Genomic DNA, 72,089 nt, shown 5'->3' with positions numbered 1-72,089 from the left:
TTTTCCAGTCGCCTAAGCTTCAACCGATATGGCCACGAGCCCAGGAGAGGCACTACACGTGATATCTTGTTAACAAAGGACTCACGTCGGTCGTCTGCTACCATAGCACATTAACTCCAATCTCGTCGCACTGTCCTAACGGATACGTTCGTCATATGTACCCCATTGACTTCTGCGTTCATTCCACGCAGTGTTGCTTCTCTGTTATCACTGGCAACATTGCGCAAACGCCGCTGCTCTTAGTCATTGAGGGAAGGCTGTCGGCCACTGCGTTGAACGTGGTGAGAGATAATGCCTGAAATATGTTATTCTCGGCACACTTCTGACACTGAGGATCTCTCGGAATACTGAATTAAAATGGTTCAAATGGCTCTGAGTATTATGGGACTTAACTACTCTGGTCATCAGTCCCCTAGAACTTAGAACTACTTAAACCTAACTAAACTAAGGACATCACACACATCCATGCCCGAGGCAGGATTCGAACCTGCGACCGTAGCAGTCGCGCGGTTGCGGACTGCGCGCCTAGAACCGCTAGACCACCGCGACCGGCTATTGAATTCCCTAACTATTTCTGAAATGGAATGTCCCGTACCTCTAGCTCCAATTTGCATTCTTCGTTCAAAGTCTGTCAGTTCCCGTCATGAGGCCATAATCACGGTGGAAACCTTTTCACGTGAATCACCTGAGCAGAAGTGACAGCTCCACCAATGAACTGCTGTTTTATAGTTTGTGTACGCGATCCTACCGCCTTCTGCATATACAGGGTGTTACAAAAAGGTACGGCCAAACTTTCAGGAAACATTCCTCACACACAAAGAAAGAAAATATGTTATGTGGACATGTGTCCGGAAATGCTTACTTTCCATGTTAGAGCTCATTTTATTACTTCTCTTCAAACCACATTAATCATGGAATGGAAACACAGCAACAGAAGGTACCAGCGTGACTTCAGACACTTTGTTACAGGAAATGTTCAAAATGTCCTCCGTTAGCGAGGATACATGCATCCACCCTCCGTCGCATGGAATTCCTGATGCGCTGATGCAGCCCTGGAAAATGGCGTATTGTATCACTGCCGTCCACAATACGAGCACAAAGAGTCTCTACATTTGGTACCGGGGTTACGTAGACAAGAGCTTTCAAATGCCCCCATAAATGAAAGTCAAGAGGGTTGAGGTCAGGAGAGGGTGGAGTCAATGGAATTGATCCGCCTCTACCAATCTATCGGTCACCGAATCTGTTGTTGAGAAGCGTACGAACACTTTGACTGAAATGTGCAGGAGCTCCATCGTGCATGAACCACATGTTGTGTCGTACTTGTAAAGGCACATGTTCTAGCAGCACAGGTAGAGTCTCCCGTAAGAAATCATGATAACGTGCTCCATTGAGCGTAGGTGGAAGAACATGGGGCCCAATCAAGACATCACCAACAATGCCAGTCCAAACGTTGATGACGTGATTGCACAATTGCGTGCGGATTCTCGTCATCCCACAAATTTTGATTGTGAAATTCTACAATTTGATCACGTTGGAATGCATCCATGAAGAGAACATTTGCACTGAAATGAGGATTGACACATTGTTGGATGAACCATTCGCAGAAGTGTACCCGTGGAGGCCAATCAGCTGCTGATAGTGCCTGCACACGCTGTACATGGAACGGAAACAACTGGTTCTCCCGTAGCACTCTCCATACAGTGACGTGGTCAACGTTACCTTGTACAGCAGCAACTTCTCTGACGCTGACATTAGGGTTATCGTCAACTGCACGAAGAATTGCCTCGTCCATTGCAGGTGTCCTCGTCGTTCTAGGTCTTCCCCAGTCGCGAGTCATAGGCTGGAATGTTCCGTGCTCCCTAAGACGCCGATCAATTGCTTCGAACGTATTCCTGTCGGGACACCTTCGTTCTGGAAATCTGTCTCGATACAAACGTACCGCGCCACGGCTACTGCCCCGTGCTAATCCATACAACAAATGGGCATCTCCCAACTCCGCATTTGTAAACATTGCACTGACTGCAAAACCACGTTCGTGATGAACACTAACCTGCTGATGTGGTTGATGCTAGTACTGTAGAGCAATGAGTCGCATGTCAACACAAGTATCGAAGTCAACATTACCTTCCTTCAATTGGGCCAACTGGCGGTGAAACGAGGAAGTACAGTACATACTGACGAAACTAAAATGAGCTCTAACATGGAAATTAAGTGTTTCCGGACACGTGTCCACATAACTTCTTTTCTTTATTTGTGTGTGAGGAATTGTAAGTAGGCTGTTTAGGTTTTCTTATTGGTAAGCCACATAGCACTATGTATGAAAATCACTGGCTGTGCCGTGTGCAGTCTGTGGCTGGTTTGCATTGTTGTCTGCCATTGTATTGTTGGGCAGCGGCAGCTGGATGCTAACAGCGCGTAGCGTTGCGCAGTTGGAGGTGAGCCGCGAGCAGTGGTAGACGTGGGGAGAGAGATGGCGGAGTTTTAAAATTTGTAAGAATTGGTGTCATGAACTGATATATATATATTATGACTATTAAGGTAAATACATTGTTTGTTCTCTATTAAAATCTTTCATTTGCTAACTATGCCAATCAGTAGGTAGTGCCTTCCGTAGTTTGAATCTTTTATTTAGCTGGCAGTAGTGGCGCTCGCTGTATTGCAGTAGTTCGAGTAACCAAGATTTTTGTGAGGTAAGTGATTTGTGAAAGGTATAGGTTAATGTTAGTCAGGGCCATTCTCTTGTAGGGATTATTGAAAGTCAGATTGCGTTGCGCTAAAAACTATTGTGTGTCAGTTTAAGCACAGTCATGTATAATTTTACTAATGGGACGTTTCAGAATGTTTCCTGAAAGTTTCGCCGTACTTTTTTGTAATATGCTCTATATACATATGGATGTCTCATGACTTTTGCCTCCTCAGTTTAAAACTTTACATTTCACTGCATTATGAGCTTGGTACCTGTCTTTACAGTGCGTTGATATCGGGCCCTTATGTGTCGGTTTATGTGCTGCTGATTCGAACACTTCCCTTTTTACGTCAGGGGCCTCGACTATGATGGATCATTCTCCCAGAGGTCTTCAACGGCATCTCCGCACGCCTTACATAAGTTCTCGCATCAACAAATGTCAGTGAACGTCGTCAAATGCGGCCGCTAGCAGATTCGGCAGATACCGAGCTATCTACCTGCTGCACAGACAGCTCCACGTGCGCAGCTTCTGGCACAGACATATTTTTTTCCCATAAAGGAGCGGATATTCCTTCGGCAAAAATCCGTCGCCCCGGTGCTAACGTCGGACTCATCCGATTTGCAGAGAGTGGTGTGTGTGTGTGTGTGTGTGTGTGTGTGTGTGTGTGTGTGTGTGTGTGTGTGTGTGTGTGGGGTGCCTGCTATCCTGAAAGGCGCCCTCCTGCATTGTGCTGGCGATGGCAGAGCCCTACCTCCCGGTAAACTCTTGCGTCCCTTGTGACGGCTGCCAGTGACGACGAAATGCTCGAGTACTCCGCCTTCGCTCTTTCATTCACTGTGCACTGGTTCTCGAGACCTATCACAACAGTTTCTAACACTAAATTGTGATTATTAATACACAAGCACTGTTGTGCTGAACACTAGTAGAAAGTATCAAAATATCAGATTCTACCCCCTTTCCTTGACTTAATATTTACGCACACTCACAGCGTAAGTCACGTCGCGGTATGTGCCGTAAGGTACTTCGGGTTCCGCTGCACTCCCCCTTTGTACTTTTCTGTTCTGAATGGTGCGCGTGAGAAATCATTTTCGAGAAACCACCGATTTTCCCGCCGTGGCCATTTCGCGAAATTCATGTGCGAGAGCATCACAGCAATGAGTGTAAATCAAAGAAAGATGAGAGTATATAGCAGTAGCAGAAATGAAATTAGTAACAAACTGAACATCAAAGCTGGGAAGGATTTAGTAGACGAAATTAAGGAAATCTGCCAGAATACGCACAAAAGAACTTGGCGCCTATACGGAAAGAAGGCGACGTACGGGAGGGAACAATGGCAGTGATGGGGGCTCCACTGTAAACGGGCGCCATGTTGTAGAGGTGGTGCAGTTCGACAGCCACACCCTGTGTACAAACGCAGATCTCGCGTAACTCGTAAGCTACAGTGAATCTGCAAATGATCATAATTACAGTTTATGACAGCACAACCAACAATTTGACAACTACAGTTTGAAGTTTCTCACTAGAGCACCGGATAGTCTTATTAGTGGCTCTTTCCAATGGCAGAGAAACTACTACAGTTCAGTTTAAAAAAAGTCTGTGTCAAAATTCGACAGTTATACTCGTTAAGAATTACTTGAATTCGTCAGAAAATTTGAAACCTTCTCTGTTAAAAAATGGTTCAAATGGCTCTGAGCACTATGAGACTTACCTTGTAAGGTCATCCCCTAGAACTTAGAACTACTTAAACCTAACTAACCTAAAGACATCACACACACCCAAGCCCGAGGCAGGATTCGAACCTGACTGTAGCGCCTAGAACCGCTCGGCCACCCCGGCCGGCCCTTGTCTGTCACAACGTAGCCACAACCACATCTCTATATATTTACATATTCACTCGTTTTGTATGTATTTTGCCACACGTTGTATAGTAAGTGAGGAGCGGGTAGCATCAAAATAGTCAGAAGACTGATTATCCCAAAAATGTGGGAGCAAGCAGTACATTGCTTTTTATAGACCCATTACATAATCATAACCCTAGAACTGCTTCTTCACTTAATTGTTATTATTCATCATGCACTATACAGGGTGAATCAGCTGGCTCTACCTGCAGGTTTTATGTGCCCCACAACGTCTTTAATTGCAATGAGGAAGATTTTCATATTCTCTTCCTCACTAGATGCAAACTATTAGTCCTACAGGAGAAATTAACAGGATCTTTTTGTAGGAAAATTAAAGTAGTTAAATTTTGTATTGAGATACATTTTCGATACAGGCCATACTTTCTGTTTTTCTTGAACAAGCCTCTAGCGGAAACGGACCCCAGTACAAAATTTCAATACGTTAAATTTCTTACAAAAAAGGTCGCATTCATTTCTTTTGTAGGACTACAATGTGTGCGTGATGAAAAAAAGAATATGAAAACCTCGTGCCTCGGTTTTGAAGGTGTTGCAGGTTGCATAAAGCCCATAGGTAGGGGCAGCTGAGTCACCTTATACATTTCCTGCAGTTCCATCTTCAAAATGAGGTTTTCTTCCTGTTTTCTTCATAGTATAGGCTTCAGAAAGTAAGTACACACTCCCAGTTTCCTGCAGATATAGTTCTCCTCTGGGCCGGTACATCACAGTGAATAAGTGAATTGATGTAGCAGCTGGAAACTTCTAAATTACACACTGATTCACTGTGGCGAAATCCTGATATAAGGCGGCAGAGGCATGGGCGATACTGATAGGGGAGCCTGTATCTTGCACCACGCGATTTCCATCTTTTCGATAAACTCGAAGAATATATTGGGAGAAATTTTTCAAATGGTTCAAATGGCTCTGAGCGCTATGGGACTTAACATCTATGGTCATCAGTCCCCTAGAACTTAGAACTACTTAAACCTAACTAACCAAAGGACATCACACAACACCCAGCCACCACGAGGCAGAGAAAATCCCTGACCCCGCCGGGGAATCGAACCCGGGAACCAGGGCGTGGGAAGCGAGAACGTTACCGCACGACCACGAGATGCGGGCGAAAATTTTTCCAACGATGAGAAGGATCACACACCGCTTCTCGGATGACGCCATAACGAAGGACTGGATTTCCATAGTAGAGGCATTGAACGAGTGGTAGGACGTCATGACCGTTGTTAACAGCGAATGGGTGACTACGTTTTAAAACAATGTGTTGTACCTGTGTCAATTTGAAGTGTACTGCAGCGTTCAATAAAAGTTTCTTGAGCAGTTATATAGATGTGTAACTTGCTTATTGAAGCGCCCTGGTGCGCGCCCAGCCTCGAAATTGTGACTTTTATCACTATTTTCGTGAGTGCCTAACTGATTCCCGTACACGGTTTCCTTCCACCCCCAGTAGCCGCAAAAGCCTTCGACACACGGACCGTGCACCCAAACGTTGAGCGTGCCGAGTTTCTAGCGTCACAGCGTGGAATAGCGCGTTCGGGAGCACCAGCAAATTGAGAATTACTGGAAAACCCATTGTTAACTGTGTGATTCATTCCAATAAAATAATGAGAAGCATCATATTCGTGGCACAAGAATCAACGATCAACTTGAACTGATCCCTTGTGACGTCCGCCCAGGCCAAACGCAACGAACTATATCGAACAAAATGAGAAAAAAAAGAAAGAAAATAAAAAAGCGCGTTCGGTCAGAGGGCTACGTGCTCTCTGTAATAAAAAAAAAAAAAAAAAAAAAAAAAAAACACCTAGTCAAGTAATCAACGATCAACTTGAACGGATGTATTGTGACGTCCGCTCAGACCAAACGCAACGAACTACATCGAACAAAATGAAAAATAAAATAAAGAAAAGCGTAACGAGTAGCGTTATTAACCCCTATCGTGTTGCTACTTAGAGCGGTGGTTCACGTCTCGACACTTCTAACTTTTTTTCATAACATTCGCTTTTTTATTAGGTTCTGATTCTTTATTATTAATTTAATGTAAGTATATAATATAATATTTGATGTTATGTAAATATAAGTTCACCTTTTTTAGAGGGGTGGCTTTGTTCGATTGGCTTAAAATGGTTCAAATGACTCTGAGCACTATGGGACTTAATTGCTGTGGTCATCAGTCACTTAGAACTACTTAAACCTAACTAACCTAAGGACATCACACACATCCATTCCCGAGGCAGGATTCGAACCGGCGACCGTAGCGGTCACGCGGTTCCAGACTGTAGCGCCTAGAACCGCTCGGCCACTCCGGCCGGCTCGATTGGCTTAATCTACAAGACACCTCGGGCTACTTGCATAAAGCTGCTTTTTCTTTTACGCTTCGTAATTCACATGTTGCAACGATTCTGCTACTGGGTAGGAACAGTGATCAAGTAAGACTGACCTTGGAGTTTTACTAAAATGTCGGAATGATGAAGTAGTGTTTATCTTATGTGGAGAATTATTCCAAATTTGTACCGCTCTGTTTGTCATGAAACTTTTGTCAGCCTGTGTCCTTACTGATTGGACATGGTACTTTCCTTTTCATGGACGGTAGGGAAAATGCGCTTTTTAGTAGAGCTACAGTGCGAATTTTACGCGCCCCCGTTTATTAAACATTTACTAGCTAGAAACATCCCGTAACTGCCGCTGGACTGCGTTGTGATCGCATATACCGCATGGGGTCCCCCGTACCGTATGGACAAGTCGCATCATTTCTGAGCGTTCGTCAGCACGTTGAACTTACCACGCTCAACGTTGACGTTCCACAGTACGGTCCGTGTGCCGACGGCTTAAAGGAACTGCGTGTAAGAATTCTCTCCGCGTGGATTTCAATTTACGATGCAGACGGAGCAGCTTCTACGTGTAGACAACCAGCCCTCACGGCGTAAGCTGAACGCCCTACTGTTTAGCGGTCCCAGTTGCTCTGCGCTGGAAAGTTTGCGCCGTGGACGGAATAGGAGTAAAGCGAAACCGAGCAGCACGATTCAGAAGGCAGCAGCGTGTGGTGGTGGGGAGTGGATTGGAGGGCGGGGTGGTGAAAGAGGGGGAGGGGGGGGGGGGGAGCGAGCAGTTGCGTATGTGTGTGTGTGTGTGTGTGTGTGTGTGTGTGTGTGTGTGAGCGCAGAGCCGGCCAAGAGTTGGTATTCCCCCACAGTTGCCTGCGAGGACAACAGCGTCGGCTTTAGTCCGCTACAGCAGAGATAGAGCCACGAGAGCGTAACTGTATCTGCGTGCATCTGTTCACATCCCGGAGCCGCAGACAAGCGCTACGAAGCTATGCATATCGGAATAAAAGATGTTTACAGCGCTGGAGCGTGCTTTTCACACGATGCGCTTAAACGTGACAATGACAAAAACTTGTGTTCCCGCCATGTCGCACCCACAAGCCCATGTTACTTCCTCTCGGCTGATTTGGCAATAGTAGCACCCACCGTCTCTGTATGCGATTAATTTATAGCTCACGGCTCACTGATTACTTCGACCGACTGTGGCTGTATGGCTAGCTGAAACAATTGGGAGCTGCCACATCAATATCGACGATTCCTCCGAAAGAATAATCGAACTGTATTCGCAATAATGCTATTATTGGCTACAGAAAGACTTCAACGGCGGAAGTCTGTAACGTAATGTAGGATAAATATGAAGATAGTAACTCTTCTCGAAAGAACAGATACCATTGATGACGGTGCAGCTTCTCTAGAATAAATGATAATTAATTGAAACCCTCAGCTGCCGACAGATGGTGTTTATATACCTCAATGGGGACAGCTGAAAATGTGTGCCCCGACCGGGACTCGAACCCGGGATCTCCTGCTTACATAGCAGATCTAAACAGGATTCCAAAGCTGTGCAAAGACAGGCTACTCACTTTAAATAAGTGTTCTGAAATGTGAAGGTTAATTCTTCAGAAGACTCCGAAAAGTGGACAGCACAGTATCAATGAGTCACAGTTGAAAACGGTCAGGCCATAGAAATACCTGCGCGTGACGCACTGTAAGGATATAAAATGGAATGATATATAGGATCGGTCGTAGGTGACTTCTACTCATTGTTGTTACTGGAGAAATGGAATTAAGCTACAAAGGCGACTGCTTCAAAAACGCTCGTGCGACAGGTCCTAGAATACTGCACAGATGTGTGGAACCCGTACTAGACATGACTAACAGTGACGTTGAACTTTTATAGAAAAGGGTAGCACGAATCGGTACAGGTTTGTTTGACCCATGAGAAATTGTCACAGAGATGCTGAATGGGAAGAACTGGTAAACTTTTGACGATAGACGCCAAACATCATGTGAAGGCGTACTTTTAAAGTTTCAAGAACCACTGTTAAACGATGAACATTAGAATATTCTACAACATCTTACATATCGCTCCCATAGGGATCGCAACGACAAGTTTAGATTAATCACAGTGAACACATAGACATTTAGCAGTCATTGTTTCCGCACCCCATTCGTGAATGGAACAGGGAAAGGCCCGAATAATCGGTAAAATGAAAGCACTCTCTGCCATGCACTTCATAGCCATGGCTCCCGTTTACAGATGTATATGCAGAACATCGGTGCATCAGGCAGTGGTCTGTGATCTGCTTATGTTTATAACGCTTACGTTACTCACAAGCGTTGTTCATTTTGAGCACCGTACCGCCTGGGATTTTCTGAAAATGCTCAGCTTAAGAACCTTTTCTATCTGTGCAATTTTGAAGTTGACGTGTACTCGAAGACTGATAGCAGCTCGCGTCTCGTGGCAGTGCGGTAGCGTTCTCGCTTCCCGCGCCCGGGTTCCCGGGTTCGATTCCCGGCGGGGTTAAGGATTTTCTCTGCCTCGTGATTGCTGGGTGTTGTGTATTGTCCTTAGGTTAGTTAGGTTTAAGTAGTTCTAAGTTCTAGGGGACTGATGACCATGGATGTTAAGTCCCATAGTGCTCAGAGCCATTTTGAACTGATAGCAAATGGTTGAAATGGCTCTGAACACTATGGGACTTGACATCTGAGGTCATCAGTCCCTCTAGAACTTAGAACTACTTAAATATAACTATCCTAAGGACATCACACACATCCATGCCCTAGGCAGGATTCAAACCTGCGACCGTAGCGGTCACGCGGCACCAGACTGCAGCGCCTAGAACCGCTCGGCCACTCCGGCCGGCAACTGATAACAGGCAGATGATAAATGATCTACTGCTTCAAACTTCAAGCACTATGATTTTGTAACCTAAATTTCAGACAAAAAATGAAGTAATAGCAACCGGCTATTTTTACAGAAAATAACATTAAAAATATAAACCTTGTGGCACGTAAGAGACTAATGAAAAGCTGCTTCTATAGTTAACAGCGTGTGACACCAAACCTCAAGCCCGCCTCGTCACCTGCTGAAACGCTAGCATGACCACCGTTGCGAGGTCAAGTAACAAAGAGAGGCTCAGATTAATTTAACAGATTTATAATTTGCGGATATTTTCCCCTTGATGTAACTAACGCTCTGGTGTGTTTCATTTTCTGAAATTAATTTTATTTTGATGCCTGAGTAAGACTACATGCAGATTTTCCTCACAGAGAGAAAAATTGGAGTAATGAGACAACCATAATCAGTTCTGTACATACTGTATCTGATCTATGATACAGTCTTCATGAGAGAAGTTAGCAACTTCTCTGTAATGGTAATAACATTGGAGACCTGAGATATTACTTGAGATATTAATTAATTTTCACATAATTTAATTTCGTTCATCATTGGCGGTGCTTTAGGAAAGCCTCCAACTATGTAATTCATGTTTTAAGTAATGAAAAACTGCACCAATTACTGATTTTTTTTCACGCTTAGCACAACGTGTTTCGAGAACCTATTCTCGTATCCAAATGCATTTATCTACATGAACATTTTTGGTGATGTTTGAAGTGTGATTTTCTTCCTCGCTTCTACTGTGGATATGTTTTTGATATTATAGTGCAATCGGAAATTCCGACAAAATTAATCTTGAAGTATTTTTAGATGGTAATGTTAGAAATGGTGTTTTTGTTTGTCTATTTACAGGTATTGTACCCTCTCCATTACACAAAATGACACACACACGCAAATCATCAATTACACAATTTGTTTTGCAATCAATCATGCTACAAAGATATTACACCATCTCACTATGGCTCTACAAAGAATGTACACAGTCAGAGGTGTTACATTGTTTTTCAATTACTTTTCATATATATGAATATACTGTGGACAGGATAGTTCCAGAGTTGGAGACATGCACAGTAAAAAAAGTCACAATTTTTCGTTGTGCCTGTCTGCGACTCAGCATCTGAGCTATATGGTGAGTGCTTAGTACCCTTTTCACAGTATTGTTTCATTCCGTCCTGTATTTTCCATATTTGTAATAAAAAGTATTTTACCACTACTGAAAACTGATTTATCGATTACATTTTATTTTTTTTATTTCCTCGCATTAAAAAGTGTGATTGATAATTTAGAAGTGAATAGTGGTCAAATATATTTTATAATTGACAAATTTGTATGTATAATATAATACAAAAACACTGAAATATCTCTGACTGCGTACAAAGTCTTTGCAAAACCATAGTGTTGTAATATTGTCGTAGTATGTTTTGGATGTTTGATTAATGAAACAAGCTATGTTGAGCTATGTTGAGTGAAGACATGTGTATGAGCGCGTGCGCGCGCGTTTTTTTTTTTTTTTTTTTTTTTTTTTTTTTTTTTTTTTTGTGTGTGTGTGTGTGTGTGTGTGTGTGTGTGTGTGTGTGTGTGTGTGTGTGTGTGTGTGTGTGTGTGTGTGATTCTGTGCATTGAAGGGAACACAATACCTGTAAGTAAACAAACAAAAACACCATTTCTAACGTTAGTGTCTGGAAACATTCCAAGATTAATTTAACCCCTTGTCTGATTGCAATATAACCTCAATAAAAATGTGGTGTCACCGCCAGACACCACACTTGCTAGGTGGTAGCCTTTAAATCGGCCGCGGTCCGGTAGTATACGTCGGACCCGCGTGTCGCCACTATCAGTGATTGTAGACCGAGCGCCGCCACACGGCAGGTCTAGAGAGACTTCCTAGCACTCGCCCCAGTTGTACAGCCGACTTTGCTGGCGATGGTTCACTGACTTCTACGCTCTCATTTGCCGAGACGATAGTTAGCAGAGCCTTCAGCTACGTCATTTGCTACGACCTAGCAAGGCGCCAGTATCCGTACTATTGATTTTGTGAATCATGTACCATAAAGAGCGACGTTCTCCGTTAATAGATTAAAATTAAGTATTCCACCAGCTACGACCGTTTTTCTCAATTCTAATTCCCTTGTCATGTTCCAGACCTCACGCCAGCCTGCGTGAGCTAAAACGCGTGCATTTCGTCCTCCTTTAGTTATACGGGTTGGCTCTCCTGCCAATCACAACAAAAAGCATCTGCAATGAAAGAGAGGCGGAAAATCAGACAAGCAAAAATCACCAAAAATATTCATTAAACAATTGCACCTGGAGCATGAGAAAATGAGTAACTGTAACTGGTGGAGTTTTTCATTATTTAAATCACTGCCGTACAGGTATCTAAATTTCTTGTTGGAAGATCAGTATTTAAATTCGCCCTGGACTCAGTGCCCTTTTTGATTTAGCTGTTCGGTTATAAAAGTGGCGCAAAGAAAGGAAATTGTGCAAAAGAGTGTTACGCTCTTCTAACGATAATGTGAAAGGCACTTGTTTTGTTGCCTCGTTGATGTCAATCCCTGCGGGTTGAGTGTCACAGCGAGTTGGACCGTAACGCGGAAAAGAACGACGACGAATTGTATGTAGGAGAGCATGAAAAATATTGATAAAATTTACAATTGGGATAGAGCACAGAGAGTACAAGAAAGACGGGAGTTATGCAAGAAAAGTAATGGGACCAGTTTTGTTGAACAAAATGTCGAACATAGTTAATCAATGGGTCAGGGCTTTTCTCTGCCTCGTGATGGCTGTGTGTTGTGTGATGTCCTTAGGTTAGTTAGGTTTATAGTAGTTCTAAGTTCTAGGTGGACTGATGACCATATATGTTAAGTCCCATAGTGCTCAGAGCCATTTGAACCATCTTTTTGGTTAATCAATGTTGTGCAATCGTTTCCAGTTTTGTATATTAACAGCTGGAGCCAATAAATAAAGTAATAAATAATAATCTATAAATTAAAACGAATTGATGTGTGTCTCTTCTTTCATTTAACGATTTTCCCACGGACCACTAACAAGAGAGGAGTGATGCACTCAATCAACTCTCACTACTACACTGCGTGTAAAACAGAGCACATTATTTGCATTCTCTGGACGATACTTTTCCAAATGCAAAAGACAGGTCATGACGCTTATTGAACTATAGAATCTAATGCCCAATAACAATTGCTGCAAGTAGTAAAGGGTGTGTGTGTGTGTGTGTGTGTGTGTGTGTGTGTGTGTGTGTGTGTGTATTGTGTATTGAACTGGGGACTTAGTAACGACGGAGGGGCTTTGTCCCACCGTAGCCTTGCTACGCGTACGTGGAGACATGTTTGTGCAGCAATCGCCGACATAGTGTAACTGTGGCGGAATAAGGGGAACCAGCCAGCATTCGCCGAGGCAGATGGAAAACCGCCTCAAAAACCATCCACAAGCTGGGCGGCACACCGGACCTCTACACTAATCTGCCGGGCGGATCCGTGCCGGGGACCGGCACGCCTTCCCTCTCGGGAAGCAGCGTGTTAGACCGCGCGGTTAGCCGGTGGGCTTTAGTAAAGGGTATTACAATCAGTCGCAAATGATGTTTATTGCATGTCTAGATTTCAGTAACTGAATGGCCTTCTTCAGTGCGACAAAAATGTAAAGAACCAGTTGGTTGGTTTGTGGGATTAAAGGGACCAGACTGTTGCGGTCATCGGTCCCTATAGAACCAGTTACGATAAGGTATAGTTTATAAGCTTTAAATGTATGTCAGTCATAAAATACATACAAGTGAAAGTGAGTAAAAACATGAACACCTTTTCCAAATACACACAGTCCTAAGTCGACTATTCATGTTAGGGGCTGAGTTCACACTGAGGCCGCTGTTTACAGTTACGCCACAGATTCCTTCAGTGTACATTATACAAAGCTACAACGCCCTCATTAGATGTATGTTTTATTATTTTATACTTTTTTAAAACGTATGTACATAAAAGAAATAAGGTTGCTGTAACTAAAATCAGTGACTGACTTTTTACCGTTGTACATAATGATAACTGCATGAATTATTGGCATCAGTTACTGTTGCACATTTTACAATTGAACATAGTTTAAAAGACTGCTACGGTCGCAGGTTCGAATCCTGCCTCGGGCATGGATGTGTGTGATGTCCTTAGGTTAGTTAGGTTTAAGTAGTTCTAAGTTCTAGGGGACTAATGACCACAGCAGTTGAGTCCCATAGTGCTCAGAGCCATTTGAACCATAGTTTAAAAAACACAAAACATGTTGTTCAAATACCTAAGTTAATAAAACGATTTATTAAAACCGTGCTACATAATAAGTACAGTTAAAGGAATTGGAACAGACACGAGTTGTGCTGTATGTCGTCGTACAATCAGCAATATATCGGAAGGCTAGGTACAATTCTTCTACTTTAAAATGTCCTGTCTTGTGAGTTTCGTATACAAATTCATTATAATTTGCACAGTTTGGTGTTAAAACTAATAAACTACCAATTACATCATGTAATAAGGTGAAAAAAATACATTAACTTTGTCTCCATAAATTTTGCATTCATATGCGTTCTAGGAGCACTGTAATCATAACTAGGTCATTATTGTGAGATCAGACCGCCTGTCGGAATCGGCGCATAGTAGTATGTACAAGTGGTTTTAATGTTTTTATTCGCACTTACAGAAACGTATTTTACGACTGACTTACATTTAAAACTTATTTGGCTGTACATTTGCTAAGACATGCTTGCGACCTTACTGTAACTGGTTCTTCGCACTGAAGATGGCCACACACAGACCGAAATCTATTAGGATACGCAATAAACATCATCTGCGGTTGACTGCTGTACTCTTTACTACTTGAAATGAATACAATTCCTAGGGAGAACGGTTTCTCTAAGGAATCAAATCTGATAATAATTACTGCGTCTCCGAATCTTTGACTAACACTTTATTTTGCTATCAGATATGTAAAGAAACAGATCAGTTGCGCAAGTAAAATTAAAAATTGTGGTGTCACAGACATAAAAAATAGTAGTGCAGTTGTGTTACAACCATTAGAATCAGCTCAAAATTATAACTGCTCATTTTTCTTGAAAGAGTCACATTTATACAGAAAATCTCCTTTGCGTCCGTTGGCGTCTAGGTACCATCTGAGGAATGAAGGCATTATATGCTTTCTATGTTTGGAAATAGAGAAATTGACCGCTACCTTTCTCCGTAGTGGGAAGGGGGACCAATATTTTTAGGGTCAGACACGTTCTGAGTACTTGTCACACTGAGGTCATAAAAGCTCTGTGAGGCGAAGGTTTCGCACAATCTCCTTGTTCGGACGCCATCAGCGGTTGCAGTTAAATGGCACGTTCGGAAGACACGAACGGTTGTGGTCTTCGCCTCCAGCCAGTAGCCGCCTACAGTCTCGTTACAGTTTTGCAGATCATTAGCGGGGAGAGGGACCCATAATGACGCCCGCAATAAAGCGCTATCGTTTTAACTAGGCGAGAGAAGAAGTGATGCAGCGGCCTGCTAGATGCTGCAAGCCACCACCTTCGACACAGTCACGTGGTAAGAAGACATTACAACCGTCCCCTTTTGTCGCCTCGCAAAAACTGTCATGGGTGCAACGATCTCTTTGACCTCTCCGTGATCTCTCTAATATATCTCGAAATATTTCCCCCTTCAGCAACGGTAGGGCAGAAGACACATTTCGCTTGCACAGTAACGACATTTTGTCCGACATACTGTAATTTTCTAACGATGCTTGTTCCCCATTAAGTGGCCATGTTCTGCTTTTGATTATCTGCAGTGATGTTTTCGCGGCAGCCATACTTTTGTGAAGGCTATTTTTGGCAGTGTTTCTGATTCTAAAATACGAACACTAGCTGACAAACACGGGATTGCCCGGGTCCTCATTTTCTCAAATTTCTATTAGAAAAGTAAACAAAAAATGAACTTTGTTTTCAATGTGATATCGAAAAAATTTCGGTTCCATATATTCACGAAAGTATAATTATGAGAAGTCATACAGAGGAATATGCATTATGTACAAATATATAAGTACAGTAAAAATTTCTTTTACTTTACGTCTATGGTCACAATTTTTTTCTTTCGGCCTATACTGACCATTTTCAGATCTATTTTATATTATACTGTCTGGAGCCATAGCGGCATGGTTAAACACAAAATACAAAGTACAGTATCCAAATTAAGAAACATAATATACAAAACAGAAATTCTCTGTAACGTTTATTTAACTCAGAATTCGATTATAAGTAATATTTCTAGTTACATGTCCAGGCAGAACGGCGTAGCTACTCCGCGTATCTTCAACTCGACTTAATAAACATCTCTGTGACGACGTCTCTTCATAGATCTACAGATGGCTACTGTTTTGGCTACAGCCGTTTGCGCCTTGCAGTTGACAGCTGTCAAAAGCGCTGCCACAAGCAGGTAATAAATAACTGCTTGTATCCGTTCTGCAAGCTCTTTTTAGGTCTATTTCGGTATTCGCGGTCCGTATTCGCGCGAAATGTTTGGGAATTCATAATATTTTGTCATTAAAACAGGTTTCTGGAATTTTATATGCACATTTTCGTGAGATATCAGGGCTATCATAATTTGTCTCCTATTTAAGATATACAGGGTGTTACAAAAAGGTAAGGCGAAACTTTCAGGAAACATTCCTCATACACAACTAAAGAAAAGATGTTATGTGGACATATGTCCCGAAATATTTCCATGTTAGTGCTCATTTTAGTTTCGTCAGTATGTACTGTACTTCCTCGATTCACCGCCAGTTGGACCAATTGAAGGTAGGTAATGTTGACTTCGGTGCTTGTGTTGACATGCGACTCATTGGACTACAGTACTAGCATCAACCACATCAGCAGGTTAGTGTTCATCACGAACGTGGTTTTGCAGTCAGTGCAATGTTTACAAATGCGGAGTTGGCAGATGCCCATTTGATGTATGGATTAGCACGGGGCAATAGCCGTGGCGCGGTACGTTTGTATCGAGACAGATTTCCAGAACGAAGGTGTCCCGACAGGAAGACGTTCGAAGCAATTGATCGGCGTCTTAGGGAGCACGGAACATTCCAGACTATGACTCGCGACTGGGGAAGACCTAGAACGACGAGGACACGTGCAATGGACGAGGCAATTCTTCGTGCAGTTGACGATAACCCTAATGTCAGAGTCAGAGAAGTTGCTGCTGTACAAGGTAACGTTGACCACGTCACTGTATGGAGAGTGCTACGGGAGAACCAGTTGTTTCCGTACCATGTACAGTGTGTGCAGGCACTATCAGCAGCTGATTGGCCTCCACGGGTACACTTCTGCGAATGGTTCATCCAACAATGGGGTCAATCCTCATTTCAGTGCAAATGTTCTCTTCACGGATGAGGCTTCATTCCAACGTGATCAAATTGTAGATTTTAACAATCAAAATGTGTGGGCTGACGAGAATCCGCACGCAATTGTGCAATCACGTCATCAACACAGATTTTCTGTGAACGTTTGGGCAGGCATGTTGGTGATGTCTTGATTGGGCCCCATGTTCTTCTACCTACGCTCAATGGAGCACGTTATCATGATGTCATACGGGATACTCTACCTGTGGTGCTAGAATATGTGCCTTTACAAGTACGACACTATGTTAGAAGCAGTTAAGGTTGCAGATGAAACAAAGTGACTGATATTTTCTACGGATTAACATAGGAAACCAGACGAGCGGTCTTACTTCTAGAGCTTTCCAGGGACGATATAATGATAGCAGCCCTGCAGCGAAACAATGGGGGCAAAATGTTTCTTTCTCATCACAAAAAAGTGATATGCTTCGCCGAAAAAATGTACTTGTGATTGCAGGGCGTATGTTGGAGAGTTTCACATTCATATTCCTCAAGTGACCCTCCCACCGGTTTTTAAATGTGTGGGCAGCCGTTGGCAGAAGAAAGAATATTGCCTTTTATAATCTTGTCGCGTTTCCAGTTGGCTTACATAGTTAAACGAGCACAATATTTCGTCGGAACAATGCTCATTTATAGCGGGAAGACTGTTGGAAGCTAAACTGGTGTAAGTTTAAATTATAGAATCAGATTTTACGTGAAGAATGTTCGCCCTTGCAACGACTATCGTGCAGGACCCGAACACAATAGCTTGCGACATATTTTGGGCCGTCTGAGAAGTTATCAAACATCCTTATCGTAAAACAATTATTTATCTTACTTAGCATATGGTTGATCACACGTATACGTTACAGATACAACACCACAGTACTAATAAAAATTGATAAAATATAAAGCACAAAAATTTTGTACATATGGTAGAATGGTCTGAAAAAGCAACAGCACATAAAATTAAATTTTTCAGTCCAGTCATCAGGATCTGTGATCATTGTAAAGGAGTCCTTTGCATTGTCAGGATGTAATGTTAAAGTACCGGGTGATCAAAAAGTCAGTATAAATTTGAAAACTTAATAAACCACGGAATAATGTAGATAGAGAGGTAAAAATTGACACATATGCTTGGAATGACATGGGGTTTTATTAGAACAAAAAAAACCAAGTTCACAAAATGTCAGACAGATGGCTCTGGACAACAAAACGTCAGTGACTGCGCATGAGAATCGTGTATAAAAGGAACTGTAATCAGAGAGAGAATCAGATGCGCCAGCAGACGCAGCATGTTGAAGTTACCTGGAAAGGCGCTTTTAGTGAAGCTATATTACCAGAATGGGGAATGTGCTAGTTCAGCGTTACGATCCTATCGCCATAGGATGGTTCAAATGGCTCTGAGCACTATGGGACTGAACATCTATGGTCATCAGTCCCCTATAACTTAGAACTACTTAAACCTAACTAACCTAAGGACATCACACAATACCCAGCCATCTCGAGGCGGAGAAAATCCCTGACCCCGCCGGGAATCGAACCGGGAAACCCGGGCGTGGGAAGCGAGAACGCTACCGTACGACCACGAGATGCGGGCTATCGCCATAGGAAGAGGATTCGAACAGGTAAAGATCCGTTGACAAAAGCAGCTGTGGCGAGAATGATTTCGAAGTTCGAAGCCACGGGTTGTTTATACGATAGACCTCGTAGTGGCCGACCGAGCACAAGGCGTAGTGGTGCAGAGACAGTTCAGAAAGAAATAGAGACTGTAGCGGGTTCGTCTATGCACGGAGAAGTCAGCGCTCGTGCAGTCGCACGTCGCACTGGCATTCCACACACTACTGTTTGGTTGGCACTGAGGCGTACCCTCCGATGCTATCCGTACTAAATCCATCGGCATCATGAACTGTTACCTGGCGATTTAGTGAAGCGGAGGGAATTTGCGGTGTCGGCGTTTCAAAAGATGGCGAAAGATGACGATTGGTTGAGTAACGTGTTGTGGGACGACGAAGCTCATTTCACGCTCCGAGGATCTGTCAACGCCCACAAATGCAGAATTTGGGCTACTGAAAATCCTAGAACTGTCGTGGAAGCTCCATTGCACGACGAGAAAGTCACGGTATGGGTTGGATTTACCACCTCTACCATTATCGGGCCTTGTTTCTTCGAGGAAATACGGGTGAGAGGTACGCCGATATGTTACAGAATCGCATCATCCCCAGCGTGGCTGATAAACACCTTCTGGAACGTACGATGTTTATGCAGGATGGCGCTCCACCCCATATTGCTAGACGCGTGAAAGATCTCTTGCGCGCGTCGTTTGGTGATGATCGTGTACTCAGCAGCCAATTTCGTCATGCTTGGCCTCCCAGGTCCCCAGACCTCACTCCGTACGATTATTGGCTTTGGGGTTACCTGAAGTCACAAGTGTATAGTGATCGACCGACATCTCTAGGGATGCTGAAAGACAACATCCGCCGTCAATGCCTCACCGTAACTCCAGACATGCGTTACAGTGCTGTTCACAACATTATTCCGCGGCTACAGCTGTTGTTGAGGAATGATGGTGGACATATTTAGCATTTCCTGTAAAGAACATTATCTTTGCTTTGTCTTACTTCGTTATGCTAATTATTGCTATTCTGATCATATGAAGCGCCATCTGTCGGATATTTTGTGAACTTTTGTATTTTTTGGTTCTAATACAACCCCATGTCGTTCCAAGCATGTGTGTCAATTTGTACCTCTCTATCTTCATTATTCCGTGATTTATTCAGTTTTCAAATTTATACTGACTTTTTGATCATCCGGTACATTCCTGCATGGTGTACTAGGTGGTCTGGGATGTCTCACAGAAACTGAAAGATGGATCGAGCACCTCTTTTCAAACTGAGAAGAATCCTTACATCTTCCATGGTTGTCGGAACTGTCCAGTATCTTCTTATAGTCATACAACAAAGCTTCCTTCTGTCATTGAAAAGATATGGCTTGGAGTTGGAAGCCAATGGTTCGGTGAAGAGTTAGCAGAGCCATATAGAGGAGAGGGAAGGGGGGAGGGTAAGGTGCCTAAATTGGCCTCCATCAAGGGCAGAGGCACTGAGGGTCACAAACCCTGCTGGGGGAACAACCTAGCTGGCAGCACAACCTGCCCTGCAACATCGTTAGAATATTTTCAGCCTTTTTCCTACCACCCTGTATTACAACGCAACACCGCCAGGAACTGCGTTCAGATTTGGCTGTGTGATGCGTCTCACATCATCAGCAGGGCATCTGTGGACAGATGTAGATTCCGAGAAAATGTCCCAGTGGTTTCGTAATGAATATGAGCATCGCGTAGGCTTCCGCGGCCAGAGTCAGTCGACGTAAGAGTTTTCTGGGTATAGTACCGCGCCATAATGTAAAAACTACTGGTGCTGGAGAAAAACCAACGTTTCGGCCACGATTGCAGCGGCCTTCTTCTGGGTCTAATGACACATAAAACTTTTATGCCGAATATGAGCATCGATAAAATCAAAATATTCATTACCTGTTCATGATGCCAAATAATAGCTGAAGCAGAAAGCTGCGTTCCGAAGTCAAGGTCTCGTCTTTGGAGTTTGACTCCTGCAGCGCCCTGTCGCTGATCGTGCTGCGCGGGGAACCTGACGAGACCTCTCTGAAGACGTGGCTCGCCCCTCCCCGTCATTAATTAATGCAAACATTTACACAAAAGAAACTTGCTGCGGCAGCGAGCAACATTGCTCAAAGAGTAAAAACCCCGCCAAGGGCAAAACTTGGCACTGCTCTTATGTTGCGCGAAGAAGAACTTGAGTTGTCAGTTCTCTCTCTGCACGCGCCCGTTTGTGTGTGTGCGTGTGTGTGTCTGTGTGTGTGTGTGTGTGTGTGTGTGTGGGCGCAGTAGTAAACCGAGCTGTCGAACAGGCACGCTGTACTTGTGTGTGGGCGTAACCGAGGGTTCGTGCTTTACCGACCTTTTTATTTGTTCCTGCCTCTCCATCTCCCCCTTTCTTTCCCCCCTTTTTTTTCAATTAACGCAATGTCGCCCGAGTGGCAAACTAGAATTGGGCGCGCGCCCGGCCTTGCGTCACAGGTTTTTAAATTAATTAGCACCACCAGAGTCAAAGACAGCGCCAGGGAGGGCGGCGCAAGCCTTGGCCTCCTAACCGACGGGAAGGAGGGGAAGTTTTGTCGACTCATAGGAGGGAGGGGGGGGGGGACGGAGAAGAGTGGCGCGGTGGGGGGGATGAGGGGAGGCGCGATGGCAGATTTCATTAGACAAATGGGGCGGGGACGCTGGGAGCTGGGGACAGCACACGCCGCAAGCGGCGGTAAAGTCTGCGCGTTATGTGGGGCAGGCGGCGCCACGGGTTGTACCTCGCTACAGCTTCTGGCGTCACATGCCCACGTACGCACGCACGCACACACACAGACTTAGTGTACAGCTTGTACAAGCCAGCTGTTTATTTTTTACATTGGTATTTAAAGCGTAAGGACGAAAGTAACTTTCAATCACGTGTCACTGCCAAGTAACATAGCTCGATCAAACTTGGACCATACATACAATGAACGGCTACATTGTACGAGTATATACCCTGTGAAACTTGTGGCAGATGCTCTTGAAGAAGATCCCAGAGCAACTTGCGATAAACTCCTGAAGCTGCGGGAATTCCCCAATACCAGTATTCTGTAATCTGACAAACGATCTGAAGAACAGAAAAATTTCTGAGAGATGAGCCCCACACTAGTTGACTGCTGAAGAGAAGCAGAAACGGCTGGCCTTGCAACCTTGCTCAAACAACGATTGCAGAGTGAATGCCAAGTATTCTTGTGTCGAATTATCGCTATTGATGTAACGTGGATTAGAGACTTTGAACCGGAGTTGAAAGTGGAGTGTTTCAAATTCTCCACGGCCAAGAAAATTTCGACACGCTCAGTCGAAGGTCAAGCAAGCAATGATTTTCGCTTATGATCACCAAGGAATAATCATGACAGACCGAGTACCATGTGGAATATGGAACATACACAGCAGTGTATTATCGTAGCTTTATGCAAAACCTGCGCAGAAGAATGCACAAAACCCGACCTCTGTTTGATCGGGGTTGAGCCACTGATTCTCCACGACAATGCTTGCCCGTCTATTGGCGATTTTGTAGCCCAAAAACTGCGCGAATATGGATGGGAGGTGTTGCGGCTTCCTCCCTACGATCGGGCCTTGAGTTCACCAGACTTCGTCTTGTTCCCGATGTTGGAGAAAAAAAAACCTACGCGTGTACGTCTTTATGTTTCTCGGCAAGAGCTTTCTACCACCATCACCCGAGCCATTCGAGAAAAGAACAGAAGTGATGTCCTGGATGGAATAATATAGCTTTAGAGACTTTGGCAACCGGTCATGTCGAATAAGGGAGACTATAGCGAAGGACCGTAACGAGATATTGGGAAAGATAAATGTGTAAGTAAAATAAGGGTGCATTTTTAATTAAATGTTCCTCGATTCTAAACGTAAAGTCACAAAGTAGTGTGGAATGATATGAGCACGTGTAAGGACGGTAGTAGGAAAGGCGAATGGTCAACTTCGGTTTATTGGGAGAATTTTAGAAAATTTGATCCATCTATAAAAGAGACTCATATAGGATACCAGTGCGACCCATTGCTGAGTTGTGTTCGAATGTTTGGCAATCTCAGCACGTCGGATTAAAGGAAGACATCGAAGCAATTCAGTGGTGGGCTGCTGGATTTATTACCGGTAGGTTCGAACAACACCTAAGTATTATGGACATGCTTCGGGAACTCAAATGGAAGCACTGCGCGGAAGGTGACGGTCTTTTCGAAGAGCACTGTTGAGAAAATTTAGAGAACCGACACTTGAGGCTAACCGAGGAACGATGCTACCACCGCCGACGTCCATTTCGTGTAAGGACCACGGAGATAAGATCAGAGAGGTTGGGGCTCGTACGGAGCCGTACAGACAGTCGTTTTTCCCTGTCTACATTTGCAACTGGAATAGGAAAGGAAATGACTATAGTGGTACTGGGTAACCTCTGCTACGACCCATACGATGGCTTCTGGAATATGTGGGTATGTAGATGTAGATTTGGATCTGGCTGAAGAACTGGAGCAGTAAATTGTACTGTCTCGTGAAGATTTATGAGATTTTCCTCGGGCGCCTGAAAGAATTCGAAGCTCACTGCGGAGACTAGTGGAGTATTGCGTCCAAACGCCAAGACGACACATGGAACACCTTATTTAACAGGTACGAGAGCATAATAAACTGTAACGTCTAACATGCGGGAGTAGTATTGTATTTATTGTAAAGGTGAAGTATAGGTGACATTTGACCCGAATCAAATGAGGTCTTACTCCAGAAGATTACATTCCAGATTCATCTGCACTAACTAGGGATATGTTTACTGGAACGTTTTTGCTCCCTTTATGGTATAGTTTGACTCATGTCAGTTTTCGTTACTCATTTCGATACGCCGTGTACATGTATGACTTTTGGCGAACCTGCTGAGTAGCTCTCAGAAGACAAAACCTATGGTCCAGCGTTCAGTCGTGCCACGTGTCGATTCTTTCGCCTTTGCGAATTATTTGTTTACTCCACTTTAATGCAGCCCTTCTCCTCTACAACTGGCTAGGTAAATCAGTTACAATGTCTGAGGAAAATAACTTCGTATCATTTCTGAAAGGACCATCCCTAGCGAAGAACTGCAGTGTTCAATCCAACCTTTGTGTTGATGGCAGCTCTGCCAGCCTGCAAAGTAGGGTCTGGAGCGATTTTCGAGGGAGCTATCAGTGTGCTTTTAAATCATCTTGCGATAAAGCAAGAAAATTGGCATACTAACAATGACAAGATTTTTGACTAAAACAACATTGCGAATGAGCTAAGTGACATGATGTATTATGAAATAATACAAAAACGTCTTCTTCGTAGTAGGCCTTAATTCTCACCCCAAACACAAAAGTTGCACTTTTTAGGTGCAATGCGAGTAATTCGTTGTCTGACAGTTGAGCAATTCACACTACTCTCTTACACGTCATGTGAACTGGTATCTCGGCTAATTCTCTGTCCTTAAGCAATAGATTTATAAAACATATTACTATGAACAAAGCTCATTTCTTTTCTCTTTTTTTTATTTTTTCGTCTCATATCAAGCAGCGACAAGACTGTCTGTCCGCATGATGGTAATTTTCAAAACAGCCGTTCATCATGGGATGGAGCAATATGGAACTGACCAACTTTTACCTCCTATATGGCGAAGTAACGTAGAATACGACAGCTCCACATTTTTGATTTGCGGCTCACATCTGGAGTCCATGCTGTAACCATGTAAAGAAGTTGCAGTCGAAGTAAAGAACATAAAACACGAATATTAGCAATGTAATAGGAGCAAATGTGAACCAGACCGTCGATTGCTGACGCCTACAGTACAGTGAATGGCTAAGGCTGCCAAATATCAGTTGACACAAAATGTATGACGAAAAAGTTAACCTTCTGTTCGCTTCCCTCCTACGACATATGATGACTGCGTTGATGACTAAGATTAACAGTTATTATGAAAGGAATTTTTGTTGTTTTTTGCATGGCTTTTGTAGAATGTGTAAATTCAACGTCCAGGGTTGCAAAGTTCTAAATAATTTTAGTAAATCCCAGTTATTAATACATGTAACGTGGTCTATACTTACGCCGTGTTCTATAGTAACGTGTAATGTGAACGTGTGCCTACGCGCTAATTTTCATTATCTTATAAAATGCGGCTTTCATTTTTGTCGAGATACTCGCTTCAAATCAGTACCTTCCAGCTTTCTAAAAAATAACTTTAAGCTTTTAAAAACAGCGGAGTAGATGAGGTGACAGCAGTAACAAGTGCATCCGCTCTTCAACTAGCGAGATTTAAAATATATAAAAGCGAACAATGAATACATTTTCAACTGTCAAGACCGCTAAAAACATTTATTCATCTAGATTACCGGTTTCGGCAGTTCTCCGTTGCCATCTTCGGATCTGCAAACGATGGGACCGAAACTGCTATCTTACAGTAATTAACATAACAGCACACATAATTATATCAACATGGGCATCCAATGTATAGCACCAATTACGGTACCGAAGGAGAAGATTGTGTATTGATACAAACATAGTTATGTTGTTATCTCATGTACTGTAAATCTTGTATATAATTATATGTGCTGTTACGTCAGTGTGTGTAAAAAAAATTTGGAAGTTTGTGATACGTTCCTATGGGACCAAACTGCTGAGGTCATCGATCCCTAAGCTTACACACTACTTAATTTGACTCAAACTAACTTGCGCTAAGGACAACATACGCACACCCATCCCAGAGGGAGGATTCGAACCTTCGACGGGGAGGACCGCACGAACTGTGGCAAGGCGCCCAAGACCGAGCGGCTTAGTTGGTGTATCCTAGGATGTTCGGTCCCATCTCTTGCAAATCATAAGAGGGCAATAGAGAACTGCCGAAACCGGTAACCTATATGAATAAACGTTTTTAGCGATATTGACAAATGAAAATTTACTCAGTGTTCGCAATACTAGAATCGAACCTACGCTGGCGACGCCAGAAGTATGTAGAGAAGTGATTAAAAAACATGAACACAGTGTTCTTTACAGAGTAAATACGCATAAAACACAAGCCTAAAGCTGCAATGCAGAACAATGTTAAATGTTCGTAAGCCGCAGATGATTAATATTTTGTGCTTCCTCCCAGGAATTCATAAATACCAAACAGGTACAAAGCACCATTCATTTTAAAAAATTACGACGGCAAATTACGAGAGCAGACGACTTACTGACAATTCAGACACTGTACTATAGCAAGTTTAACAATCTGAAGACGGATACAACAGAGCGGAATTTGTCGACAAAAAATATATCTCCTCAAAAGTATTTGTGGCTGGTTGCGGTTTCCCTTATAAACCAGCCATTTCAAAATAGATCTCTGAGCACTGAGTTTGCACGACTTAGAAAAACGATGGAAAACCTTTGGGTGGACTGATGGAGACCTGAACCACCTCCATCCAGAATGTGAGTCCCGTGTGTTTAAGGGGGGTAGGATGTCAAACGGGCCGACTTGGAGCGGGAGAGGCACCACATGACATTTTAATTTCCACTGTCTATACTTTCACAAATATATTCGTAAGACTTTGTCAGCGTGGCCAGCAAGGATTCAGAATTCACACTTATAGCAGTGGAAGTTCGAAAACATAACGAATTAATTTTTTTACATGTGAAATTTCATCATTTTTTTCACTTACTAATGACAGCATTTGTTGCTATAGGAACACTTTTCTTCATAAGTAAGAGAGATAGTTCGATGAATTTTGCACAGCATAAAACCATAATTAAAGATGTATAAAACTCTAGAATTTTTTAACTCTATTAAAAACTGTAATAAAAATTGAAGTAATTAACTACAAAATGTGTGTTTTTTTCTAAACATGAAGTTTAAAATACAACAGATCATTGGTTTTTTCATAAAATAAATAAATTCTAGAGTTTGATACACCTGTAAGTATGGTGTGTATGCTGTGCAAAATTCATCGAAGAATCTCTCTAACTTATGAACAAAAGTGTACCTATAGCAACAAATGCAGCCATTAGTAAGTGAACAAATGATGAAATTTCACATGTAAAAAAAAAATTATTTTGCTATGTTTTCGAACTTCCACTGCAATGAATGTGAATCCTGAATCCTTCCTGGTGATGCTGACAAAGTTTTACGAATTTGTTTGTAAAAGTATAGACAGTGGAAATTACAATGTCCTGTGATGTCTCTCCTGCTCCAAGTCGGCCCGTTTGACGTCCTATCCCCCTTAACGCGCTGACTGTCATAACGCTCCTAGCATGGCCCATGTTCCGGCCTGGCGTTGAAGCACCCACCGCTAAACGTGCGGCAGTTTACGTGTTAAACACTCCACTGAGAAGTCTTCAGATGCAAAAGGCAACATGCAGTATGGGGCCGCGAGTCAGATTATACGAGTCAAAGGCGCCGAATACTTACGGAAGATAAAGAATAATATTCTTAGTTGCACCAAAACCAGTGTGTACTTCTGCAGGAGTTAAACCTAGCAGACGAGAGTGCCAACACAACTTTCGACAACTGTTATTTACTTCCGTCTTTCAGACGATGAAAATTAAGTGTAGTCTCTAGGCCAGTGCTTCCCCCCCCCCCCCCCCAACCCCACCAACCCCCCCCCCCCCCACCCCCACCCCCGTCACCCATCCCTCCAGAAACCCTTGAATTTTTTGGAATAAGGGAGAGCACACTTCCACGTAACGTCGAATATTTGGCGAGCTCATAGGTATCCAACTTGTTGAGTTTGTCTTCGTGCGAGAGAAGTTGGAAAGTGTGGAATAATGTACAACCAATTTGGCTGCGTTGTTAGTTGCAGTTTGGTTAACGGTCAGACTTGAATCGCGTTCGCCGTTCCTCCTCGTGCGAGCTTATTAATTCAAAGTCCGCGAGATTCGCATTCAAGGTTTCTTCACTGGATGAGCAAACTGGTTAACAATAGCTGCATCGTTCTATGCTGTACAACGGCTTTACCAAATGATCTATCAACTTTTCCACATGCCTCTACATCGCTGTCACTGATGTGAAACCCATAAACTAACAGTATTCGTAGTTTAACAGCATCCAGTTTTCTTCTTGTACCGGGACGCCTTGGATTACACAACCGTTTTTCCCTATTTTACTACAGTTGAATGTATAGGTGTGGTAGTTACGACGAAGGTACGTTTTAACACTTGATTACCGCAGAATCATTTTATCTTATCGGTTCCTAACAATATCATGTTCTCGCATAATTTCGTCAACTTCAACTGGTGGTCTGAGAAAAGACGGTTCTCCAACGAATATTTTTTAGAAGTGATTATGAGTTTCAGCATTTACCTCAAAACCGAGAATCTCTGATCACAGGCAAAAATTGGAGCTGCTATTACTTTTTTACCCCCCCCCCCCCCCCCCCCCATGAACCATGGTCCTTGCCGTTAGTGGGGAGGCTTGCGTGCCTCAGCGACACAGATGGCCGTACCGTAGGTGCAACCACAACGGAGGGGTATCTGTTGAGAGGCCAGACAAACATGTGGTTCCTGAAGAGGGACAGCAGCCTTTTCAGTAGTTGCAGGGGCAACAGTCTGGATAATTGACTGATCTGGCTTTGTAACATTAACCAAAACGGCCTTGCTGTGCTGGTACTGCGAACGGCTAAAAGCAAGGGGAAACTACAACCGTAATTTTTCCCGAGGACATGCAGCTTTACTGTATGATTAAATGATGATGGCATCCTCTTGGGTAAAATATTCCGGAGGTAAAATAGTCCCCCATTCGGTTCTCCGGGCGGGAACTACTCAGGAGGACGTCGTTATCAAGAGAAAGAAAACTGGCGTTCTACGGATCGGAGCGTGGAATGTCAGATCCCTTAATGGGGCAGGTAGGTTTGAAAATTTAAAAAGGGAAATGGATAGGTTAAAGTTAGATATAGTGGGAATTAGTGAACTTCGGTGGCAGGAGAAACAAAACTTTTGGTCAGGTGAATACAGGGTTATAAATACAAAATAAAATTGGGGTAATGCGGGAGTAGGTTTAATAATAAATAAAAAATAGGAGGGCGGGTAACCTACTACAAACAGCATAGTGAACACATTATTGTGGCCAAGATAGACACAAAGCCCATGCCTACTACAGTAGTACAAGTTTATATGCCAACTAGCTCTTCAGATGATGAAGAAATTGATGAAATGTATGATGAGATAAAAGAAATTATTCAGGTAGTGAAGAGAGACGAAAATTTAATAGTCTTGGGTGACTGGAATTCGTCAGTAGGAAAAGGGAGAGAAGGAAATATAGTAGGTGATTATGGATTGGGGATAAGAAATGAAAGAGGAAGCTGTCTGGTAGAATTTTGTACAGAGCATAACTTAATCATAGCTAACACTTGCTTCAAGAATCATAAAAGAAGGTTGTATACATGGAAGAATCCTGGAGATACTAAAAGGTATCAAATAGATTATATAATGATGAGGTAGAGATTTAGGAATCAGGTTTTAAATTGTAGGACATTTCCAGGGGCAGATGTGGACTCTGACCACAATCTATTGGTTATGACCTGTAGGTTATAACTGAAGAAACTGCAAAAAGGTGGGAATTTAAGGACATGGGATCTGGATAAGCTGAAAGAACCAGAGGTTGTACAGAGTTTCAAGGAGAGCATAAGGGAACAATTGACAGGAATGGGGGAAAGAAACACAGTAGAAGAAGAATGGGTAGCTCTGAGGGATGAAGTCGTGAAGGCAGCAGAGGATAAAGTAGGTAAAAAGACGAGGGCTGCTAGAAATCCTTGGGTAACAGGAGAAATATTGAATTTAATTGATGAAAGGAGAAAATATAAAAATGCACTAAATGAAGCAGGCAAAAAGGAATACAAACGTCTCAAAAATGAGATCGACAGGAAGTGCAAAACGGCTAAGCAGGGATGGCTAGAAGACCAATGTAAGGATGTAAAGGCTTATCTCACTAGGGGTAAGATAGATACTGCCTACAGGAAAATTAAAGAGATCTTTGGAGAGAAGAGAACCACGTGAATGAATATCAAGAGCTCAGATGGCAACCCAGTTCTAAGCAAAGAAGGGAAGGCAGAAAGGTGGAAAGAGTATATAGATGGTCTATACAAGGGCGATGTACTTGAGGACAATATTATGGAAATGGAAGAGGATGTAGATGAAGACGAAATGGGAGATAAGATACTGCGTGAGGAGTTTGACAGAGCACTGAAAGACCTGAGTCGAAACAAGGCCCCCGGAGTAGACAACATTCCATTAGAACTACTGACGGCCTTGGGAGAGCCAGTCATGACAAAACTCTACCAGCTGGTGAGCAAGATGTATGAGATAGGCGAAATAACATCAGACTTCAAGAAGAATATAATAATTCCAATCCCAAAGAAAGCAGGTGCTGACAGATGTGAAAATTACCGAACTATCAGTTTAATAAGTCACAGCTGCAAAATACTAACACGAATTCTTTACAGACGAATGGAAAAACTAGTAGAAGCCGACCTCGGGGAGGATCAGTTTGGATTCCGTCGAAATGTGGGAACACGTGAGGCAATACTGACCTTACGACTTATCTTAGAAGAAAGATTAAGAAAAGGCAAACCTACGTTTCTAGCACTTGTAGACTTAGAGAAAGCTTTTGACAATGTTGACTGGAATACTCTCTTTCAAATTCTGAAGGTGGCAGGGGTAAAATACAGGGAGCGAAAGGCTATTTACAATTTGTACAGAAACCAGATGGCAGTAATAAGAGTCGAGGGGCATGAAAGGGAAGCAGTGGTTGTGAAAGGAGTGAGACAGGGTTGTAGCCTCTCCCCGATGTTATTCAATCTGTATATTGAGCAAGCAGTAAAGGAGACAAAAGAAAAATTTGGAGTAGGTATTAAAATTCATGGAGAAGAAGTAAAAACTTTGAGGTTCGCCGATGACATTGTAATTCTGTCAGAGACGGCAAAGTACCTAGAAGAGCAGTTAAACGGAATGGACAGTGTGTTGAAAAGAGGATATAAGATGAACATCAACAAAAGCAAAACGAGGATAATGGAATGCAGTCAAATTAAATTGGGTGATGCTGAGGGAATTAGATTAGGAAATGAGACACTTAAAGTAGTAAAGGAGTTTTGCTATTTGGGGAGCAAAATAACTGATGATGGTCGAAGTAGAGAGGATATAAAATGTAGACTGGCAATGGCAAGGAAAGCGTTTCTGAAGAAGAGAAATTTGTTAACATCGAGTATTGATTTAAGTGTCAGGAAGTCGTTTCTGAAAGTATTTGTATGGAGTGTAGCTATGTATGGAAATGAAACATGGATGATAAATACACTCCTGGAATTGGAAAAAAGAACACATTGACACCGGTGTGTCAGACCCACCATACTTGCTCCGGACACTGCGAGAGGGCTGTACAAGCAATGATCACACGCACGGCACAGCGGACACACCAGGAACCGCGGTGTTGGCTGTCGAATGGCGCTAGCTCCGCAGCATTTGTGCACCGCCGCCGTCAGTGTCAGCCAGTTTGCCGTGGCATACGGAGCTCCATCGCAGTCTTTAACACTGGTAGCATGCCGCGACAGCGTGGACGTGAACCGTATGTGCAGCTGACGGACTTTGAGCGAGGGCGTATAGTGGGCATGCGGGAGGCCGGGTGGACGTACCGCCGAATTGCTCAACACGTGGGGCGTGAGGTCTCCACAGTACATCGATGTTGTCGCCAGTGGTCGGCGGAAGGTGCACGTGCCCGTCGACCTGGGACCGGACCGCAGCGACGCACGGATGCACGCCAAGACCGTAGTATCCTAAGCAGTGCCGTAGGGGACCGCACCGCCACTTCCCAGCAAATTAGGGACACTGTTGCTCCTGGGGTATCGGCGAGGACCATTCGCAACCATCTCCATGAAGCTGGGCTACGGTCCCGCACACCGTTAGGCCGTCTTCCGCTCGCGCCCCAACATCGTGCAGCCCGCATCCAGTGGTGTCGCGACAGGCGTGAATCGAGGGACGAATGGAGACGTGTCGTCTTCAGCGATGAGAGTCGCTTCTGCCTTGGTGCCAATGATGGTCGTATGCGTGTTTGGCGCCGTGCAGGTGAGCGCCACAATCAGGACTGCATACGACCGAGGCACACAGGGCCAACACCCGGCATCATGGTGTGGGGAGCGATCTCCTACACTGGTCGTACACCTCTGGTGATCGTCGAGGGGACACTGAATAGTGCACGGTACATCCAAACCGTCATCGAACCCATCGTTCTACCATCCCTAGACCGGCAAGGGAACTTGCTGTTCCAACAGGACAATGCACGTCCGCATGTATCCCGTGCCACCCAACGTGCTCTAGAAGGTGTAAGTCAACTACATTGGCCAGCAAGATCTCCGGATCTGTCCCCCATTGAGCATGTTTGGGACTGGATGAAGCGTCGTCTCACGCAGTCTGCACGTCCAGCACGAACGCTGGTCCAACTGAGGCGCCAGGTGGAAATGGCATGGCAAGCCGTTCCACAGGACTACATCCAGCATCTCTACGATCGTCTCCATGGGAGAATAGCAGCCTGCATTGCTGCGAAAGGTGGATATACACTGTACTAGTCCCGACATTGTGCATGCTATGTTGCCTGTGTCTATGTGCCTGTGGTTCTGTCAGTGTGATCATGTGATGTATCTGACCCCAGGAATGTGTCAATAAAGTTTCCCCTTCCTGGGACAATGAATTCACGGTGTTCTTATTTCAATTTCCAGGAGTGTAGTTTAGACGAGAAGAGAGAAGAAGCTTTCGAAATGAAGTGCTACAGAAGAATGCTGACGATTAGATGGGTAGATCACATAACTAATGAGGAGGTACTGAATAGGATTGGGGAGAAGAGGAGTTTGTGGCACAACTTGACTAGAAGAAGGGATTGGTTGGTAGGACATGTTTTGAGGCATCAAGGGATCACAAATTTAGCATTGTAGGGCAGCGTGGAGGGTAAAAATCGTAGAGGAAGACCAAGAGATGAATACACTAAGCAGGTTCAGAAGGATGTAGGTTGCAGTAGATACTGGGAGATGAAGAAGCTTGCACAGGATAGAGTGGCATGGAGAGCTGCATAAAACCAATCTCAGGACTGAAGACAACAACAACAACAGCAACAACAACAACATTACTTTTTAGACAATACTGCTTGAAAGTAATTATGTACGCCACCGGATTTTAAAATGTATCTACTTTACTTAAAAGTGCACATATTATGAAGAGAATTACATAGGGGGTCGTCTTCATTCGAAGAAAACATTCATTTATATTATATATCCGGTGTTACAAGAGAAGTATTAAATGCTTTGGAGGAAGTGGTGGTATGACTAACTCGATAAAAATTGCATATAACATTTGTTCAGTTGTCATTGGTTACAGAGACGCAGCTATTAGAAAGTAACCCAAAGAAAAACTCGCAGAAGTTGATTGAGTTCAAACTTTATTTTCATAAATTCCACCACCGACTTCACTATACTTTCAAATTATCTCTACAGCACTATGTGCAGCTCTTCTGATATCACATTGACGTCATTTTATGTGAGTGGTACTATTCACAATTCTTACGATCAACTCGCCTCTTGAGTGCTGTCGACAGCGGATGTTAAACTCATTCCATATTTTCAGATTTGCAGAAGGCTTTTGACACCGTGTCTCACAAGAGAGCCTAATCAAACTGTGTGGCTATGGAGTACTGTCGGCCTCGACAGCTGAGTAGCCAGCGCAATGGAATGGCATGCTAAGGGGCGGGGCCCGGGTTCGATTCCCGGTTTTGTAGGAGATTTTTCTTCGTTCAGAGACTGGGTGTTGTGTTGTCTTCATCATCACGTCATCCGCATCGACGCGCACGTTGCCAGAGTGGCGTCAACTAAATGATTTGCACCAGGCGACCGGTCTGCCCGACGGGAGGATATAGCCACAGGACATTTCATTTCATTTTAGTTGTGGACTAGATTCGTGATTTCCAGTCAGGAAGGTCGTAGTTCGTATTAATTGACGGTGAGTCATCGAATAAAACAAAAGAAATATCTGGCGTTATCCAAGGAAGTGTTACAGGCCCTCTGCTGTCCCTGATCGATAAAAATGATTTGGGAGACAATCTGAGTAGCCCACTTAGATTGTTTGCAGATGATGCTGTTCTTTACAGTCTTGTAAAGTCATCAGATGATCAGAATCAATTGCAGAATCATGTAGACTAGATAGCTGTGTGGTGAGAAAAATAGCAATTATCTGTCAATAATGGAAAGTGTAAGATCGTCCACATGAGTACTAAAAAGAATCAGCTGAACTCCTGCTGCAAGATAAATCACACTAATGTAAAGGCTGACATTCCAACTAAATACCTACTGATTAAAATTACGAATTAAACTGGAACTGAAACGATAATGTTGTGGGGAGAGCAAACCAAAGACTGCGTGTTATTGGCAGAACACTTAGAAAATGCAGCAGGACAACTAAAGAGACTGCTTACACTACGCTTGTCCTCCCTCTTCTGAAATACTGCTGTGCGGTGTGGGATCCGCATCAGTTAGGATTGACGGAGGACATCGAAAAAGTCAAAAGAAGGGTCAGCTCATTTTATATTATCGTCAAATAGGGGAAAGACTGCCACGAATATGACGCGCGAATTGGGGTGACAATCATTAAAACAAAGGCGTTTTTCGAAGCGGCCGGATCTTTTCGTGAAATTTTAATCACGCTTACTCCCCAGTGTGAGAAATTTTTTTGTTGGGGCCCACCAATATGAAGAGAAACGATCATCGTAATAAAATAACAGAAATCAGATTTCGCACTGAAAGAGCAAAATGTTTGTTTTTCCCATGTGCTGTTCGAGAATGGAACGGTAGAGAAATAGCTAGGTGGTGGTTCGATGAACGCTCTGCCAGGCACTTAATGTAAAATGGTTCAAATGGTTCTGAGCACTATGGGACTTAACATCTACGTTCATCAGTCCCCTAGAACTTAGGACTACTTAAACCTAACTAACCTACGGACATCACACACACCCATGCCCGAGGCAGGTTTCGAACCTAGGACCGTAGCAGTTGCGCGGTTCCGCACTGAGCGCCTTAACCGCGAGACCACCGCGGCCGGCGATAAAATACACAAATAGTAAAATACGATCACCCACAGAACGAAGTTTACACAAGTCATGGAAACAACGTGCACTCAACGTTCCTCTCTTAGGTTAGCTTGATGACTGTGGCATCAGGAAGGACATCCGAGCACAAAGATAGATATAAGGGACGATCAACTAATGTCTTGCCCACATGCCGGTGCTTATATATCCGCATCGGAGTCGCGTTGGGTTGCATATACGCTGCAGCAACGCCCTCAAACGGAATTTTTTTTATCTCCTCTTATAATAAAATAAAATTAGCCAAATCCTGAAAGAGCAGACCCCGAACTAGACGGGATAAAAGCTAGAGAAAATAAAGAGGAAGAAAGAAGCTTCTACGTAATGGCACAAGAAAGACGAGTAATTTTCAACCAGCACTGCGCTAACACTTTTCTTAATTGACGTCTCAAACTCGTTCCTTCTGAGTGGACATCACGTAGGGTTCATGAACGAGAGTGTGAACGGTCAGCTTCAAGTTTCTGTCATTTCTTAATTTCAAGAAACGGTTTACGTGTCACCTGTTTCTGGAAGTGATTTTGCGATTTAGCGAACGAGTAGTACCGGAGAGAAGTGTAGTTTCTCAAAGATTTGACGGATGAGGTACCTTTTTGCATTACGAAGCTGTCGATACTGAGGTCGTTATGGTACGTGCTCAAGCATGATATCAGAGAAATGCGAAGCGGTATGGCGCAAGGCATGTTCCTGGCACTCAACTGGACTAATTTAATGGTTCCACCCGCAGTGTGAGTGTGTGAGTGAGTGTGTGTGAGTGAGTGAGTGAGTGTGAAAAAGAGAGAGAGAGAGAGAGAGAGAGAGAGAGAGAGAGAGAGAGAGAGAGAGAGAAAGGGTGGAGGGGGAAGAAGGAAGTGGAGGAGAGACGAGGTCCAAAATCGATGTTATCCTTGGCAATGCTCGTTCGGCAAAGGAGCGATATTTAATATTATATAACTGAGTTAACGTCACATACGCGGAGAAATCATTAAAAGGTTCAAAATAAATACCATTTATTTCCCGTCACCATAAGAATAAAAATATTCAAAGAAAACTCTTTTTCATTCTGAAGGTCATACAGGTGTTGATACTGATGATGGTGGGTAAAGGGAAGAGGAGGGGCTTGTACTAGCTAATATCTGATTACACTCAAGGGTAATGGTCCCAGAAAGGTTGCGAACCAGTGCTGTAAAGGGTACACCATTCGTTATAGACAAAGTGGACAGTCTGCGTTGATGCATTAACAGATCAAGCAATTTCATTGGTAGTGTGGTCATGAGCACTTCAGGGCACAATTGTTCGTTTCTGTCATTCAGTCACGTCCCCACGACGGCCCATCGTACTGCACTGATTCTGTGCAGCCGACTGGCACATACACTGCACGTTCATGCCTTAGGTTAGCGACGGAGCGTAATACAATCACCAGATACCAGCTGTTCACCATTTACAGCCCTCCAAAGCTACCAGCGTGCTGACTAATACAGTAACCGATCAAAAGTGTCCGGAGACCTATTAGTGAATGTCAGTATAACGTGTGTCCACCCTTCGCCTTTATGACGGCTTGAACTCCGCTGGAGGTACCTTTAATGAGATGTATATGGAGGAACGACAGCCCATTCTTCCTCAAGAATAAGAAAGCAGAGGAATTGGTGAAGTTGGACGCTGGGGCCTGAAGAAAAACGCCGTTATAACTCTTCGAAAAGGTTTCATATCTGGTGCAGATCGGGATCTGCACAGACTAGTCCTTGTCAGGAACATGAATCTCCACAAACCACTGGCTCACTGGTGCTGGTTTATGACAGGGTGCATCGTCATGATGATACAACCGTCGTCTTTGAACTGTTCTTCTACTATACTCAGTAGACAGTCCTGTAAAATGTGTTCATATACTTCCGCACTTAGCGTATTCTTAAGTGCAATAAGGTCACTTTATACTAATCACGAGTTACACTCCTATACCGAAACGCAACCCTCTCCTTACTTCACTACTGGCGCTTCGTATGGTGGCAGGTTGCTCTCTCCAGGCATTCGCCAACCCCAGAATCCTCTACAGAGTAGATATCACTCGTTTCCAGTGACCCACTGTCCGGCGGCGTAGGTCTTTACACCACCTCAAACGTCGCTTTGGTTGGACCGCAGAAGTGTGTGGCTTCAGAGGGTCTTTGCAATGCGTATGTGCATTCCTTTCACGTGTTTAAGCCAAGCATTATGCATATTTATGCGGTCGAGAATGCTTAGTAGCAGCCAGGCTACATGTACACTTAACAATTAAGCGTCAGCAAGGAGCATTAGTGATGAAATCATAGGAGGCACTGTTGTGCAAGCTTAGTAGGGACAAGATCCGATTATTCGGGAGTAAGATCTTACAATCTGACACAGTGTTCCGAGACAAACTTCCGTCATAATGTTCGCAAACGTGACATGCGATCCGCCTAGCAACAGCGATCTGAACGCCTATTGACTATACGTTTGGAAACGAGAGAAGTGTCCTTATTGGCTGAGGGAAAAGCGAGGGAGTCTCTTGTCCTTCGGGAAGACAGGGCGAGTGAGTCGCGAGGAGCCACTCAAAACGCACGGTCGAGTAACCGGAATGGCTCTAAAAGAACAGTCGCGAGTACATATTTCAGCAGTTAAACAAGATATAAAGTGAAGTTATTTGACATCAGAAAGCCTCGTGTCGTGGGCAGTGTCTATCATTATGAAAAGTCAGAAAACGGTGTTAATGTGTGTAAAACGTCGAATATAACGGCGTAGTCCAGAGCCGCCATATTGCAAATGCTGGTTCTGTGACAAAACAATTTCTGTATTAAAGCAAGTATAGTACAAACGTTGTTGACAATTAACAAATGGTTCAAATGGCTCTCAGCACTATGGAACTTAAATTCTCAGGTCATCAGTCCCCTAGAACTTAGAAGGACTTAAACCTAACTAACCTAAGAACATCACACACATCCATGCCCGTGGCAGGATTCGAACCTGCGGCCGTAGCGGTCGCGCGGTTCCAGATTGCAGTGCCCAGAACCGCTCGGCCACTCTGGCCTGCGAAACTTAACAACTGACATCCCTAAACACTCCAATTCAGTAGGATCACCACCTACATGGATCCTGGCGACTGAGCGCTACTATTGTGCGACGAGGGACTTACCGAAGCAGCAAGACACCAGGTTAGTGATAGCGACCAGAGAAGTACTTCGTTCCAGCTACAATGCCACTGAGAGTGTTGTATCTTCGCGACACTTATACCCCTCTATACGCACATTCATTATTCCATCTGGTCTACTGATAGCACTTGTGAACTCACGAGTGGTTCCTTCTGCTGAATTCATGTAATTTTTTTACACCTGCATTCCACAATGCTCGAGGGTCCCTGTCTGTCAGTACATGAAGTTTGGTGCTGGTTAAGTTATGGTTTTTACTTCGCGTTTCCACTTCACAGACACATCGCCAACAGCCTGCTTGGTCAGCTTTAGAAGGGCTGAAATGTATGTGATCGATTTTTTACACAGATGAAATCTACGACTAGTCTACACTCGAAGTCATTAAGCTTTCCTAACAGTCCGATTCTCCTGTTCTTGCTTCGCTTCGCGTTGGCGGGTCAGCGTCTAGTGACATCTAGTAGCCAATTCCGCATTACATACTGGTGCCTGGACACTTTCCATCACATAGTATATTTTGAGCCTTGAGCTTGAGTAATTTACACATGCAAGTGCTTCATAAAGCTATACACAGAGGTGACCAAAGTCATGGGATACCACCTAATATTGCGTCGGTCCTCCTTTCGCCAGGCATACTGCAGCGCTCTGCGAAAATTTTGTCCACAGCTCGTGGTCTTGCGGTAGCGTCCCGGGTTCGATTCCCAGCGGGGTCAGGGTTTTTTCTTGCCTCGTGATGACTGGGCTTTGTTGCGTCATCTTCATCATCATCATCATCATCATCATTCATCCCCAATACGGTCGGAGTAAGGCAATGGCAAACCACCTCCACTAGGACCTTGCCTAGTACAGCGGTGCGGGTCTCCCGCATCGCCCCCTACGCTCCTCGGAGTATGGGACCTTATCATCATCATCAGTGCAGCAACTTGTCGTATGGACTCAACAAGTCGTTGGAAGGATCCTGCGGAAATATTGAGCCATTCTGCCTCTATAGCCGTCTATAACTGCGGAAGTGCTGCCAGCATAGGCTTTTCGGTCCACGAACTGTCCTCTCGATTATATCCCATGTGTTGTTGTTGTTGTTGTTGTTGTTGTCTTCAGTCCTGAGACTGGATTGATACAGCTCTCCATGCTACTCTATCCTGTACAAGCTTCTTCATCTCCCAGTACTTACTGCAACCTACATCTTTCTGAATCTGCTTAGTGTATTCATCTCTTGCTCTCCCTCTTCGACTTTTATCCTCCACGCTGCCCTCCAGTACCAAATTTATGATCCCTTGATGCCTCAGAACATGTCCTACCAACCGATCCCTTCTTCTGGTCAAGTTGTGCCACAAACTTCTCTTCTCCCCATTCGTATTCAATACTTCCTCATTAGTTATGTGATCTACCCATGTAATCTTCATCATTCTTCTGTAGCACCACATTTCAAAAGCTTCTATTCTTTTCTTGTCCAAACTATTTATCGTCCATGTTTCACTTCCATACATGGCTACACTCCATACAAATACTTTCAGAAACGACTTCCTGACACTTAAATCAATACTCGATGTTAACAAATTTCTCTTCTTCAGAAACGCTTTCCTTGCCATTTCCAGTCTGCATTTTATATCCTCTCTACTTCGACCTTCATCAGTTATTTTGCTACTTAAATAGCCAAAGTCCTTAACTTAACTTAATTCGACTACATTCCACTATCCTCGTTTTGCTTTTGTTGATGTTCATATTATATCCTGCCTTCAAGACACTATCCATTCCGTTCAACTGCTCTTCCAAGTCCTTTGCTGTCTCTGACAGAAGTACAATGTCATTGGCGAACCTCAACGTTTTTATTTCTTCTCCATGAATTTTAATACCTACTCCAAACTTTTCTTTTGTTTCCTTTACTGCTTGCTCAATATACAGATTGAATGGCGTCGGGGAGAGGCTACAACCCTGTCTCACTCCCTTCCCAACCACTGCTTCACTTTCATGCCATTTATATTCCATTCGCTCGAATTGTCCATAACGGTCTTCAAACCAATGGCGAATAATTGTGGCACGGTGCAATGGCGGATTGTCATCATAAAAATTCCATCGTTGTTTGGGAACATGAAATCCATGAAAGGGTGCAAATTGTCTCCAAGTAGCCGCACATAACCATTTCCAATCAATGACCGGTTCAGTTGGACCAGACGACTCAGTCATTTCCATGTAAACAGAAACCCCACAATTATGGAGCAACCAGGAGCTTGCACAGCACCTCATTGACAACTTGGGTCCATGGCTCCGTAGCGCCTGCGCTACACTCGATCCATACCATCAGTTAAGTCTGCTGCCACAGCCCATGAACGGCAAAGTTCGCTGCACCTTCTAACAGATACGTTCGTCGTACGAATGGCTCTAAGCGCTATGGGACTATACATCTGAGGTCATCAGTCCCCTAGACATAGAACTATTTAAACCTAACTAACCTAAGGACATCACACACATCCAATCCCGAGGCAGGATTCGAACCAACGACCGTAGCAGCAGTGCATTTCCGGACTGAAGCGCCTAGAACCGCTTGGTCACAGCGGCCGGCTTCGTTGTACATCCTACAATGATTCCTGAGGTTATTTCGCGCAGCGTTGCTTGTCTGTTAGCACTGGCAATTCTAAGCAAACACTGATGTTAAATGAACACTGTTGTTAAATGAAGGCTGTCGGGTACTGCGTTGTCCGTGGTGAGAATTAATGCCTGAAATTTGGAATTGTTGGCACCTTATCGACATTGTGGATCTCGGAATATTTATTTCCCTGACGATTTCCGAAATGGAGTGTACCACGCGACTAACTCCAATTACCATACCGCGTTCAAAGCCTCATCATGCGGCCATAATCAAGAGGGAAACTTTTTCGCACAAAAAAAAAGTGAATAAAGAAAGACGCGGGCTTCACATAGCAGTGGTGCTAACACGTTAATAAACGGCACGAACTTCCGCTCCCACCCATTATTGGTGCATGCTCGATGGTATGTACACAACTGGCCATTAAAATTGGCCTTGATACGCCTGGGCGTTGAGTCAAACAGAGCTTGGATGGCGTGTACAGGTACAGCTGCCCATGCAGCTTCAACACGATACCACAGTTCATCAAGAGTAGTGACTGGCGTATTGTGACGAGCCAGTTGCTCGGCCACCATCGACCAGACGTTTTCAGTTGGTGAGAGATCTGGAGAATGTGCTGGCCAGGCCATCAGGCGAACATTTTCTGTATCCAGAAAGGCCCGTACAGGACCTGCAACATGCGGCCGTGCATTATCCAGCTGAAATGTAGAGTTTCGCAGGGATCGAATGAAGGGTAGAGCCACGAGTCGTAACACGTCTGAAATGTAACGTTCACTGTTGAAAGTGCCGTCAATGCGAACAAGAGGTGACCGAGACGTGTAACCAATGGCACACCATACCATCACGCCGGGTGATACGCCAGTATGGCGATGATGAATACGCGCTTCCAATGTGCGTTCACCGCAATGTCTCCAAACACGGATGTGACCATCATCATGCTGTAAACAGAACCTGGATTCATCCGAAAAAATGACGTTTTGCCATTCGTGCACCCAGGTTCGTCGCTGAGTACACCACCGCAGGCGCTCCTGTCTGTGATGCAGCGTCGCGGATAACCTCATCCATGGTCTCCGAGCTGATAGCCCATGCTGCTGCTAACATCGTCGAACTGTTCGGGTAGATGGTTGTTGTCTTGCAAATGTCCCCATCTGTTGACGCAGGGATCGAGACGTGGCTGCAAGATCCGTTACAGCCATGCGGATAAAATGCCTGTCATCTCGACTGCTAGTGATACGAGGCCGTTGGGATCCAGCACGGCGTTCCGTATTACCTCCTCAACCCAATGGTTCCATATTCTGCTAACAGTCATTAGATCTCGACCGACGCAAGCAGCAGTGTCACGATACGATAAACCGCAATCGCGATGGGCTGCAATCCGACCTTTATCAAAGTCGGAAACGTGATGGTACGCATTTCTCCTCCTTACGCGGCATCACAACAACGTTTCACCAGGCAGCGCCGGTCAACTGCTGTTTGTGTATGAGAAATCGATTGGAAACTTTCCTCTAGTAGATTTCACCACCGGCACCAACCTTGTGTGAGTGCTCTGAAAACGTTATCATTTGCATATCACAGCATCTTATTCCTGTCGGTTAAATTTCGCGTCTGCAGCACGTCATCTTCGTGGTGTAGCAATTTTAATGGCCAGTAGTGTATTTTACTGCAGGTCCACCTGATATGTCTAAGTCGAAACTGACCAATGATGGTTTAAATAAAAAATATGGCAGTGGCAGAGCCAGTTCACTGCCCTTTTACACCTTGTGAACGCGATGCTATCCCTATTTGTATACGTGTTTATCATCCCGAACATCACCTCAGTGTGTTATGTGCGTGCTGTGGTTCTTACCCGCTAGAAAACTCCACGAAATCTGGACTGCACTACCTTTGTCACTCGACGGCAAATCGAAGCCGAATCCTACAAAATGTACGCGTGCTGGGCGTGGAAGTGCAGGTCTTCGCGGAGCGCCACTTCAATCGCGGCCGCCGCTTCCTTTTAATCAGTGTCGCCTCTGCACCGGTTGCCTCGTCGCTCTCACTCGGCAGCGGGAATCGCCACCTCCTCTGCTGCCTCCACCCACCCTTCAGACGCCACGCCGCCACCTCTTACGGCCTCAAAAGGAAGCTCCTCCGCGATACCGATTTGCCCCTCTCGTCTGCGAGACGGAGGCGGTATGTACCCACCGCCGGAGAGGCACATCGCAGCGGGCGAGAAGAAAAAAAAAAAAGGGCCCAATACTTACGCTCAGGGCCGGACGTGGCGTGAGCTCTGCAGGGCAGAGGCGGTTCGGCTCGCCGGGGATCAGAATGAGGAGGAGGTCGCGGATCGAAAGCCGCCTGCGAACCCTGAGCTGCCGCACATCTGCCCCGCGCGACCTTATTGGACATTCGACCGAGAAGAAGTTTTCCCGAGGGAAGACATCCAGCTACGGCTTTTGTCCTCGCGAGTATAGGGTTTCGATCTGGGAACTACAGCACAGTCAAACGAAGCCCCTGCAGGCCTATGTAATAGTTTTCTTACATTTGCTTTCACAGACATTCTAAATCTGCATCTACATTTATGCTCCGCAAGCCACCAAACGGTATGTGGCTGAGGGCACTTTACGTGCCACTGTCATCACCTCACTTTCCTGCTCCAGTTACGTATGGTTCGCGGGAAGAACGACTGCCGAAGAGCCTCCGTGCGCGCTCGAATCTCTCTAATTTTACATTCGTAATCTCCTCGGGATGTATAAGTAGGGGGAAGCAATGTATTCGATACCTCATCCAGAAACGCACCCTCTCGAAACCTGGACAGAAAGCTACACCGTGATGACACTTGAGTTTGCTAAACTTCTCCGTAACGCTATCACGCTTACCAAATAACCATGTGACGAAATGCGCCGATCTTCTTTGTGTCTTCTCTATCTACTCTATCAACCCAATCTGGTACGGATACCACACTGCTGAGCAATATTCAAGTATAGGTCGAACGAGTGTTCTGTAAGCCACTTCCTTTGTTGATGTACTACACTTTCTAAGGACTCTCCCAATGAATCTCAACCTGGCATCCGCCTACAAACAATTAATTTTATATGATCATTCCACTTCAAATCGTTCCGCACGCATACTCGTTGATATTTTACAGAAGCAACTGCTACCAGTGTTTGTTCCGCTATCGTATAATCATACGATAAAGGATCCTTCTTTCCATATATTCGCAATATATTACATTTGTCTACGTTAAGGATCAGTTGCCATTCCCTGCACCAAGTGCGTATCCGCTACAGATCTTCCTGCATTTCGCTACAATTTTCTAATACTGCAACTTCTCTGTATACTACAGCATCATCCGCGAAAAGCCGCATGGAACTACCGACACTATCTACTAGGTCATTTATATAAATTGGGAAAAGCAATGGTCCCATAACACTCCCCTGTGGCACGCCAGAGGTTACTTTAACGTCTGTAGACGTCTGAAAGACGACATTTTGCCTGCAACGACTGTATAGTTGGAACATAACAAAGTTCACTTAAACCAGAAATGGTCAATTTCGGACGTATAGACGTTTTCAATTGTGCCTGCAACGAAGTAACTCGCATCGAACGTGCCATAACAATGGGTCGGTGCGTCAATCAGTGCCGTTCATCATTGAGTTGGACCACTGCATTGTGAAGCAATCGTTTCTCGATATTCAATTGTTTTCAGAACGAGATTTTCACTCTGCAGCGGAGTGTGCGCTGATATGAAACTTCCTGGTAGATTAAAACTGAGTGCTGGACCGAGACTCGAGCTCGGGACCTTTGCCTTTCGCGGGCAAGTGCTCTACCATCTGAGCTACCCAACCACTACTCATGCCCCGTCCCCACAGCTTTACTTATGCCAGTACCTCGTCTCCTACCTTCCAAACTTTACAGAAGCTCTCCTGCGGACCTTGCAGAACTAGCACTCCTGAAAGAGAGGATATTGCGGAGACATGGCTTAGCGTGGGGGATGTTTCCAGAATGAGATTTTCACTCTGCAGCGGAGTGTGCGCTGGAATGAAACTTCCTGGCAGATTAAAACGGTGTGCCGGACCTGACAGTTTTAATCTGCCAGGAAGTTTCATATTAGCGCACACTCCCCTGCAGAGTGAAAATCTCAAAGCATCCCCCAGGCTGTGGCTAAGCCATGTTTACGCAGTATCTTTTCTTTCAGAAGTGCTAGTTCTGCAAGGTTGGCAGGAGAGCTTCTGTAAAGTTTGGAAGGTAGGAGACGAACTACTGGCAGAAATAAAGCTGTGGGGACGGGGCGTGAGTCGTGCTTGGTAGCTCATATGTTGGAGCTCTTGCCCGCGAAAGGAAAAGGTCCCGAATTCGAGTCTCGGTCCGGCACACATTTTTAATCTGCCAGGAAGTTTCATTCACTTGTTTTTCTTCACTTTGGAGTTTCACTGTTTGGAGCAGTATTTTGCATTTTGGTAACAACTCGTTTTGGCCACTTTCAAGACTAAATGGTATGGACCGTCAACAGGTGGAAAATGAACACTACTGACACATTTTCACGCTTCGAGGTTAACGGAGGATCTGATGCTGCAAAAGTCCGAGGGGAGCCTGTGGTGCGTACGGCATAGAAGCATTTGCTGAGAAGACGACGTGGATTTCCGAGAAGGTAAATTCGACTTATGTGATCAACTACTTTCTGAAATACCTTCTCTGTTTGGTGAAAACCGCCTAAATCACTTGCCGAATGACGCGGGAGCTGCACAAAATATGGAATGCGATCGTTGTTTGACGTTTTCCTGCACTGAGTAAAGTCGAAAAATGCTTATATGGGCAACACATCTCTTAATCACCTAATGACCATAATGTTCGTCTTTGCTAGCCCCTAGCGGTTGCCGAGCGGTTTTAGGCACTTCAGCCCGGAATCGCGCTACTGCTACTGTCGCAGGTTCCATCCTGCCTCGGGCATGGATGTGTGTGATGTCCCATAGTGCTCAGAGCCATTTGAATCATTTTTTTGCTAGCCTCTTACCGTTTGGTTTGCGTTAGGCACAAGCCATTCCTCGCTATCATTGCTACAGGTGGCGAGAAATGGTTTTTGCATGTAAAATGAAAGAAGAAGAAAAAATGGCTCAACCAACCGAAAAAGCAACATCTTGCGAAGGATTATGGACACCCTCAAAAATCATGCATTTTTCACCATGAATTACTACCAAGAACTGAGACAGCAGAAATAAAAATGCAGCTGGAATACGGCCAGAATCACCACAGATGCGACTGCTGAAACTGTTCGTGCTCCAGCTCCTCACCCAACAAATTGACCGCATTCTCTCAGTAACAACAAGCAGGGCCGAGTGTTTGACTGTAACACTTCTGTTAGCAACTGACTTGAACATTTCTACAGGACAGGCATAGAATTCCCACCTACCGCTAGCAGGCGGTCTCTCACAAAGAAGATGATTACGTTACTGAGAAGTGAATCACTCTTGCTATTGTGAAGCGTATTGTAATTTAATGCAGTGTATTTTATACTAACAAAATAAAATCATGCACCGACCCAATACAGTGAGTAATGTAGCGAGCCCGAGACAGAGAGAGGAGCGGACGGAGCGAGGGAGAACTACAGCTATTTCTACGGAGCAGCCAGACTTGATGTCCTGGTCACATGGTACTTTATTAAAATGAGCTACCAGTTTCGGTTTTGCAGCCATCATCAGATCCAAATATTACAATTGTGACTTGCAGGCGCATAATCAATACATACGTCTATGTTCTCTTAATATTATTGTTGCACTGAAATAGGATTTTGACTTGCTTTATCCAGGTGCTGTTACACAGCAAAGGAGTTATTTTATTGACCAGGTAACAAGGAGCAAGTGTTTTCGTGCGTTTTAGGGCCACAGAACATGTATCAATTTCGACTTAGTTCCAAAGTGGCATCTGTAACCGTTCACGACATAGTTTTAGGATGCGAAATTTTACATTGCAAAGACTTAACTGCTGAAAGGTAAGTTACAGATTAATAAGCATCGCAGATGATAGTTTCCTATTAGAAGTTTCAGCATATGAGTTTCGCATGATTGAGTCACTGGATTCTGAATTTCACAACAATAAGTGCAAAGTATAGACTTTATAATAAGTAGCAGCAAAAGGTTTCAATTGCTGAAAAGTGTTATCACTCAAACAAGTTATTGGATGTGTCCAAACAGTAGATCGTATAAGCGCTGTTTATTTTGTATAGCGCGCTTGTGAGAATTGCGAGAGTTCACGTTCGGGAAACATACTACTCCCTCAGCTTATTTTTGTTTTGACGAGCACTAAGGTAGTTTTCCAGTGGGTACAATACCGTACTGTCACGTTCCTTCCCTAGCACTACTTGCGATCTGAACAGGAAAGGGGTGGATAAACCGATTCCAGTACACTATCTACATTCTGCCACAAACCGCACGATTACCTACGAAGACAGATGCAGACAGATCATACCTATGGCTGTAAAAAGAGCTCTTTGAACCCCTCTGCGTTTGCGTTTTGTATAATAGAAGGTCGGCAATCATTGTGCAATGGATACGAATGATACACATGTTAAAGCGTTTTCTTCTAACTACTTTAGAAAAACGTATCTGTGCATTAGATGTATTGCATACAAAGTGACTGTGTGTCCATATGTATTATGGTTGTTGTATCTTTCAGTGCGATGCCGTTCCCCACAGTAGCCTACGCTGAGCAAGTGTCTTTATCCCTGCATGCCTGCTGTAACCAGCCTATATTCGAATATGCTTACTGTACTCAAATCTTGATGTCCCTGTACGGTTTTTCCACCATCATTTGCATCCACTACAAAAATATCTATTCCTTGACCCCTTAGGATGTGACCTATCAATCTATCTCCTCTTTTAGTCGTGTTATATGACATTCTTCTCTCTCCGGTTCGATTCAACACCACTTACTCGATGTAGGCATTCAGTCCTGAGCATTCACATCCAACACCAAAATTCAAACGCTTCTGTTTTCTTCTTTTTTCGTTACTGTTTGTCGTCAGTGTGTTACTTGCATATCACGCCGCAACTCAGACAAATTCTTTCACAAAAAACTTCGACATACATGTACTGCACAATTATTTTTTTCGGAAAAGCTTTCCTTGCTATTGGGTCAAGCAACGAAACTCGTCAAATATTTTTACTTTCATGTTTCCAAATCTAACACCCTTAGCATCGCCTGATTTAATTCGAGTACACTCAGTTACCTTCATGTTAAGTTCACTGAGATTCATCTTATAAAATCTTGGCAATACACTATCCACTCCGTTCAACCCAGTTTCCAAGTCCTTCCCCGTCTCTGACAGAATGACAATAATTGGTTTCTTCACATTCTGAGGGTGCTGATTTCCCAACTGTATTTTCAATTATTGGAAAGTTCAAGTTGCTATTAAGAACTTCATTAAGTCCACGATCGGTTTCAGCCTTTATATCAGGCCATTTTCAATTGGACCTGAATAGGGCTCGAACCGGTCGTGGATTTCATGAAGTTCTTATTTAACAACTGGAGGCGCTTTTCATTCAAATAATAACAATGTGTTATTCAATCCTCAGAATTTATATTTCTCATTCCTGGGCTTAAATTCCCTTTCAGAATTCCTATACTTGTTGCTCACGACGGGTGTTTGTGTCTATCACAGCCAAAAAATGAAAGGCGGCAAGTCGAGGCCAATGAAACAAGCAAAATACTTTTAGTAAACATAGGTCAAGAAACCATTGGTTTCCCCAGTACGACGTAATACGACTGTGAACACAAAGACCTAATAACAGAGCCCCGGAGATCCAAACTCATGATACGCACTTGAGGCGAACGCAACTCGTCCCCTCATCTTTTTTTTGTGTGTGTTCCGAATGCACTGATAACCATTCACAATGCTTTCCCGGAGTTCACTGATACCATCAACAGGGCTGGAAAATATCAAGGCTTCTAAATAGGGTACACAAAAAATCCAATGCGTTCAAGTACAGAGACAGTCGCTGGGGATCTGAAAGTCCTACTCGCGAACCGTGTAAAAAAAAAAAAAAAAAAAAAAAAAAAAAAAAAAAAAAAAAAAAAAAAAAAAAAACGAAAAAAAAACGGAGTTAGCCCCATAATCAGGGAATTATAAAACAATAAACTGGTAGCCAAGATCGCAGGAATTCCTTTTATTCCATCATGATTACCGGTTTTTCCTTGATGTTGTAACCTGTATGTGTCCTAAGATTCGATATGGCGGCATTAGTTTCACCGAAACGGTAATCATGGAATAAAAAGCATTCCTGCAATCTTGGCTAAGAGTTTCCTGTTTTACAAGCATTTATATCGCTCCCACATGAGCACAAGTGCTCCCTACAGAGCTGGGAATTGTTGGGAAAGCTGGAATTCCAAGTCGACATATCAAGTGGTTCAAATGGCTCTGAGCACTATGGGACTCAAATGCTGTGGACATTAGTCCCCTAGAACTTAGAACTAATTAAACCTAACGAACCTAAGGACATCACACACATCCATGCCCGAGGCAGGATACGAACCTGCGACCGTAGCAGTCGCACGGTTCCGGACTGCGCGCCTAGAACCGCGAGACCACCGCGGCCGGCCAAGTTGACATATCAGTGATACATATGCCCGGAACAGGAAAACGTAGTGCTGAAGCCACAAAATCTGGATTATGGAACAATGGTAAAAGTAGTTTGACCAGACGCGTCTCGTTTCCCACTGTTTCCAACTCTGGCCGGCGGGGGCTCGGCGTGGTCTTGATAACAGTATCGTGGCATTCCAGTGGCCCCTTGGTTACTCTACAAGATCGCATTATTGTCAAAGATTATCTGACAGTTTTGCTGATCAGAGGTATAGTTTCAGCGACTGAGGTCAACTGGCGTTGTACGCATCGTCAACTTCAGCTGATGGTGCTGTCTGAAGATGGGTTAAGTATAGGCTGAAAACGGTCATTTTAATTAAGTACCATAGCGATCTAGACTGTTTTTCAATGATTGTATATTCCGAATAGCTTTAATATATTATACAGCACTTATATCTGTAGAAGTCGAAATATTGACAAATGCTTTTAGAAACACGACCTCATGTTTAACGACCTCAGAACGCAGCATGTAATTCTCAATGGAGAGAAGTCTTCTGAAGCAAGAGTGATTTCAGGTGTGCCGCAGGGGACTGTCTAGGACCGTTGCTATTCACAATATACATAAATGAGCTGGTGTATGACATCGGAAGTTCACTGACTCTTTTTGCTGATGATGCTGTGGTATATCGAGAGGTTGTAACAATGGAAAATTGTACTGAAACGCAGGAGGATCTGCAGCGAATTGACGCATGGTGCAGGGAATGGCAATTGAATCTCAATGTAGACAAGTGCTGCGAATACATAGGAAGAAAGATCCTTTATCATTTAGCTACAATATAGCAGGTCAGCAACTGGAAGCAGTTAATTCCATAAATTATCTGGGAGTAGGCATTAGGAGTGATTTAAAATGGAATGATCATATAGTTGATGCCGGACGGAGATTCATTGGAAGAATCCTAAGGAAATGATATCTGAAAAGAAAGGAAGTAGGTTACAGGACGCTTGTTCGCCCACTGCTTGAATACTGCTCAGCACTGTGGAATCCGTACCAGATAGGGCTGACAGAAGAGATAGAGAAGATACAATGGAGAGCAAAATGGTTCAAATGGCCCTGAGCACTATGGGACTTAACATCTGTGGTCATCAGTCCCCTAGAACTAAGAACTACTTAAACCTAACTAACCTAAGGACATCACACACATCCATGCCCGAGGCAGGATTCGAACCTGAGACCGTAGCAGTGGCGCGGTTCCGGATTGGGCGCCGAGAAGACCGCGGCCGGCACAACGGAGAGCAGCGCGCTTCGTAAGAGGATCATTTACTAATCGCGAAAGCGTTACGGAGATGGTACATAAGCTCCAGTGGAAGACTTTACAGGAGAGACGCTCAGTAGCTCGGTACGGGCTTTTGTTGAAGTTACGAGAACATAAGTTCACCGAGGAGTCAAGGAGTATGTTGCTCCCTCCTACGTATATCTCGCGAAGAGACCACGAGGATAAAATCAGAGAGATTAGAGCCCACACAGAGGCATACCGACAATCTTTCTTTCCACGAACAATACTAGACTGGAATTAAAGGGAGAACCGATAGAGGTACTCAAAGTACCCTCCGCCACGCACCGTCAGGTGGCTTGCGGAGTATGGATGTAGATGTAGAACTAAAGAAAAGTGTAGAAAATGGGGAAAACTGCTTATGACGGTGTCTAGTGCGCATGTCTTCATGTGAATCTAAAATCAGTCACTATACTGAAGTACCGCTCGAAAAAGACCACGTGTTCCTAGGAAAACTATCCTCCAGGCACAAAAATCTCCCTACTATAGTTCCATTCTTTTATCTTGGCGGCTCGCGAATGCCCGCCCAGACGCGGGAGATTGCTGCGTTGCCAGTTGTATGCGCCAAGAGAAGCAGCGCCATAGTATAATAAGTTCGCAAACTTACGTTTAGGGGAGAGCGCGCAGTTTATGAAGTAAAGCCACCACGGCCGCATTAACCCTTCATCTACACCTACATCTACATCCATACTCCGCAAGCCACCTGACGGTGTGTGGCGGAGGGTACCCTGAGTACCTCTATCGGTTCTCCCTTCTATTCCAGTGTCGTGTTGTTCGTGGAAAGAAGGATTGTCGGTATGCTTCTGTGTGGGCTCTATCTCTCTCATTTTATCCTCATGGTCTCTTCACGAGATATACGTAGGAGGGAGCAATATACTGCTTGACTATTCGGTGAAGGTATGTTCTCTAAACTTCAACAAAAGCCCGTGCCGAGCTACTGAGCGTCGTCTGTCCTGCAGAGTCTTCCACTGGAGTTTATCTATCATCTCCGTAACGCTTTCGCGATTACTAAATGATCATGTAACGAAGCGCGCTGCTCTCCGTTGGATCTTCTCTATCTCTTCTATTAACCCTATCTAGTACGGATCCCACACTGCTGAGCAATATTCAAGCAGTGGGCGAACAAGCGTACTGTAACCTACTTCCTTTGTTTTTGGATTGCATTTCCTTAGGATTCTTCCAATGAATTTCAGTCTGGCATCTGCTTTACCGACGATCAACTTCATATGATCATTCCATTTTAAATAATTCCTAATGCGCACTCCCAGATAATTTATGGAATTAACTCCTTCCAGTTGCTGACCTGCTATTTTGTAGCTAAATGATAAGGGATCTATCTTTCTATATATTCGCAGCACATTTCACTTGTCTACATTGAGATTCAATTGCGATCCCCGGCACCATGCGTCAATTCGCTTCATATCCTCCTGCATTTCAGTACAATTTTCTATTGTTACAATCTTTCGATACACCACAGCATCATCTGCAAAAAGCCTCAGTGAACTTCCGATGTCATCCACCAGGTCATTTATGTATATTGTGAATAGCAACGGTCCTACGACACTCCCCTGCGGCACACCTGAAATCACTCTCACTTCGGAAGACTTCTCTCCATTGAGAATGACATGCTGCGTTCTGTTATCTAGGAACTCCTCAATCCAATCACAGAATTGGTCTGATAGTCCATACGCTCTTACTTTGTTCATTAAACGACTGTGAGGAACTGTATCGAACGCCTTGCGGAAGTCAAGAAGCACGGCATCTACCTGGGAACCCGTGTCTATGGCCCTCTGAGTCTCGTGGACGAATAGCGCGAGCTGTGTTTCACACGATCGTCTTTTTCGAAACCCATGCTGATTCCTACAGAGTAGATTTCTAGTCTCCAGAAAAGTCATTATACTCGAACATAATACGTGTTCCAAAATTCTACAACTGATCGACGTTAGAGATATAGGTCTATAGTTCTGCACATCTGTTCGACGTCCCTTCTTGTAAACGGGGATGACCTGTGCCCTTTTCCAATCCTTTGGAACGCTACGCTCTTCTAGAGACCTACGGTACACCGCTGCAAGAAGGGGGGCAAGTTCCTTCGCGTACTCTGTGTAAAATCGAACTGGTATCCCATCAGGTCCAGCGGCCGTTCCTCTTTTGAGCGATTTTAATTGTTTCTCTATCCCTCTGTCGTCTATTTCGATATCTACCATTTTGTCCTCTGTGCGACAATCTAGAGAAGGAACTACAGTGCAGTCTTCCTCCGTGAAACAGCTTTGGAAAAAGACATTTACCATTTCGGCCTATAGTCTGTCATCCTCTGTTTCAGTATCATTTTGGTCACAGAGTGTCTGGTCATTTTGGTTTGATCCACCTACCGATTTGACATAAGACCATATTTTCTTATGATTTTCTGCGAAGTCAGTACATACTTTACTTTCCAATTCATTGAACGCCCCTCGCATAGCCCTCCTCACACTACATTTCGCTTCGCTGCTACAGAGACGTGCTCCCCGCATTCCGCGCTGTGCGCGATTTTGTCTTCACTGCACTGCTCGCCTATGCAGACACACAGTGTTCCGTCTGCTTTGACACACTTATCATTCGATGTCACAAAAACTATTTGGCCCAAAAATTTGACTCTTACACATCTTCTTGACTGGTACCTTCCACCATAAATGACTTAATATGTTTCGATGTTCAACGCAGTTATTGTGCAGCATTGAATGTAGTAAACCATTGCACAAAATTCTGAAGAGTTCTCAGAGGTAAAAGTCCATAGCGTATACTTTCCGTATGGTCGATTTTAGTTGCTACAATGTTGAGAACGAAATGTGGACAAGATACCCATATTTCATATGAAATTTACTGTATAACAATATCTCATTTAAGTACCAGATAGGTGTCGTATGTAATATTGAGAGATATTCCGTCTTTCGCGACTGTAATAGAAGTTTTATTTATACCAGAGTCATTTCGCTTTTTTCTAAAACGTTGTGATTAAAACAACGTTGGCGAAGTACACAAAACTGAATTGTGGACGTAATAAAACATAGAAACTAAAATATATTGTCAGTGAGGCGCATGGCGCAAGCAATTTGTGATTGTCACAAAGGACAGCAAACACTTGCCAAAACAGATCAGTCTACGAAAACATTGAATATGGTGATGTTGCCAAAGCAGCAAAGCAAAGAACTGCGTCTGACAATCAAGTAGCTCGGCAACATACGAGCCGAAATTCTGCTCTAAATAATACTTTTAATACTGTCGGAAAAGAATATATCTCAATATGAATAGTAAAACAGCAACAGCAGAAGAGAAGATATACGAACAAAACAGATAACATGAATATTGTATGTGTGCCTTTTCACTGTTTTTAATTGCTGTGAAAAGAAAAATTGGAGGACAAAATTATAAACACCGAAAACTTATTATGATTATAATGAAGAGACAAAGCACTAGAAATTTCAAAAAATTACATTCAAACCAATGAAAGTCATGAAGTTAGACGCTTCGATATTTGTTTTAAATAAATAAAACATTAAGCACCGAACAAGGTTTGACATCAGAACCTTCCACTTAGCAGCCAAACACCTTAACCATTTGCTTTCTTTCTTTTTTTTGCATCCTCTCGGGGCTGACGCCGTAAGACATCCGTTTAAGTTCGTTGTTGATCGAGTAGCTCAGTTTTTTTATTACAGAGGGCTGCTAACCCTCTGACCGAACACACTGAGCTATCGTGCCGGCTATGCTGTCAGAGCTAGTCGTTCAATGGAACTCCTGGAGGACTCTAAAGTATCACGCAAAATACCAACAAACACTGTTGGTATGACAATGAATGACACACGTTTCGTCGAAGTACAATAGGAAACAAACAATTACTGCTGTTCTTTATTGCGAAAAAGCGGTTAGTGAGAGTGATACAAACACCTTTCCTTGCTATCGCCTGAATTAGAAAGCTTATTGCTTGTTTGGTTTAATTAATTAATAGAATATGAAGCAATTGGTATAAAGAATGCTTTTTACAAACTACCTATAAAAGAAAGTCTGTTATCAAGATATTGCTTTTGTTCAATTACTTTATTTATGACAGAAAGTTTATAAAATTGAAGACACTCGTTCGTGCTCTGCACTGCAGTCGAGCTCTGGCAACGTCGCTATCTGTTCATTGACTGACTGTGTTTTGTGAATTCAGATGCACAGAACGAACCTAAACTCGGCTGTCGTCGTAAATGACGCGCACTATAGTTGCAGGTAATCTTTCGCTCCTTGCACTTCACGCTACCTGTAGTAGCAACGAGCAGCAGTGATAAGTAGTAGCTGATGTCCAATCCGCGGAAAGAGTACCTCCCGTACAGGAAGGAGTGCCGGAGGCGTGGTAGGATCTCACGGCGGGATTTTTGCGGGTCCCGGAAGCGGGCGACGTATCCCGGACACGGGAGCTAACGACGTCATCACCGGCGGGCACAATGCCAGCTCATCACGGGGCCGGCGCGCCCTCCCCTCTAAAAACAATTTCTGGCGGCCGGCGGTGTTGCTGATTTCGGCCATTGTGCCAGCTTCCTGCCCGCGCCTACCTACAGCCCGGCCGAGAGTTGCCGGAAAGTTTTGCTCGCAGGCCGCAGCGGAAGTCCGCGAGAGCGTCGGCGAGCGCTTGCAATTAGCTCTCAATCACGACGCGCTCTCGCCCGGATCATACCCCGAGAAAGCGCAGCGGCACTGCGCTTAGCTGGCGAGGTGCGGACTCGTTCCCAGCGTTTGCTCCTTCTCTTCCGAAGAGGTTTCCTCGCCCCTCTTAGAGCGACATATAATCATAAAGTTTTAATTACCACCTCGTAAATATCAATCTGCGCCCATGAAATTTTGCGTTGATTGTGGAGTCTTGTAGCGCAAGGAAGCAAGGGGAGAAGATGTTACACTACTGGCCATTAAAATTGCTACACCACGAAGATGACGTGCTACAGATGAGAAATTAAACAGACAGGAAGTAGATCCTGTGATATGCAAATGATTAGCTTTTCAGAGCATTCACAGAAGGTTGGCGCCGGTGGCGACTCCTACAACGTGCTGACATGAGGAAAGTTTCCATCCGATTTCTCACACACAAACAGCAGCATGGGCAATTGTACCTGTAGACGCCATTCAAGCTCTGTCTGACTCCATGCCCAGGCGTAACAAGGCCGTTATTACGGCTGGAGGTGGTTGTTCTGGGTACTGATTTCTCAGGACCTATGCACCCCAATTATGTGAAAATGTGATCACATATCAGTTCTAGTATAATATATTTGTCCAATGACTAACCGTTTATCATCTGCATTTCTTCTTGGTGTAGCAATTTTAAAGGCCAGTAGTGTATATGAAGGTAATCATTCTGAGGTAACGCCTGAATGGTATGCAACACACCCAACGTAGAGATAATGCGGGCATGGCTGCTATGAAAAGTAATCTAGTCTTACATATGGTAGCCTACGGTAGTTTTACGACTCAACGTCTGATTTTTCAAGCCGAGAAAGGTGGCGCAGTGGTTAGCACAATGGACTCGCATTCGGGAGGACGACTGTTCAAACATATATCGAGCTATCCTGATTTAGGTTTCCCGTGATTTCCCTAAACCGCTTAAGGAAAATGTCGGGATGGTTTCTTGTAAATTGCACGGCCGACTTCCTTCCCTAACGCGATGGGACCGATGACCTCGCTGATGGTCCCCTCCCACAAATCAACCAACCAACACGACTTTTTTATTGTTAAAACAATTTCCATCCACACGTTTAACCATTTACGTGCTTATTTATGGATAGCGTAGGATTTCTTTGTCCAAGGATCGAGAAATGTAAATGTCCTTATGCTTTTTGGGATTTCGTTTCTATTATCGAAGAGCACCAGCTGGAAAAATAGTAGCCCACGGAGAAACCTTCGCAATGTGTCCCAACATAAACAACGAAATAAATCTTAAGAAGGTGTAAAATTTATTAATACTGTAGGTGTGAGATCGGAGAGAATAGATTAACTGTTTACGTCAGCAGACTAAGGCAGTACCTTGCTTCTATGCCTGCGCAGTCACCAGCATACTTAGGATTTCATAACTACGAACACGTCGCAGTCAGTTGTCACTGACGTCATTGGTCCACTCGAATTGTGGTTTGGCCGGCCGGTATGGCCGTGCGGTTCTAGGCGCTTCAGTCTGGAACCGCGTGACCGCTACAATCGCAGGTTCGAATCCTGCCTCGGGCATGGATGTGTGTGATGTCCTTAGGTTAGTTAGGTTTAAGTAGTTCTACATCTACATCTACATCTACATCTATACTCCGCAGGCCACCTGACGGTGTGTGGCGGAGGGTACCCTGAGTACCTCTATCGGTTCTCCCTTCTATTGCAGTCTCGTATTGTACGTGGAAAGAAGGATTGTCGGTATGCTTCTGTGTGGGCTCTAATCTCTCTGATTTTATCCTCATGGTCTCTTCGCGAGATATACGTAGGAGGGAGCAATATACTGCTTGACTCTTCGGTGAAGGTATGTTCTCGAAACTTTAACAAAAGCCCGTACCGAGCTACTGAGCGTCTCTCCTGCAGAGTCTTCCACTGGAGTTTATCTATCATCTCCGTAACGCTTTCGCGATTACTAAATGATCATGTAACGAAGCGCGCTGCTCTCCGTTGGATCTTCTCTATCTCTTCTATCAACCCTACCTGGTGCGGATCCCACACTGCTGAGCAGTATTCAAGCATTGGGCGAACAAGCGTACTGTAACCTACTTCCTTTGTTGTCGGATTGCATTTCCTTAGGATTCTTCCAATGAATCTCAGTCTGGCATCTGCTTTACCGACGATCAACTTTATATGATCATTCCATTTTAAATCACTCCTTATGAGTACTCCCAGATAATTTATGGAATTAACTGCTTCCAGTTGCTGACCTGCTATTTTGTAGGTAAATGATAAGGGACCTATCTTTCTATGTATTCGCATCACATTACACTTGTCTACATTGAGATTCAATTGCCATTCCGTGCACCATGCGTCAATTCGCTGCAGATCCTCCTGCATTTCAGTACAATTTTCCATTGTTGCAACCTCTCGATACACCACAGTTCTAGGGGACTGATGACCACAGATGTTAAGTCCCATAGTGCTCAGAGCCATTTGAACCATTTGAAATGTGTTTGGTGGCTGATTTACGCACAAATACAAGATGCGCACTTACAAAGTACAGTTGATTCTGGCCAGAACATCTCTCGCGTTGAAGAGGCATTAAGTGTCAAACGCCTACTAATTTAGATCAGGGTTTAGTGTAATTCGTGCCATCTCTACAGTGGGGTACCCTCCTCTGTCCACGAGCTTCAGCAGGGAGGCGTCTCGCCGAGCAATTGTGGCGGTTGCTTTCCATTTAGCCCCGGCGACCGACGGGTGCGGACAAAGCGGCTCACGTGTCGCGTTGCCCGGACTCTGTGCGGCTGGCGCTACACACGGGGGAGCTGGACGGGCCTCTCTCTCTCCCTACCCCCCGCACTCGGGCTGCATAATTCATGGCCGCCTGCCTTAATTATCATGCTGTCCGCCGACGTCGCCGCCGCCGCCGCGTCTGCTCTAATTTGGCAGACCTGCCGCTGCCGGCAGGTCCCACGTCCCAGGACCCAGGGTTGCGCGCCGCCTGCGCCACCGCACCGCAACACGGCAAGCAGCAGTGTCGCCTTGTCTTCCCGCCGGCTACGCCATCTAGCTTCAACTTGATGAAGGGCAACAGGCAGATCCCACACCCCCCAGATTTCAGCTGTGTCCTGCCGGTACTTCCATAAGTGAGAACAATATGACCCGAATGAGATTTTCACTCTGCAGCGGAGTGTGCGATGACATGAAACATCCTGGCAGATTAAAACTGAGTGCCGGACCGACACTCGAATTTGGGAGCAAGTGCTCTACCATCTGAACTACCCAAGCACGACTCACGCCCCGTCCGCGTAGCTTTACTTCTGCCAGTATCTCGCCTCCTACATTCCAAACTTTACAGAAGCTCTCCTACGAACCTTGCAGAACCAGCACTCCTGAAAGAAGGGAGCTGTGAGGACGCGGCGCGAGTCGTGCTTGGGTAGCTCAGATGGTAGAGCACTTGCCCGCGAAAGGCAAAGGTCCCAAGTTCTGGTCTCGATGCGGCACACAGTTTCCACTGCCAGGAAGTTTCGTTATGACCACCTACCTAATAGCCGGTATGTCCACCTTCAGCACAGACAATGACGGTGACGCGTCTTAGCATGGAAGCAATGAGGCATTGGTAGGTCGCCGTTGGAAGTTGCCACCACATCTGCACACACAAGTCACCTAATTCCCGGAAATTGCGGGGAGTGCAGCGATGAGCTCTGACGCCACGTTCAGTCACATCCCAGATTTATTCGATCGCGTTGAGATCTGGAAATTCGGGGGGCTATCGTATCGATTGTGTTCCTCGAACCGATCCATTACACTCCTGCCCTTGTGACATTGCGAATTATCTTATTGAAAAGTGCCATTGCCGTGGAAAACATCATTGTCATGAAAGGGTGTACGCCGGCCTGTGTGATCGAGCGGTTCTAGGCGCTTCAGTCTGGAACCGCACAACCGCTACGGTCGCAGGTTCGAATCCTGACTCGGACATGGAAGTTGAGATGTCCTTAGGTTAGTTAGGTTTAAGTAGTTCTAAGTTCTAGGGGACTGAAGACATCAGAAGTTAAGTCCCATAGTGCTGAGAGCCATTTGAAGGGGTGTACGTGGTCTGCAACAGGTGTACAGTGCCTTACAAGAATTCCATTGGACTTATGGATGCCCAGTTGAATGTTCTCCAGAGCATAATGGAGCCGCCGCCAGCTTGTCTCCGTCGGACAGTGCAGGTGTCAAGGAGCTGTTCCCCTGAAACAGGACGGACTCGTGCCCTCCCATCGGCATGATGATGAAGGTATCGGGCTTCATCAGACCATGCAACGCTCTGTCACTGCGCCAACGTCAAATGCTGGTGATCAAGTGCCCATTTTAGACTAGTTCCCGATGTCGTGGTGTTAACAGTGGCACATGTATGGGTCGTCAGTTGCGGAGGTCCATCTTTAGGAGTGTTCAGACACACTTGTACTCCGACCCGCATTAAAGTCTGATATTAGTTCCGACATAGTTCGCCGCCTGTCCTCTTTTACCAGTGCGCACAGCCTACACCGTCCAGTATCTATAACAAGGGACGGCCACCTAACCCCAGAACGGTAAAACACACAAACTGCGGTGGCACCCAGACGTCTCGCAGGTCGTTTCGCCCTGCATCCAACAGGCGAAACTCGACCGACGTCAGTCGTTCCGCCAGTCGTTTAAGCCCACTGATGTACGACCCTCTTAGTATTCGCAGAAGTGCAGTCCCCAACCGGAAAAGCAGTGCGCTGCGTCCTCCGTTGCTTGCCTCACACAGGCCACCCAGGAAAGTAACCCAACATGCATGAGAAACAAGTGGAAAGTATTTTGAGCTCTCAGTACAAATACTCTCATTATAACAACCTCATTCGGGCTGTTACCACCGTGAAATGACATAAAACATTAATAAAATTGATGAAAATGAGAGGTTAAATGCAAGAGAGGGCATAGAACCTCTCGCACTCACCCCACCGCCGCCCCACACCGTACCAACGGTTATTGTGCTGTTGAGCCCCCAGTGGACCTCCGGGGAACGTCTTATACAAGTCGAGTTTAACCCCAAATGTTTGCGTGGTAGAGTAATTATGGTGTACACGTATGTGGAGACTGTGTTTGCGCAGCAATCGCCGACATACGGGGTGTCCAGAAAAGGGCTCCCTGATTTCAAAATTAAATATCAAAAACAAAGATCGATAGAGGAATGCACTAAACGGTATGTTTATTGTGAAAGCTGTAAGAAGCTTATACAGCAGTTTGAAATAATAATTACAGAAGCTGCTAACAGATGGCGCTGAACGCTGTACAGCTCATATCAGCATACATAAGTGAAATAATCGTATGGTGGTGGTGGGTAGTGTTTAACGTCCCGTCGACAACGAGGTCATTAGAGACGGAGCGCAAGCTCGGATTAGGGAAGGATTGGGAAGGAAATCGGCCGTGCCCTTTCAAAGGAACCATCCCGGCATTTGCCTGAAACGATTTAGGGAAATCACGGAAAACCTAAATCAGGATGGCTGGAGACGAGATTGAACCGTCGTCCTACCGAATGCGAGTCCAGTGTGCTAACCACTGCGCCACCTCGCTCGGTGTAATCGTATGAAAACAATCTTTGCAAACAATCACATCACAATGTGTTCAAAATGTTCACCATTGGCACTACAGAGGTGGCGCAAACGAAGAATGAAATTCGTCATCACATTTCGTAGTGTCTCAATCGAAATAGATTCATATGCCACAGAGATCGCCGATTCAAGCTGGTCCAGCGTGGCGGGATGCTTCGGGTAGACCATATGTTTCACTATGCCCCACAGAAAAAGTCACAGGGAGTCAAATCCGGCGAATATGGAGGCCAATCCATGCCTGCAGCAGTAAATTTGCAATATTCCAAAGCAATGACTCGATTCCCGAAGTATTCCTCAAGAAAGCGAAACACTTGTTCGGACCGATGTGGTCGGGCTCCACCTTCCATAAACCATTCAGTACCTGGTCGATCCTCTAACGCTTGCTGTGTGACGACAAATTTTTTTCAAAATTGCAACGTAAACGCACCAGTGACCGTTTCTCGAATGAAAAAAGGGCCAATAATGCCTCTGCATACTGCAGCCCACATAGTAACTTTAGGAGAATACAGGGGTTTCGTTTCACACCAATATGGCTTTTCGGAACCCCAAAATCGCCAGTTCTGCTTATTCACGTATCCATTCAGGTGGAAGTGTGCTTCATCTGTAAACCAGATGCAGCCAACATCAAATCCTTCACTATCAATCATTGTGAGCATCTGATTAGCAAAGGCAACCCTGTGTTGCACAGCTCGTACGGGTGTGGCCTGGTGCGTTTGAATGGAAACATGTGTAGGCTCTTTCTTAGTATTTTCTGCGTGCTGGAACACTTCAAACCAGTCTCAGGTGCAATTCTACGGACGAATGACATTGGATTTCGCTGAATAATTCCAGAAACTGTGGCAATATTTAGGCGTAACTGCGGTTTGCTTGCGGCCAACACGCCCCACTAGATCATCAGTTACGCTGCCTGTTCGTTGAAATTTTGCGAAGGGCGTAGGAATGGTTTTCGCATCGGATACTTTTGGAACGTTAAATCGTGCTTGAAAACTTCGCCTTGTTTCCGTAGGACACTCTTCTAACGTGTGGTACTCTAGCACCAGAAAAACGCGTTGTTCAGTGGAGTACATGGTTTTAATCTCTTCCTTCGGTACGCTAATCTCCTTTCACGTTCCAATAGTGGAACTGATGGCTCTGGGCTCCGGATCACTATTTATACTAGGCATTACGTATGGCGATTACTGCGCCATCTGTTAGCAGCTTACAGCTTTCACAATAAACATACCGTTTACTGCATTCCTCTATCGATCTTTGTTTCCGAGATATTTAATTTGGAAATCAGGAAGTCCTTTTCTGGACACCCTGTAGTATAACTGAGCGGAATAAGGGAAACCAGCCCGTATTCGCCGCGGCAGACGGAAAACCATCCACAGGCTGGCCGGCACACCGGACCTCGACACAAATCCGCCCGCCGGATTCGTGCTGGGGACTAGCTGAAACGTCCCCTTATAAGAATTATACACGACTGTGCTTCAACAGACACACAATATTTTTTAGCGCAACGCAATCTGACTTTCAATAATCCCCACAAAAGAATGGCCCTGACTAACGTTAACCTATACCTTTCACGAATCACTTACCTCACAAAAAATCTTCGTTACTCGAACTACTGCAATACAGCGAGCGCCACTACTGCCAGCTAAATAAAAGATTCAAACTACTGAAAGCACTAACTACTGATAGGCATAGTTAGCAAATGAAAGATTTTGATAGAGAACAAATAATGTATTTACCTCAATAGTGTTCAAAACTCAATATATATATAGCAGTTTATGACGTTCATTCTTACAAATTTCAAAACTCCGCCATTTCTCTCCTCACATCCGCCACTGCTGGCGGCTCGCCTCCAACTGCGCAACGCTACGCGCTGTTAACAGCCAACTGCCCAACACTACAATAGCCAACAACAATGCAAACCAGACACAGACTGCACACAGCACAGACAGTGATTTTCATACAGAGCGCTACGTGGCGTTACCAATATAAAAAACTAAACAGCCTACTTACATAGCACGCCATCCCGTTCGGGAGGCAGCGCGTTAGACCGAGCGGCTAGACGGGCTGGCATCTAGCTATATTTTTCTGGCAGTGACACATTCTGTGAAAGTTACATTCCTCCTTACGTTTGCTCACCCGTGTATTTACTCTACAGCAGATGACACGTTCCGTTGCGTCAATCATTCGCCTGGAACATTGTTTTGGTGACATGAACTACTTGTCATATTTTAAGGGGGAGGGTGGAGGAGGGTTGGAGGCACATTACGTAGTAGCGGCCTGTACGTTATGATATCATTGCTTCAGTTTATGTGTCGTGAAACGTCTGGGGCTAGAGAAGCTACACACCGAGAAAAGGTTCGCTGTAATTTGCTTTCTTCATAATATCAACATTCTTAGAGTTGGCGAAATAAGTATCGCTGAATGAAGTTTAAGAATAACGTTGAACGGAGCGGTAATTTTTGCATACTTTTCACTGGTCTCGTTGGTAGTTAGAGAGGCTGGTTTCGAGATATTTCAAGCTAAGTTGCGTTGATTGTATGGGTAGTAGCGCATGGAAACCGAAAGTTGTGGGCAACTTCCGGCTCTCATTAGAGTGACAACGGATCGTGTGTACGGTGAGCAAGCTTCCATAACACACCTTCCAGTAATCAACATTATTTGGCCTATCTTAAATGGCATTTCCATTAGATTGTCGTTTTCCTACGCCTCTACGCCTCTACACCATTTACACCTGTCACGAAACAGACAGATTAGGGGCACGGGAAAGAGCAAAGATCGATTAAAAATCAGCTAGTATCGTAACCCGAGATCAATTTACATTTTCTGATCTATCGCCAGCATTGCAGTTTGTTTTATCTCTGCCTTCGGGGCTTCAGTCTTCACCACCAACGGAGACAATAACAAAGCCCACAGTAACTTCCTCTCGCCTTCCAAGCAGCGGAATAAATGCATACCAAATTGTGAGCAATCGTTGGTGCATGTATTACCAGCTACGCCTCCAGGCATCCTAACTGGATAAATATTCATCGCCTGATACATTCTCGAAACCTGCAGAAGTTATTTCGGAAGAGCAAACAGTGCTTAATTTCACGTGCGTCGGGTCGTTGACTTTTAGTGCGATATTGTTTGTTGTTGCCACGGCAATCGTCGATTGCCAACACTATGCCCTTTACGAGAGCGTTGAACCTTATTTACATAGATCGTTTCGCTGAACAACGATAGTACGTTCATTCATTCAATTGCCCCACCCACCGCGCAGCTTTTAAATACTTAACAAGTATTCTCTCTTCTGTCTTCTCGGTTTATATGGTTTCAGTGCAACCTTCCGTAATTTTTTAGGTTTCTGTTACATCTTCTCTGACTGTGCAGTATTTCATAGAGAATTTCAGGTTTATGCCTCTCTGTAAACAACGTTTGGTGGCGCGTTTCACAACTCTTCCACGAAAATACGGTGGGAAATATTGGTTTACTAATCAAGAAATTACGAAGACCTTTGGTGCTTCACTGGAACTCAAACTCGTACATTTTATCCGTTACCATTGTGCCAATTGCTTTACTGCGTGATTCAGAATAAGGAAATATGATGACGTCGCAGAAGTAGAAATATGACAGAGCAGATCTGTAACTGTGACAGGTAACATCATTGATGATACGCAATGCCCTTTCTTGTCACAAGTAATATACGTGACCGTTTCCTTCCACCGCACACAACGCTATGTCGAGTAGAACACGTCTTATTTAACAAGTATGTTCAACGGAAAATAATTTAGCTCACTGAATTTGCAACGCTCTCCCACACAGCCAAAATCGCACGGAGGAAATTTGTGGTTCTCTCGGGAGGTGAGTAGTTGCTCTCAATGATTCTGATAAGACTATTGCCGAGGTAAAAAGGAAATTAGATGTAACGTGTCATTAGAAATTGGTTCTGAGCACTATGGGACTTAACATCTGAGGTCATCAGTCCCCTAGTACTTAGAACTACTTAAACCTAACTAACCTAAGAACATCACACACATCCATGCCCAAGGCAGGATTCGAGCCTGCGACCGTAGCAGCTGCGCGATTCCGGACTGAAGCGCCTAGAATCGGATGCATACATGTCCAAAGGAATAGGCAGTGCGGCGACTGCAGCCGTTATGAAATACATGAAATATTTTCGCAAATGTTTATATGGATAACCATCAGCTGTAGAACAGATTGACGACAATGAAAATTTGTGCTCGATAGGGACACTAACCCGCATTTCCCGCTTATCGTGAGACGTCGGCTTACCGTTTGGATATCCACGCACGACTCATGACCAAACCCAAACCTCCATATGTCGTCGGTCATGCGTTCACAACCTGTACTCGTACATCCATTATGTATATTGCCGTTAAGGTGAGACATTTCACTTGGAAGTCGCTGGCCCGGTGTCGGCAGATAAATACAATATCGCAGTGCCTGTGTTATTCAGATTTACGATGCACAGTTCTTTTTGAAATGCGTGGGTGCAAGGAAGTACGATAAGCAGGAAATCCTGGTTACAGTTCGGGACCGGCACAAATTTTCATTGTCGTCATTCCATTCCACAGCTGATGTTTGTCCATACTCTCAATTTCAAATACGTGTAATGTATTTTAATTCAAAGTCGCTCCCTGGTATCGCCCAATAAGCACAATTCTGCAGTGCCTGTGTTATTAAGAAGAATGATGCAATGTTTCTTCTGACATGAATTCGTGTTCAGCAGATATTGCATCATAAACACCGAGATGTGTCAAAAACTGCCGCATTAAGAATGATTTTTAGATTTATAACTTCTTTGCTACTACCTGTATTAGCAATACAATGCGTATTCAGTATCCACATATCCTACTGTGTGTACCTACAAAATCATGTACGACACATATTTCAGCAGATGTGACGTAATACAAATTGAGTTGCGTGGTAACAAAACTACAGGACAAAATTTGTTAGGGTTAAAGGCGAAATATGTGTACAAATATGTGTGAAATATATTAAATACATTCGAATTATATCTGACATGATCGTATGCGGGCAGAACTGTCGGTAAAAAGAAACTCTTCTCCTAACCTTTGAGTCGATTTCAACGAAACTTTGGTACACGTATCACTTACTATCCGGGAAGAAACATTCTGGGGATAAGAATCGTATGTAATGGGGTGAAAACTTGGGGACAGTCCGCCCCGATAGCTAGGTGGTCAGCTGACGGATTGCCTTGATACGGACCCGGGTTCGATTCCCAGCTGGGTCGGGGATTTTCTCCGCTCAGGGACTGGATGTTGTGCTGCCTTCATCATCATTTCATGCCCATCCGGCGCGAAGGTCGCTCAATGTGGCGTCGAACGTAATAAGACCTGCACCAAGGCGGCCGGACCTGCCCCGCAAGGGGCCTCTAGGCCAATGACGATAAACGCTCATTTCCATTTTCAACTTGGAGACAGAAAGGGGGAAGGAAGAAATGGATAGAGAGGGGGAAGGAGCACGTCGACACAGATATGAGGGAGGAGGAGACGCACAGTAAGAGGGGGACGGTGGAATGGTCAAAGAAATGGAAGAGGAGGAGACAGAGAGAGAGTGGGGAAAGAGAAGTGGAAAGAGAGATCGGTTGGAGGAAGTGGATTGAGAAAGAAACGACGAAATCGTCAGAAAGAGAGTGGGCAGGAGCAGTTGAGCGGAAAGACGTGGCAAGAGGAGATAGACAAATAGAATGCGAATAAATAGATGAATACTCAGCTACTAATTATATACATGAAACTTCCTCGTGAAACAGCCTATTAGGGAAAAACGTATCAAAATGTTTGCAGTAGTTCCGGAGGCTAACCTTCACAAATACAGACAGAAAAACGGTGCGGATAGGTACAGATGAATGTGGTCGTTGTCTATTGTTGCCACTATTACTCTCGGAGTAGCAAATACTGTTAACCAAATTATGCGACAAATTGCAGAGAACCATTAAAGTTACATTATTAACCTTCTTCATTGGTAGATGACTAGTTTTGAGCCTAAGCTTGTTATCAAATCATCCAATTAGCTGTGTAATAGCATACATGACGACAGCCATATCACATTTCATTCTAGTTGAGCACATCTTGTTAAACAGCGCTGGGCTGAAATTCATTCAACTTTCCGTGTCCATTCACGTTGTAGGTGTCGCCACCGGTGCCAGCCTTGTGTGAATGCTCTGAAAAGCTAATGATTTACGCACCACAGCATCGTCTTCCTGTCTGTCAAATTTCGCGGCTGTAGCACATCTTCGTGGTGTAGCAATTTTAGTGGCCAGTAGTGTATAACGCTAGTCGTGCCAGCTAAAGAATACGACAGAGTTTGTTAACAAAATATCACACAGAAAAATTTAATTAACAACTTGGCTACAAGCCGGAAACCAAATCATTATGTTTTATCTCGTTACCGACAAATCTTTTACGGTATTGTTTTCATGGTTTCTTCTTCGTTTACGGATTCCAGTAATTTGTGGAGTATTCGATTTAAAAGGACGCGCACTCAACAAGAGAAGAGTAGAGACAGGGTTAGGGAAGATGAAGCTTGCGAGAAGCGACAGCGAAAAGTGCTCCATAATCAGTCGCCCTTCTCTGTTAATAGAGCGGGGAAGACGCTAACGGCAGCGATATATACTCCTAGCAGCAGATAAGGCACGTGCCGCGCGTCCGCAGCGGAAGAACTGCTATTGGTTTTGCATAAAGAGAACATAAATCTATCGGCGGATCCGACGCCCAAAAGAACAAACGCTGTACAGATAAACTGAAAGACGGAGGGCCGACTTCACACTGGGTTCCGCTGGCGCTAAGCGACCCGGCAAGGACCTCGCTCTCCGCGAGCCTTCTTTTTTTCTCCCCCACTGTACTCGTAACTTTTCACTTGGCGTTAATCTTCAGGAGCAGTGAAAGAGTGAGTTTAGGCGGCCGTGTTTTGATGGCGTCCGTGTATCGAGGGAAATGGCAAGGAAAGAGAGGGGAAGCACTCTGGTGATTGATGGTGCGCTACTTCTAATCCAGAACTCTGAAGAAAGATATTATAAATGACACATCCGAGCAGTGTTCTTGTGTGCGGGCTGAGAGCCGCGACCGCGGCACGGCCGCCACTTAGCGGGGAGGGGCGGGGGATGGGGGAGAGGTGGGAGGGGAAGGGAGGGGCATCAGGAGACGCGGTCTGGCCCGGCCCCACACAAAAAGGACGGGGCTGGAGGAGCATCCGTCTGGAGGTGGCCGCTCAATGGAGCCGTTTCTCTTTTTCAGCTGCCCGCACGCCTCCCAGGGCCGGCCCTCAGAGGTGCAGCAGTTTTTCTTCGCCACCCAGCGCCCCGCGGCGCGAAGACCGTTCGCCGATCCTGAAGACGAATGGCGGCCGAAACGCCCAGACACATCTTCTTCGTTCAGGGCGGCGCGATGGGCGGTCGAAAGAGCACGATCCGGTAAGCAACGGCCACGCTCTGCGTCTGCCAGATCGGCCACTTTGGCAAGATGAATAAACGACCTAACGTACATGTCTGTGAGCCGATATTCACATCCAGAGACACAGCTATGCCGTTAAATTAAATATTAGGTAACACTGAAGAGAACTCAAGACATTTTTATAAGGGCTCAAAGGAATTACAGACATTGTCTGCGACTGGGCATTGATTTAAATGAACGGAAGAAGTTGAAAATTTGTCCAGAACTGGGACTTTTTTTTGTTGCATGTTGTTCGTTTTGATCGTTGTGATTGGTTCTTGCGGACGTCACAGGACATCGGGTAAAGATGCTTCCACTCAGTTTTTTTATTAAGGACGCCAACCAGCTCTCTGACCGAACACGCTGACCTACCGTGCTGGCGAGGGTCTCCTGCTTACTAGGCAGATGCGCCGACCACCATGCCATACAGACGCAATGGTCACCACAAACTCACGGACTACCCTAGCATGCCTCCCCTCAGAACCTAATTCTCTGCTTATACCACACACTACTAACGTATTGCTGCTACTCAATACTCGTGGCATCTCAACGATTCCCATAAGAGATCCAGCTTGATGTGCAACGACGAGTTCAAAATTTGTGCCGAACTAGGATTCGAACCTGGATCTCCTGCTTACCAGGTAGTTGGAGTGATCACTGCACCATCTGGACATTATGGTAATAGCAACAGTACGGTCTACTCTAGCACGCTTCCACACAGATCAAAATTCTCAATTTATTCATACACTACTAATAAAGTAGCCGTTTCCCGTTATCCTCATTAGACGCGGTATTTCGCCGATTTAAGTCAAAGATCGAGCCTAATGACTGAAAAGATCATTGGCCGTCCTCACCGTAGTGGCTGTTCTTTCAGACATGTCCGAAAGAACAGACGCCATATATACGTAAGTAAGGCGATGACGGCCAATGATCTTTTCAGTGCAGATGCACATTAGGCTCGAACTTTGACGGAAATCGGCGAAATGCCGAGTGTAATGAGGATAGCGGGCAACGGGTACTTTACTAGTACTGTATGGATAAATTGAGAATTTGGATCTAAGGGAAGCGTGCTAGAGTAGACCGTACAGCTGCTATGACCACAGTGTCCAGTCCAACTACCTGGTAAGCAGGAGATCCAAGTTCGAATCCTAGTTCGGCACAAATTTTGAACTTTCCCCCTGATTTAAATCAATGCCCACTTGCAGCAAAAATCTGTAATTCCTTTGTGTTTTAATTCACAGTGGCCGCTGCATCTTCATAGAGTTTAGCGGCCTAGAAAAATGGTGCAAGGGTAGCACACAAAATGTACAACTATCGACAGAGAACACTCCTACTTTCGAGATTACCAAAACAATTTTTTTCTCTACTGTGCATTAAAACGTAGCAACAACAACTGTAATAACTGCGAACAGGAATTTGGCATAAACACCACATGCCTCTTACCGTTGTTCGCCTGCCTGCACAGAACGCACGTCCATCATTTACTGGCAATGGCCGCCGACGTTCGTAACATCAAATCAATTCTGTTAATTTCTATAGCTCAGTTTTCAATACCGTAATCGAAGTTGTAATTATATACATGTCAGTGTGCGTATGTCTTCGATATAGTCAGATTGCTTCCTTAATTAGTTAAACACTAAATACACTCCTGGAAATGGAAAAAAGAACACATTGACACCGATGTGTCAGACCCACCATACTTGCTCCGGACACTGCGAGAGGGCTGTACAAGCAATGATCACTAGCACGGCACAGCGGACACACCAGGAACCGCGGTGTTGGCCGTCGAATGGCGCTAGCTGCGCAGCATTTGTGCACCGCCGCCGTCAGTGTCAGCCAGTTTGCCGTGGCATACGGAGCTCCATCGCAGTCTTTAACACTGGTAGCATGCCGCGACAGCGTGGACGTGAACCGTATGTGCAGTTGACGGACTTTGAGCGAGGGCGTATAGTGGGCATGCGGGAGACTGGGTGGACGTCCCGCCGAATTGCTCAACACGTGGGGCGTGAGGTCTCCACAGTACATCGATGTTGTCGCCAGTGGTTGGCGGAAGGTGCACGTGCCCGTCGACCTGGGACCGGACCGCAGCGACGCACGGATGCACGCCAAGACCGTAAGATCCTACGCAGTGCCGTAGGGGACCGCACCGCCACTTCCCAGCAAATTAGGGACACTGTTGCTCCTGGGGTATCGGCGAGGACCATTCGCAACCGTCTCCATGAAGCTGGGCTACGGTCCCGCACACCGTTAGGCCGTCTTCCGCTCACGCCGCAACATCGTGCAGCCCGCCTCCAGTGGTGTCGCGACAGGCGTGAATGGAGGGACGAATGGAGATGTGTCGTCTTCAGCGATGAGAGTCGCTTCTGCCTTGGTACCAATGATGGTCGTATGCGTGTTTGTCGCCGTGAGGGGAGCGCCACAATCAGGACTGCATACGACCGAGGCACACAGGGCCAACACCCGGCATCATGGTGTGGGGAGCGATCTCCTACACTGGCAGTACACTACTGGTGATCGTCGAGGGGACACTGAATAGTGCACGGTACATCCAAACCGTCATCGAACCCATCGTTCTACCATTCCTAGACCGGCAAGCGAACTTGCTGTTCCAACAGGACGATGCACGTCCGCATGTATCCCGTGCCACCCAACGTGCTCTAGAAGGTGTAAGTCAACTACCCTGGCCAGCAAGATCTCCGGATCTGTCCCCCATCGAGCATGTTTGGGACTGGATGAAGCGTCGTCTCACGCGGTCTGCACGTCCAGCACGAACGCTGGTCCAACTGAAGCGCCAGGTGGAAATGGCATGGCAAGCCGTTCCACAGGACTACATCCAGCATCTCTACGATCGTCTCCATGGGAGAATAGCAGCCTGCATTGCTGCGAAAGGTGGATATACACTGTACTAGTGCCGACATTGTGCATGCTCTGTTGCCTGTGTCTATGTGCCTGTGGTTCTGTCAGTGTGATCATGTGATGTATCTGACCCCAGGAATGTGTCAATAAAGTTTCCCCTTCCTGGGACAATGAATTCACGGTCTTCTTATTTCAATTTCCAGGAGTGTATTAATGCTTGCCGAATCAGATACGAGATTTCATACAGTCGCTCGTCGTTAAAGGGAAATTTAGCGTACCGCCTTCGCTTTCCCTCACTCCCGATCGATATTGCTTTATCATCTGTCTCTTGTGGAGTGGTTAACGTGTCTTTTCTACCGGCATGTTTCGCTACAACAGTATAAGAAGCTCCAAACGACATGATAAATTACAGCCAGCAAAATGGTATAAATGCCACATATTGACGAGAGAGGTTAGCATCATCCAAATCAGAAAAATATGTGACACGAAGATTATCACTCACAAACGATTTTCGTGGATGACACGAACCAAAACTGCACGCGCCAATATAAGTATCGACAGCAATCTCCAAAGCGTGGTCTATCGGACGATTTTATTAGAAGGCCGCTTTTGCGAACGAATTTTCGAACCTGCACGGAGCGCGTCCACTTGCCTCACCGAATGGGTCTCATCCCCGCGTTCAGAGCGCATCCTCTAGTTCCTCGGTAGCCGTCTGCACCTCCGCGTCACGTAACACGCGTCGGTCTTCCGCTGTCGCCGAATTCCTTCCTACGCCGCCGCTGCTGCGGGCGTAATTACGTTTTCGAGTAGTTCTTTAGCCGGAACCAATTACACCCATACAGGCGCACGCCGCCGGGCGGAACGGCAGGCTAATCGCCTACTGGGAATTATCAGTAGCAGCCGGGGGTCGGGGCGGCGCCGCCTGTGCAGCGGCTCCCGCCGGGCACTGCGCACAATTTAGGAGCCGGCAATTCCGAGCCGGCTCGCCACACACGACAAACAGTTCGGCGCCCAC

This window comes from Schistocerca gregaria, chromosome 3 (genome assembly GCF_023897955.1).
Source record: "Schistocerca gregaria isolate iqSchGreg1 chromosome 3, iqSchGreg1.2, whole genome shotgun sequence".
In the NCBI taxonomy this organism is placed as follows: Eukaryota; Metazoa; Arthropoda; class Insecta; order Orthoptera; family Acrididae; genus Schistocerca; species Schistocerca gregaria.
This window is presented reverse-complemented; position numbering follows the sequence as displayed.